This window comes from Ranitomeya imitator, chromosome 3 (genome assembly GCF_032444005.1).
Source record: "Ranitomeya imitator isolate aRanImi1 chromosome 3, aRanImi1.pri, whole genome shotgun sequence".
Lineage (NCBI taxonomy): Eukaryota > Metazoa > Chordata > Amphibia > Anura > Dendrobatidae > Ranitomeya > Ranitomeya imitator.
Genome location: NC_091284.1, coordinates 565,234,534 through 565,306,622, shown reverse-complemented (window position 1 = coordinate 565,306,622; position 72,089 = coordinate 565,234,534).

The window sequence follows — 72,089 nt, the reverse complement described above, 5'->3', positions numbered from 1 at the left end:
TCTATGATTCTATAGATTCAGTCCTGCTGAAGTTTGCAAATGGGCAACCAAACGCGCAACCATGTGCAACATACCGTACGGACCACTCGTACATTGGAAAGAAAGACTTTTCCCAAAATAGAAATGTGAATACTTTTCTGCCCAATGATGACAAAACTATTCTCGGAGTGATACCTTTATTGGCTAACTAGAAAATAATATGTTTGCAAGCTTTCAGAGCACAGAGGCTCCTTCTTCAGACAAGATTACAAAACATCCCGAAAATAGAGAAAGTGTTTTTAATAAACATATTGTAAAGACATATTATTCTGCAACAATAAGTATTTTATATTAAAAGCTAACTCCTGGATAACCCCATTAAAGCCTGACTGCGGTAATGAGAACAGATTTCCATATCTTCCAAAAGAAGTTACATTTCCATTTGCCTTAAAAACCAACTCCTCATTTGGCATTTTCTGGCAACAAACACCTGCGTATATACAAGTACAAAATATGTTATGAAAGCGAATGTACATCCATTTCAGTAATCCTTGTTAGCATCGACATATTTTGGCCATAAATTATGCATTTCTTGGAAACCCAAATAAATTGTACAAGCCCCATACTGTGCTACAACAATATTAGTAAGTAGGGAAAATAAAAGTAAAATATCTGCTTAACCCCTTTACCCCCAAGGGTGGTTTGCACGTTAATGACCGGGCCAATTTTTACAATTCTGACCACTGTCCCTTTATGAGGTTATAACTCTGGAACGCTTCAATGGATCCTGGTGATTCTGACATTGTTTTCTCGTGACATATGGTACTTCATGACAATGGTAAAAATTCTTTGATAGTACCTGCGTTTATTTGTGAAAAAAAAGGAAATTTGGCGAAAATTATGAAAATTACGCAATTTTCCAACTTTGAATTTTTATGCAATTAAATCACAGAGATATGTCACACAAAATACTAAAAAAGTAACATTTCCCACATGTCTACTTTACATCAGCACAATTTTGGAACCAAAATTTTTTTTTGTTAGGGAGTTATAAGGGTTAAAAGTTGACCAGCAATTTCTCATTTCTACAACACCATTTTATTTTAGGGACCACATCTTATTTGAAGTCATTTTGAGGGGTCTATATGATAGAAAATACCCAAGTGTGACACCATTCTAAAAACTACACCCCTCAAGGTGCTCAAAACCATATTCAAGAAGTTTATTAACCCTTCTGGTGCTTCACAGGAATTTTTTGAATGTTTAAATAAAAATGAACATTTAACTTTTTTTCACAAAAAATTTAATTCAGCTCCAATTTGTTTTATTTTACCAAGGGTAACAGGAGAAAATGGACCCCAAACATTGTTGTACAATTTGTCCTGAGTATGCCAATACCCCACATGTGGGGGTAAACCACTGTTTGGGCGCATGGCAGAGCTCGGAAGCGAAGGAATGCCATTTGACTTTTCAATGCAAAATTGACTGGAATTGAGATGGGACGCCATGTTTCGTTTGGAGAGCCCCTGATGTGGCTAAACATTGAAACCCCCCACAAGTGACACCATTTTGGAAAGTAGACCCCCTAAGGAACTTATCTAGAGGTGTGGTGAGCACTTTGACCCACCAAGTGCTTCACAGAAGTTTATAATGTAGAACCGTAAAAATAAAAAATCATATTTTTTCACAAAAATTATCTTTTCGCCCCAAATTTTTTATTTTCCCAAGGGTAAGAGAAGAAATTGGACCCCAAAAGTTGTTGTACAATTTGTCCTGAGTACGCTGATACCCCATATGTGGGGGTAAACCACTGTTTGGGCGGATGGGAGAGCTCGGAAGGGAAGGAGCGCCGTTTGACCTTTCAAAGCAAAATTGACAGGAATTGAGATAGAACGCCATGTTGCGTTTGAAGAGCCACTGATGTGCCTAAACATTGAAATCCCCCACAAATGACATCATTTTGGAAAGTAGACCCCCTAAGGAACTTATCTAGAGGTGTGGTGAGCACTTTGACCCACCAAGTGCTTCACAGAAGTTTATAATGCAGAGCCGTAAAAATAAAACAACATTTTTTTCCCACAAAAATTATTTTTTTAGCCCCCAGTTTTGTATTTTCCTGAGGGTAACAGGAGAAATTGGACCCCAAAATTTGTTGCCCAATTTGTCCTGAGTGCGATGATACACCATATGTGGGGGGAACCACTGTTTGGGCACATGGGAGGGCTCAGAAGGGAAGGAGTGCCATTTGAATGCAGACTTAGATGGAATGGTCTGCAGGTGTCACATTGCGTTTGCAGAGCCCCTAATGTACCTAAACAGTAGAAACCCCCCACAAGTGACACCATTTTGGAAAGTAGACCCCCTTAGGAACTTATCTAGATGTGTGCTGAGCGCTTTGACCCACCAAGGGCTTCACAGAAGTTTATAATGGAGAGCCGTAAAAATAAAACAAACATTTTTTCCCACAAAAATTATTTTTTAGCCCCCAGTTTTGTATTTTCCCGAGGGTAACAGGAGAAATTCGACCCCACAATTTGTTGTCCAATTTGTCCTGAGTGCGCTGATACCCCATATGTGGGGGGGAACCACTGTTTGGGCGCATGGGAGGGCTCGGAAGGGAAGGAGCTCCATTTGGAATGAGGACTTAGATGGAATGGTCTGCAGGTGTCACATTGCATTTGCAGAGCCCCTAATGTACCTAAACAGTAGAAACCTCCCACAAGTGACACCATTTTGGAAACTAGACCCCCTAAGGAACTCATCTAGATGTGTTGTGATAGATTTGAACCCCCAAGTGTTTCACTAAAGTTTGTAACGCAGAGCCGTGAAAATTAAAAAAAAAAATCTTTCCCCCCAAAATTATTTTTTAGCCCCCAGTTTTGTATTTTCCCGAGGGTAAGAGGAGAAATTCGACCCCAAAAGTTGTTGTCCAATTTGTCCTGAGTACGCTGATACCCCGTATGTTGGGGGAAACCACCGTTTGAGCGCATGGCAGAGCTCGGAAGGGAAGGAGCGCCATTTGGAATGCAGACTTAGATGGAATGGTCTGCAGACGTCACATTGCGTTTGCAGAACCCCTAATGTACCTAAACAGTAGAAACCCCCCACCAGTGACCCCATATTGGAAACTAGACCCCCCAGGGAACTAATCTAGATGTGTTGTGAGAACTTTGAACCCCCAAGTGTTTCACTACAGTTTATAACGCAGAGCCGTGAAAATAAAAAATCTTTTTTTTCCCACAAAAAATATGTTTTAGCCCCGAGTTTTGTATTTTCCCAAGGGTAACAGGAGAAATTGGACCCCAAAAGTTGTTGTCCTATTTGTCCTGAGTACGCTGATACCCCATATGTTGGGGTAAACCCCTGTTTGGGCACACGGGAGAGCTCGGAAGGGAAGAAGCACTGTTTTACTTTTTCAACGCAGAATTGGCTGGAATTGAGATCGGACGCCATGTCGCGTTTGGAGAGCCCCTGATGTGCCTAAACAGTGGAAACCCCACAATTATAACTGAAACCCTAATCCAAACACATCCCTAACCCTAATCCCAACAGTAACCCTAACCACACCTCTAACCCAGACACACCCCTAACCCTAATCCCAACCCTATTCCCAACCGTAAATGTAATCTAAACCCTAACTGTAACTTTAGCCCCAACCCAAACTGTAGCCCTAGCCCTAACCCTAGCCCTAACCCTAGCCCTAACCCTAACCCTAGCCCTAACCCTAACCCTAGCCCTAACCCTAGCCCTAGCCCTAACCCTAGCCCTAACCCTAGCCCTAACCCTAACCCTAGCCCTAGTCCTAACCCTAGCCCTAACCCTAACCCTAGCCCTAACCCTAGCCCTAACCCTAACCCTAGCCCTAGCCCTAACCCTAGCCCTAACCCTAACCCTAGCCCTAATGGGAAAATGGAAATAAATACATTTTTTTAATTTTTCCCTAACTAAGGGGGTGATGAAGGGGAGTTTGATTTACTTTTATAGCGGGTTTCTTAGCGGATTTTTATGATTGGCAGCCGTCACACACTGAAAGACGCTTTTTATTGCAAAAAATATTTTTTGCGTTACCACATTTTGAGAGCTATAATTTATCTATCTTTTGGTCCACAGAGTCATGTGAGGTCTTGTTTTTTGCGGGACGAGTTGACGTTTTTATTGGTAACATTTTCGGGCATGTGACATTTTTTTATCGCTTTTTATTCCGATTTTTGTGAGGCAGAATGACCAAAAACCAGCTATTCATGAATTTCTTTTGGGGGAGGCGTTTATACCGTTTTGCGTTTGGTAAAATTGATAAAGCAGTTTTATTCTTCGGGTCAGTACGATTACAGCGACACCTCATTTATATCATTTTTTTATGTTTTGGCGCTTTTATACGATAAAAACTATTTTATAGAAAAAATAATTATTTTGGCATCGCTTTATTCTCAGGACTATAACTTTTTTATTTTTTTGCTGATGATGCTGTATGGCAGCTCGTTTTTTCGGGACAAGATGACGTTTTCAGCGGTACCATGGTTATTTATATCTGTCTTTTTGATCGCGTGTTATTCCACTTTTTGTTCGGCGGTATGATAATAAAGCGTTGTTTTTTGCCTCGTTTTTTTTTTTTTTTCTTACGGTGTTTACTGAAGGGGTTAACTGGTGGGCCAGTTTTATAGGTCGGGCCGTTACGGACGTGACGATACTAAATATGTGTACTTTTATTGTTTTTTTTTTTTTATTTAGATAAAGAAATGTATTTATGGGAATAATATTTTTTTTTTTTTCATTATTTTGGAATATTTTTTTTTATTTTTTTTTACACATTTGAAATTTTTTTTTTTTACTTTTTTACTTTGTCCCAGGGGGGTACATCACAGATCAGTGATCTGACAGTTTGCACAGCACTCTGTCAGATCACTGATCTGACATGCAGCGCTGCAGCCTTCACAGTGCCTGCTCTGAGCAGGCTCTGTGAAGCCACCTCCCTCCCTGCAGGACCCGGATCCGCGGCCATCTTGGATCCGGGGCTCGAGCAGGGAGGGAGGGAGGTAAGACCCTCGCAGCAACGCGATCACATCGCGTTGCTGCGGGGGGCTCAGGGAAGCCCGCAGGGAGCCCCCTCCCTGCGCGGTGCTTCCCTGCACCGCCGGCACATCGCGATCATCTTTGATCGCGGTGTGCCAGGGGTTAATGTGCCGGGGGCGGTCCGTGACCGCTCCTGGCACATAGTGCCGGATGTCAGCTGCGATAGGCAGCTGACACCCGGCCGCGATCGGCGGCGCTCCCCCCGTGAGCGCCGCCGATCGCGCTGGACGTACTATCCCGTCCATGGTCATAGGGGCCCACCCCACATGGACGGGATAGTACGTCCGATGTCAGAAAGGGGTTAAACCACGCTTGAATTTTAGTTCCTCTAAAGCACATTGAACTCACCTTACTAAAAGTAAAAACCGCAAAGACAAATGGTGACAAATGTAGTAAAATATAATATGCACTTTAATGCAAAACTTGAGTGGTTATTTATAATAAAGAAGGGTGATTTACAATCATATTTTCCAAACCAAAGTCACCTTTGTGCTTAATAGCGAATTGGCACCAAGTGTCTTGACTAGTGGTTATTAAATATGACTACTGTACTAGAGTTTGAGTTAGTACACCGTTTTCAAAGATCAGAAATATCTTTGAAGGGCTTATTGTCCACCTGAGCATGCAATTTTTAAATGCCTTGTTCTATTACATCAACCCTATTAAATTCATTCTTTCAGAAATTTCCGTGTAAAATTAGATTTGCACTTGCTTCCTCTTTGAATCAATGAAGCAGGAAACTTTGATAATCTCCACAGCCTTTCATGCCATATTTAACCTGAAAATACACATATTAAAAATGCATTATCATCTCTGAGATTCTTGCATTGAGTAAAATTTACAGTGCCAGAGTTTGTCAAAAAATCAATACATATTTCATGGTAAAAAATACTGAAGGGATATGTTCAATCAGTCTCCTTATGTGCTCTGCAAATCTTCGCTGGAGAGTTTATCTTGTGCATTGACTTGACAAGCAATGTTATGTAATTTTCCTTTCAATGTAGACACAATGCGGCACCTTTATGACATTGGTTCTTGGGTAACTATGGAAAGAGGGCATTGGAATTTAATCTTTTCATTCCAATATTTACTCTTATTCATTTTTTATGTTTATATAATTTACACTGCAAATAGCTACCAATTGATGGTGAGGGGTTGCGGGCTCCAGAGACCCCTGCCATGCGATCTACAGAACACTCTGAATTTCTCTGCTCTTCAAGGCAATGCATTAACAGAGCGGTGTAGAAACACAATAAGAACTCCATGGTTCTATGCGCCATACTGTATGCGCTGGCTAAAAGAGCAGCACACGTCAGAGTATTGTTTAGGGCAATGGGTGACTGTATCAGGACCAGGCCTCTCGCCAATCAGCAGTTTTTACAGCTTTTATTACGACCATATTTTCAATCCGCGTGTGATCATTAGATCATGCTCAGACCAATGTTATTCTATGGAGCCATGTACAGTACATGTCCAATTCTTTCCTCAGATAGTCTGTCCAAGGAAAAAAAATCACAGCACGCTCGATTTACATCTGATATTCGGATTGCACTTGACCAATCAGATGACATCTGAGTGCCGTCTGATTTTCATGGATTGACAAAATGGAGAAGTTGTAGAATTTTTTTTTCTATCTTCTCCTCATCCTAGAAAATCAAATCACACTATGATCACACTCTGATCAAACTCTGATCAGACTGTGATTAGCATAATAGGCTAAATTATTCCTTATAAGAGAAAATACAGTGGTGTGACCCTGGCCTAATATATATAAATAGGTAAATAAAAAATATAGATTGTACGCTAAATGATTTCTAGAAGTAAAATTCAGGACAAGAAGGAAAGATATGTTTCCCAGTATCATATTTTATTATCCTGTTTATTATCCAGTCATTATAAAAACTAACTATACACTAGCTTTATACTATTTTCTGCTGATTGGCAGAAATTCAATCACCACACCGGCACTTTTAATTTCACTTCCGGGTGGTATCACTAATGCATGTACCCTACTTCTAGTAACATACTTACCAGATGACATATTCTGCTCTTCCCAATGCTACTCTGGTCCTGTTTTGCCATCTTGTGACCATAGCTCCCGACTGAAAGGGAGTCAGAGTTAACAATCACAAGTTCTCAATGTAAGGCAAAGATAGCCTCATTCTGGCTATTATAGACTTACATTGAGTTGCGACTTGTGTCTCACCCACCAAACACTAGAGAGGTACAACTTGTCACAACTAGCAGAAAAAGACTGGAGCGATGCTGGGAATGTAGGGAAGTGCATTAGTGATATCACCATGGAGATGAAATAAATGAAAACACCAGAGTGGTGCTTTAATATGTCAAACTTAGAGGAAGGCATACAGTATGTCTTGAAAAAAAGTGTGCCTATAATGAATAGAAGGATTACACATTGAAGATATATCCAACAAGTTGCTCCCCCAGTGTAGATCAGTCTTTCTCAGTCCACGGAAGCCTCACAGTCGAGGCCAAATTTTCTCTAATGACTCAAGTAATAAAAGCTCACAATCTAGTCTTTTCACATTGCCAAATGTTACAGAGTGTATAAGTAAAGGCTTCTGGTCCTATCGCATTCTCAAGTCATGATATTTCACAATTGGATGTCACAATGTAGGCAGGCTGGCTCAGTATGCTAATGCAGGTTACTTTAGGGCATCACATACTATACTAATTTTACTCATATAGGACCATTAGTTTCTCAGCTCTTTACAGTCATCAGTATATGTGTATATGTACAGGGAGTACAGAAAGTGTTCAGACGCCTTTAAATTTTTCATTGCAGCCATTTGGTAAGTTCAAAAAAGTTCACAGGGGTTAAGTCACATGCTATCCATTTCCTTGTGATCCTCCTCGAGATGGATCTACTCCTTCATTGGAGTCCAGCTGTGATAAATTAAACTCATAGGATTTTATTTGGAAAGGCACACACCTGTCTATATAAGAACTCACAGCGCACAGTGCATGTCATATCAAATGAGAATAATGAGGTCAAAGGAAATGACCAAGGAGCTCAGAGACAGAATTGTGGCAAGGCACAGATCTGGCCAAGGTTACAAAATAATTTCTACAGTACTCAAGGTTCCTGAGAGCACAGTGGCCTCCATCATGCTTAAATGAAAGAAGTTTGGGACCACCAGAAGTCTTTTTAGACCTGTCCATCCAGTCAAACTGAGCCATTGTGGGAAAAGAGCCTTGGTGAGAGACGTAAAGGAGAACCACAATATCACTGTGAGCTCCAGAGATGCAGTAGGGAGATGGGAGAAAGTTCCACAAAGTCAACTATTAATGCAGTCCTCCACCAGTCGGGCCTTTATGGCAGAGTGGCCCGACAGAAGCCCCTCCTCAGTGCAAGACATATGAAAGCCTGCATAGAGTTTGCTAAAAAACACATGAAGGACTCCCAGACTATGAGGAATAAGATTCTCTGGTCTGATCTGATGAGACAAAGATAGACCTTTTAGGTGATAATTCTAAGCAGTATGTGTAGACAAAAACAAGGCACTGCTCATCACCTGCCCAATACAAACCCAACTGTGAAACATGGTGGTGGCAGCATCATGCTATGGGGATGTTTTTCAGCTGCAGGGCCAGGACGACTGGTTGCCATTGAAGAAAACATGAATGTGGCCAAGTACAGATATATCTTGAATGAAAACTTCTTCCAGAGTCCTCAGACTTGGATGAACATTCAGCTTCCAACAAGAAACACAGCTAAAATAACAAAGGAGTGGCTTAAGAACAACTCTGTGACCATTCTTTACAGGCCAAGCCAGAGCCCTGAGCTAAACCCAATTGAGCATCTCTGGGGATACCTGAAAGTCGCTGTTCACTCACGTTCACCATCCAACTTGACGGAACTGGAGAGGATCTGCAAGGAAGAATGGCAGAGGATCCCCAAATCCAGGTGTGAAAAACATTTGCATCATTCCCAAGAAGACTCAAGGCTGTACTAGCTCAAAAGGGTGCTTCTACTCCATACTGAGCAAAGTGTCTAAATACTTATGACCATGTGATATTTCAGATTTTATTTTTTAATTAATATACAAAGATTTCTATATTTCTGTTTTTTTTCAGTCAAGATGGGGTGCAGAGTGTACATTAATGAGAAAAAAATGAACTTTTTTGAATTTACCAAATGGCTGCAATGAAACAAAGAGTGAAAAATGTAAATACTTTCCGGACCCACTGTAAGCTATATGTGCTCATGGTCAACAATTTTAGTCAGAGTGCTTCTCTCCTTTTGCAGTCACCTCTAAGATAATCTTCAGGGGAAGTCTAAACTTATTTGGGCCAATTCATCCAGACAGATGTTGTTGATTCTGGTCTTGATGAGGAAGCATGCTGGAGTCTGACTCTACTTAGTGTGCATTCCACCGCTTGTCATGCATTAGACAGGTTGTGGCGTCATTACTCTTTCCTGCCCCGTCCCACACCAGTTTCGACTATTTCACCAGAACTGGGATAAACTGGAGTGAAGATGGCAAAATCACAAAATTTAAGCACAACTCTGAGTTTCGTCTAATTTTTGCAACTTTTCAAAGCTTTTACGCCAGATTTCTAGCCTGAAAGTCTTGTTGAATTGTGCCCATTGTTTCTATAGTTCTCAACATTCACGTGTTTCACTCAGCAAGCTGACTTTGTCTATAGATGCATGTTACTTCAGGGCAGGAGTGGGCAACTACGGTAATTTTTCCAAATATAAGAGATCATGAGTGTTGTGGAGGGCATTACCAGTGGATTGAAATTAATTTGGTTCAATGTTATAATTAACATTATTATTTTATATTAATGTTAATTTTATTGCTTTATTATTGAGCAGATTAAAATCATACTACTGATTATCTATATATATAATTGCCTAAGGGTTTTTCCGTCTGTCTGTCTGTCTTTCTGTCTGTCTGTCAGTCTGTCCTGGAAATCCCGTGTCTCTGATTGGTTGAGGCCGCCAGGCCTCGACCAATCAGCAACGGGCACAGCATGGCGACGATGATGTCATAAAGGTTGCCTCGACCAATCAGCGACGGGCACAGTCTGCCGCGAATTCACCTCGACCAATCAGCGACGGGCACAGTATCGACGTAGATGTCATAATGGTTGCCATGGCGACAATGATGTCATAAAGGTTGCCTCGACCAATCAGCGACGGGCACAGTCTGCCGCGAATTCTGGAATCATCACTGTCCATATACTACGGGGACATGCATATTCTAGAATACCCGATGCGTTTGAATCGGGCCGCAATCTAGTAAAGTTTATAAAAAGCAGTAAATCATACTGCTCCTGCTATTCAGCCCTTGAACTGTTATCAACAGCACCCCCAAAAACAACATGATGGTCCCACATTCCCACACAATATGCTGGACCCCACAGCCCCCGATACACAGTATAATGGTCCCTGTAGTCCTGCACACAGTATGAGCCCCCTCACTCCCCCAAAAAGTGTGATACCAGACACATTATAATGGCTCTCAAAAAGTATGAATACCCACACAGTCCCACACAGTATGATCCACGACTGCCCTTCAAAAAAGGAAGCAGCTCCCATAGCTCTCCAATGCAATATGATGGCCCCCACACAGTTCCCTAAAAAGCATGATCCCACACAATATGATGACACACACACAGTATAAACCCCACAGCTCTCTATATACAGAATTATGACACACTATAAACCTCAATAGCTCTCAACACATCATGATGTCCATCACATCTCACAAACAAAATTAGGGCCCCCAAAGCCCTCTATAGTATTTACCCCATGCAGTATGATCAATTCTTGTCCCCCAACACAATGATGGTTCCAACAGTATCCACAAAAAAGTATTATCTCCCAAAGCCCCTAAACACAGAATGATGATCCTCACAACCCGAAAACACTAAGAATTATGTCCACAGTGTGATTTCCCACAACCACTCAACACATGATGGTCCCCATCTACTATTCTGAAAAACAGAGGAGCGGGCACCGCACAGAAAATATACTAAAGAGATCAACCACGTGCATATATAAGATCCATAGAACACAAAAAAGAGAAAGACTATGCACACAGTGGGATCAGCTTCATATAACAAATTTTATTGTACATAACACCTCACCACGCACAAAAGCACAGTAAGAAAAATCACATTTAAAAACAATTAAAAACTAAAACAACCTATCCACATCCCCCTCAATACGGTCACAAGGATCCATATAGTCATATACAATCAATATGTAAATAATATAACAGACATACAGGAGTTAGGCAGAATAACATCAACACATATATTTATATTTAATATCTAATACTGCCAACTGAAGAAGTCTAGATGAAGGAAATATATCAATTTGATCCTAAATGCGACCACTATAACCCAATCACACCACGGGTCTGTGACAAATATGCAATTATGTCCCCCCAAAAAAAAAAAAAAGTGTCAGACACTGAACCAGAAAATATCACTGGTATGACCCGTTAAGACCATGCCCCTAATCTGGCACCCCGAATAATACGTTACCAAAACATCACAGAGCCTGTTACTGGAAAATCAATCCCTCATGAGTATCCAGGGGGGAGAGGTGAATGAACGTGCCCTTAAGGGAGATGTAAGCACAGCAGGCATGCACTAACCAGTGCTTCCAAGTGTGACGGGGTTATCCAGACAATGGAGCTGGGATCAAAGAAGTCCAGAAAGGTATGGGGAGAGGGGGAGGAGGATAGGAGCCCAACGCGTATCGACGCTGCTAAGGCGTCTTCGTCAGGGGAAGATAATGATCTGTCCTCCAAACTGGCCTTATATGCGTGGGGTATAATATCAAAGATTCTAATCACCTGTGTGGCTGCTGGCGATACCCCAGGAGTCAGCAGTTGCACGGCGCCGGGTGAATAGTTCCGGACCTGCGCACAATAATCACAACCTGTGACCTGCAGCGTGGCAGCCAATTGGCTCTCACGTACCATGCAATGTCACGCACACCAGTTTATCCGGGTTGAGATTTGTGCACTTAGATCTATGTGGGCGGATAAACTGGTGTGCGTGCGCACTGCCCTAGCATCTGTGCGCTGTGTCTATTGCGCATGTCTGGGTGTCCCCTGTTTGGGGAGCCGAGCGCGCGTGTATTGACACCGCAATTCCCCATGTGCGGGATTAGTGCGCGTGCGCACTGATCCTACATGAGCCCATCCCCTATTGGTTTTGGTCTCTCTGTGACATTGCATGGTACGTGAGAGCCAATTGGCTGCCACGCTGCAGGTCACAGGTTGTGATTATTGTGCGCAGGTCCGGAACTATTCACCCGGCGCCGTGCAACTGCTGACTCCTGGGGTATCGCCAGCAGCCACACAGGTGATTAGAATCTTTGATATTATACCCCACGCATATAAGGCCAGTTTGGAGGACAGATCATTATCTTCCCCTGACGAAGACGCCTTAGCAGCGTCGATACGCGTTGGGCTCCTATCCTCCTCCCCCTCTCCCCATACCTTTCTGGACTTCTTTGATCCCAGCTCCATTGTCTGGATAACCCCGTCACACTTGGAAGCACTGGTTAGTGCATGCCTGCTGTGCTTACATCTCCCTTAAGGGCACGTTCATTCACCTCTCCCCCCTGGATACTCATGAGGGATTGATTTTCCAGTAACAGGCTCTGTGATGTTTTGGTAACGTATTATTCGGGGTGCCAGATTAGGGGCATGGTCTTAACGGGTCATACCAGTGATATTTTCTGGTTCAGTGTCTGACACTTTTTTTTTTTTTTTTTTGGGACATAATTGCATATTTGTCACAGACCCGTGGTGTGATTGGGTTATAGTGGTCGCATTTAGGATCAAATTGATATATTTCCTTCATCTAGACTTCTTCAGTTGGCAGTATTAGATATTAAATATAAATATATGTGTTGATGTTATTCTGCCTAACTCCTGTATGTCTGTTATATTATTTACATATTGATTGTATATGACTATATGGATCCTTGTGACCGTATTGAGGGGGATGTGGATAGGTTGTTTTAGTTTTTAATTGTTTTTAAATGTGATTTTTCTTACTGTGCTTTTGTGCGTGGTGAGGTGTTATGTACAATAAAATATGTTATATGAAGCTGATCCCACTGTGTGCATAGTCTTTCTCTTTTTTGTCTCCCCATCTACTATATAATTGTCTAAGGGTCACTTCTGTCTTTCTGTCTGTCCTTCTGTTGTCACAGATATTCATTGGTCGCGGCCTATGTCTGTCATGGAATCCAAGTCGCTGATTGGTCATGGCAAAACGCCCATGACCATTGCCACAACCAATCAGCGACAGGCGCAGTCTGGTGGCAACATGGCCGCTCCTTCCTCCCCGCAGTCAGTGCCCGCTCCGTACTCCCCTCCAGTCAGCCCTCACACAGGGTTAATGGCAGCACTAATGGACTGCGTTATTTGCCGTGGTGTAACGCACCGACGCTCCGGTGACCGCTCCATGCAAGCGGCAGGTTCCGGTGGCCAGAATTGTATGCGACAAGGACCTGCCATGTCGTCATGGTCATGTGACCGCGATGTCATCACAGGTCCTGCGAGAAAGACCTGCCATGATGTCATGGTCATGTGACCGCGACGTCATCACAGGTCCTGCACCCATACCAACCCTGGGACCAGAAGCTGCCGCATGCACCGCACACAGGGCCAGGACTTCAATGGAGGGTGAGTATATGTTTATTTTTTATTTTTAGTCTGTATACTACATGGCTCTGTGCTGTATACTCGTCGCTGTGCAATATTCTACGTGGCTGGGCAATATACTACATGGCTCTGTGCTGTATACTCGTCACTGTGCAATTTTCTACGTGGCTAGGCAATATACTACGTGACTGGGCAATATACTACGTGGCTGGGCAAAATACTACGTGGCTGGGCAATATACTACGTGACTGGGCAATATACTACGCAATACACTACATGGCTGGGCAATATACTACGTGACTGGGCAATATACTACGTGGCTGGGCAATATACTATGTGACTGGGCAATATACTATGTGGCTGGGCAACATACTACGTGGCTGGGCAATATACTACATGGCTGGGCAATATACTACGTGACTGGGCAATATACTATGTGACTGGGCAATATACTATGTGGCTGGTCAACATACTACGTGGCTGGGCAATATACTACATGGCTGGGCAATATACTACGTGACTGGGCAATATACTATGTGACTGAGCAATATACTACGTGACTGGGCAAAATACTACGTGGCTGGGCAATATACTACGTGGCTGGGCAATATACTACGTGGACATGCATATTCTAGAATACCCGATGCGTTAGAATCGGGCCACCATCTAGAACAGTATTATCAGCCATAGCCCCTCAACATATTATGATGTCCTCCACAGTTCTCATAAAGATGTGTCCACATATAAACAAGTCAAGAACAAAAACAATACTATCTACCTTGCCCCGTTCCACTGACGTGATGCTCTGGTCTTTGATTTGCACACTGAGGCAATAAAGCAGGTGAGATATAATGATGACATTGTGCCTGTTGTGCTGAGACCCCCAGTTGCACAGGCTGAATGGTGGAACACAAGATGAAGACTTCCACAATAAGATCCTCAACAACTCCCACACAGTATGATAGTCTCCCCACAGTCCCCCAACACAGAATGATGACCCCCAACAGTATGACGTCCACAGCTCCCCATCACAGAATGAAAACCCCAAGTTATGATCCCCACAACAACACAACACAATACGATGTCCCCTACTGTCTACAAATGCATAATGATGGTTCTATGTTTAACCCGTACAAGTGAATAACAAAAAAAGCAAAAACTACTTACCTTGTCCAGGTTTCCCCAGCACATTTCTCTTGTCTATACTTTGCTCACAGAGGCTCCACAGCAGGTAAAATCTAATGATGTCATTACACCTGCTGTGCTGAGACACCCAGTTTCACAGACTGCATGGTGTAAGACAGAGCCGATGGCTCCTGTCCGAACCATTATATTCACCAGCATCTACATCCTGAAGATGCAGACACTGGTGAAATAGATGCATTGGATATAGGTAGGGAGGGCAACCATGGCATGCTGACTGTGAGCCACTGCTTCCAGACCTTTTGTTGTCTCGGGATGGATATGAACATCCAATGAACTAGATGTGGTCAGAGGGCCTTAGTTTGCCCAGTTCTTCTCTAGGGCAACATACTGTACTCCACCAAGGGAAACAATTTCAGAATTTCAGTCAGGGTAGTTCATCATTTGTGAAGTAATTTCTTCAGTAGACCTGATGGAGCAGTCTAAACCCACTATTTCCATTGCACCTCCACACTCACAGGAGTTTCTATCAGCAGCTTGTATAGTTTTTAGAGCAGGGACAGGTAAGAGATTTACCTGTTTTTTAAATAGAATCACTGTAGGGGCAAAGCAAAATGGGGGCATTACTTTTAGGTGGAGTCTACATAGGGGGCAATATTAATTTTTGTTGGTCACATAGGAGGATATTATTAATATATGGGGTGCGCATAAGAGAACATTAAGCCCCATATGTGTCCCCCATATAGTAATATTGGCCTCATAAAGTAATAATGACCCTCTATGTGGCTCCATATATTAGTAAATGCATGGGGCTACATAGGGAGATATTATTAATGGATGGGGCCATACAGGGGAAATTATAGAAATTATAAATGTATAGGGCCACAAAGTGGCACATTATTTGTCTATGAGGGCACAAAATGAGACAAAATTAGTATATGAGGCCACAAACATTAACCTGTATGGGGCAGAATAGGTGAACAATACTACAATGCCACAGTGGGGGAAATCTACTGTATTTGAGTCTAAAAGGTACATAAGCATAACAACTGTATATGGGGACACATCTCATAGGGGACCATCAATACTGTATTGTAGTTTATTCTTGGAGATACTGTTACTGAGGGACAAAAGGAAGGTACTGTTAATGTAGAATTGGGGAAAAATTTGGGGAGGGTGCTCTACAAACGATCAGAAAATCGATGTCTATGTTACATTTTGTTAGGATATGACATGACATGTTGAGTCTTGACTGGAATAAGTCAGAGCGTTCCGGATGAAGAAGAAAGCTGAAATATAATTACTTTTAAATGGAGTTGTCACTAGTGTGTCTTTGAAGTTACTGTATGGTGTATACTGTTATCTTTCATTATACGGATGTTGCATGGGAAAATGGTGTTGGCGCAGTGATTTATATTAATAATAAGTATAGTGGTATCTAGCTACTTGGTGGGTGAGGTTGCATTATATGTTTAATTTATTTAGTATTATTGGTAAATCTGTCTTTGATTAGTGTACTTAGTTCAGTAATTGAATGGGGATGATATTTGTTATTTGGTAACTCAATGACTGTACACTTTTGAATTATTACTAATTTGTGTTTTGCATTGTATTAATACTATAATTTTATTTTTATGGGCAGCTAACAGAAACTTTATCAAGACCAATGGGACCCAAAATACTAGTGAGGGAAACCCAGGTCCAAATACAGCATTTGCCCATGGGACTCTAAATGTGCTACTAGTACAAAAGGACAGTGTTTGTTCATTAATTAGACGCTAGCTCCAAAGCAATCTTTTTTCAGTTGTTTTCCTGTATGATGTCTTTCATACTCTATAATAAAAACACCAAGAACATTTGTTTGTTAAGTTTATCAATTAAACTCATATAACTACAGAGCCAACTTTATTTACACATAAGTTTTCCCAATCCACTCCTCATTGTATGAGCCAAACCAACAAGAATTCACAGATGTGTTAACAGAGAAATACCGTCTTGGAAAATCATTCCCTTTTAGTGTTGAGCATTCCGATACCGCAAGTATCGGGTATCGGCCGATATTTGCGGTATCGGAATTCCGATACCGAGTTCCGATATTTTTGTGATATCGGGAATCGGTATCGGGATTTAGATTAATGTGTAAAATAAAGAATAAAAATAAAAAATATTGATATACTTACCCTCGGACGGGTCCTGGTTGTCACCGCTGCAATCGCCATGTTTTCCTTCCTATGAATGAGGTTGTTAAGTACCTTCGATGATGTCACGGCTTGTGATTGGTCGCTGAGCGCTCATTCCTAAGAATGAGCGCGTTAAGGACCTTCGATGATGTCGCGGCTTGTGATTGGTCGCGTGAGCGGTCACATGACCGCTCAGCGACCAATCACAAGCCGCGACGTCATCGAAGGTCATTAAAGCGCTCATTCTTAGGAAGAAAAACATGGCGATTGCAGCGGTGACAACCAGGGCCTGTCCGAGGGTAAGTATATCAATATTTTTTATTTTTATTCTTTATTTTACACATTAATATGGATCCCAGGGCCTGAAGGAGAGTTTCCTCTCCTTCAGACCCTGGGAACCATTATGGATACCTTCCGATAATTGTGTCCCATTGACTTGTATTGGTATCGGATATCGGTATCGGCGATATCCGATATTTTTCGGATATCGGCCGATACCATCCGATACCGAAACTTTCAAATATCGGACGGTATCGCTCAACACTATTCCCTTTCCTATTGCCAGTTTTACTTTGCAGACATGGATTACATCAGAGTGCCATATGTAAATGTATTAATAAAATGTAGAAACAGATATTATGATATTAAAATGGTCCTTGAGGAAATATATTGTAAATTTAATGTTTTTTTTCTCCTCTAATTTATGCATAAAATATATACAGTACAGACCAAAAGTTTGGACATGCCTCATGTAAAGATTTTTCTGTATTATCATGACCATGAAAATTGTAAATTCACACTGAAGGCTTCAAAACTATGAATTAACACATGTGGAATTATATACTTAACAAAAAAGTGTGAAAAAAATGAAATTATGTCTTATATTCTAGGTTCTTCAAAGTAGCCACCTTTTACTTTGATGACTGCTTTGCACACTCTTGGCATTCTCTTGATAAGCTTCAAGAGGTAGTAACCGGAAATGATTTCCATTTCACAGGTGTGCCTTGTTAGGTTTAATAAGTGGGATTTCTTGCCTTATAAATGGGGTTGGGACCATCAGTTGTGTTGAACAGGTCTGGTGGATACACAGCTGATAGTGATACTGAATAGACTGTTAGAATTTGCATTATGGCAAGCTAAGTAAAGAAAAACGAGTGGCCATCATTACTTTAAGAAATGAAGGTCAGTCAGTCCGAAAAATTGGGAAAACTTTGCAAGTGCAGTTGCAAAAACCATCAAGCGCTACAAAGAAACTGGCTCACATGAGGACCGCCCCAGGAAAGGAAGACCAAGAGTCAACTCAGCTTCTGAGGATAAGTTTATCCGAGTCACCAGCCTCAGAAGGTTAACAGCAGCTCAGAAAAGAGACCAGGTCAATGCCACACAGAGTTCTAGCAGCAGACACATCTCTACAACAACTGTTAAGAAGAGACTTTGTGCAGCAGGTCTTCATGGTAAAATAGCTGCTAGGAAACCACTGCTAAGGACAAGCAACAAGCAGAAGAGACTTGTTTGGGCTAAAGAACACAAGGAATGGACATTAGACCAGTGGAAATCTGTGCTTTGGTCTGATGAGTCCAAATTTGAGATCTTTGGTTCCAACCACCGTGTCTTTGTGCGATGCAGAAAAGGTGAACGGATGGACTCTACATGCCTGGTTCCCACCATGAAGCATTGAGGAAGCGGTGTGATGGTGTGGGGATGCTTTGCTGGTGACACTGTTGGGGATTTATTCAAAATTGAAGGCATACTGAACCAGCATGGCTACCACAGCATCTTGCAGCAGCATGCTATTCCATCTGGTTTGCATTTAGTTGAACCATCATTTATTTTTCAACAGGACAATGACCCCAAACACACTGCCAGTCTGTGTAAGGGCTATTTGACCAAGAAAGAGAGTGATGGGATGCTGTGCCAGATGATCACCAGACCTGAACCCAATCGAGATGGTTTGGGTGAGCTGGACCGCAGAGTGAAGGCAAAAGGGCCAACAAGTGCTAAGCATCTCAGGGAACTCCTTCAAGATTGTTGGAAGACCATTTCCGGTGACTACCTCTTGAAGATCATCAAGAGAATGCCAATAGTGTGTAAAGCAGTCATCAAAGCAAAAAGTGGCTACTTTGAAGAACCTAGAATATAAGACATAATTTCTGTTTTACACTTTTTTGTTAAGTATATAATTCCACATGTGTTAATTCATAGTTTTGATGCCTTCAGTGTGAATTTACAATTTTCATAGTCATGAAGATACAGAACAATCTTTAAATGAGAAGGTGTGTCCAAACTTTTGGTCTGTACTGTATATATATATATATACATATTTATATTTAATACAGAGCTAGATAGTAGAAAAGCCGGTAATTCAATTGCCGGCTTTTGCTATCTGCTTATCAAACCCGAAAGAATATGAGACATGGTTTACATGCAGCAAACCATTTCATATCCCTTATATTTTTACATATTCCTCACTACTAATGTTAGAAGTGTCTGTGCAAAATTTGGGAGCTCTAGGTGTTAAAATAAAGGGTTAAATCATGGAAAAAACTGGCGTGGGCTCCCGCGCAATTTTCTCCGCCAGAGTGGGAAAGCCAGTGACGGAGGGCAGATATTAATAGCCTTGAGAGGGACCATGGTTATTGTCCCCATGGCTAAAAACATCTGCCCCCAGCCACCCCAGAAAAGGCACATCTGTAAGATGCACCTATTCTGGAACTTAGCCTCTCTCTTCCCACTCCCGAGTAGTGGTAGGATATGGGGTAATAAAGGGTTAATGTCACCTTGCTAATGTCACCTTACAATAGCAAGGTGACATTAACCCTTCATTACCCCATATCCCACTGCTACACGGGAATGGAAAGAGAGTGGTCAAGTGCCATGGACCCTCTCCAGGCTATTAATATCTGCCCTCAGTCACTGGCTTTACCACTCTGGCAGAGAAAATTGCGCAGGAGGCCACGCCAATTTTTTCCGCGATTTAACCCTTTAATTTAATAGCTAGAGCGCCCAAATTTTGCACATACACACTACTAACATTAAACAAAAAAAAGGGATATGAGATGGTTTACTGTATGTAAACCATGTCTCATATCATGTCGGGTTTGAGAAGGAGATAGGAAAAGCCGGCAATTGAATTACCGGTTTTTTAAGCTATCTAGCGCTGCATGAAATATTAATATATTTACATATATGTGTCTCACTGACACATATATATATATATATATATATATATATATATATATATATACAGTTAGGTCCATATATATTTGGACAGAGACAACATTTTTCTAATTTTGGTTATAGACATTACCACAATGAATTTTAAACAAAACAATTCAGATGCAGTTGAAGTTCAGACTTTCAGCTTTCATTTGAGGGTATCCACATTAAAATTGGATGAAGGGTTTAGGAGTTTCAGCTCCGTAACATGTGCCACCCTGTTTTTAAAGGGACCAAAAGTAATTGGACAATTGACTCCAAGGCTATTTCATGGACAGGTGTGGGCAATCCCTTCGTTATGTAATTCTCAATTAAGCAGATAAAAGGCCTGGAGTTGATTTGAGGTGTGGTGCACGCATTTGGAAGGTTTTGCTGGGAAGTAAACATGTGGTCAAAGGAGGTCTCCATGCAGGTGAAACAAGCCATCCTTAAGCTGCGAAAACAGAAAAAACCCATCCGAGAAATTGCTACAATATTAGGAGTGGCAAAATCTACAGTTTGGTACATCCTGAGAAAGAAAGAAAGCTCTGGTGAACTCATCAATGCAAAAAGACCTGGGTGCCCACAGAAGACAAAAGTGGTGGATGATCGCAGAATAATCTCCATGGTGAAGAGAAACCCCTTCACAACAGCCATCCAAGTGAACAACACTCTCCAGGGGTTAGGCGTATCAATATCCAAATCTACCATAAAGAGAAGACTGCATGAAAGTAAATACAGAGGGTTCACTGCACGGTGCAAGCCACTCATAAGCATCAAGAATAAAAAGGCTAGACTGGACTTTGCTAAAAAACATCTAAAAAAGCCAGCACAGTTCTGGAAGAACATTCTTTGGACAGATGAAACCAACATCAACCTCTACCAGAATGATGGAAAGAGAAAAGTATGGCAAAGGCGTGGGACAGCTCATGATCCAAAGCATACCACATCATCTGTAAAACATGGCAGAGGCAGTGTGATGGCTTGGGCATGCATGGCTGCCAGTGGCACTGGGTCACTTGTGTTTATTGATGATGTGACACAGGACAGAAGTAGCCGAATGAATTCTGAGGTATTCAGAGCCATACTGTGTGCTCAGATCCAGCCAAATGCAGCCAAACTGATTGGTCGTCATTTCATACTACAGATGGACAATGACCCAAAACATAAAGCCAAAGCAACCCAGGAGTTTATTAAAGCAAAGAAGTGGAATATTCTTGAATGGCCAAGTCAGTCACCTGATCTCAACCCAATTGAGCATGCATTTCACTTGTTAAAGACTAAACTTCAGACAGAAAGGCCCACGAACAAACAGCAACTGAAAACCACCACAGTGAAGGCCTGGCAGAGCTTCAAAAAGAATGAAACACAGCATCTGGTGATGTCCATGAGTTCAACACTTCAGGCAGTCATTGTCAACAAAGGGTTTTCAACCCAAGTACTAAAAATGAACATTTAATTTAAAATTATTGACTCTGTCCAATTACTTTTGGTCCCTTTAAAAACAGGGTGGCACATGTTAAGGAGTTGAAACTCCTAAACCCTTTATCCAATTTTAATGTGGATACCCTCAAATGAAAGCTGAAAGTCTGAACTTCAACTGCATCTGAATTGTTTTGTTTAAAATGCATTGTGGTAATGTCTATAACCAAAATTAGAAAAATGTTGTCTCTGTCCAAATATATATGGACCTAACTGTATATATACCCCTATACTATGTGTAGACATTTATCTTAGCTATTCTATTCTAACCTGTCAGTGTGACTTTACTGTACACCGCACTGAATTGCCGACTTTTCTATAGAACACCGCTGCTTATTTCTCGCAAATCACACTGTTGGTCCGTGTGTAATCCGTATTTTTCTCGCCCCCATAGACTTTCATTGGCGTATTTTTTGCGCAATACGGTGACAAATGCAGCATGCTGCGATTTTCTACGGCCGTAGAAGACCGTATAATACGGATCAGTAAAATACGGCAGATAGGAGCTGAGCCATAGAGAATCATTGTACCATATGCAATCCGTATTTTCTGCACCTCTCATACGTCCGTAAAACTCGCTAGTGTGAGGCCGGCCTAACAGGAGAATGGACCCAACAATTTGTTGCCCAATTTCCCCTGATCATTCCGATATCCCTTATGTGGGAGAAAACCATTGTTTGGGCAAACGATAGAGCTCAGAAAGGAATGAGCGCATTTCACTTTTTAAAATGCAAAATTTGCTGGCATAATTAGCGGAAGTCATGTCATGTTTGGAGAGCCCCTGATGTGCCTAAACAGCGTAAAACCCCAACAAGTGACACCATTTTGGAAACTGCACCCCTTAGGGAACTTATTTAGATGTGTATTGAGCACCTTGAACCTCCAGATGATTAAAAAAAGTTTATAAAATTGAGCAATAAAAATATTTTTTTGCTCCAAATTTTGTATTTTCTTAGGGGTGACAGAAGTAAATCGACAACAATATTTGTTGCGGAATTTTCAATTTTCATAAAATACAAGAGAAAATCGCGCTGGTAAAACCCAAGATATGTCTTTGAGCCAAAAAAACAATATTCCGAAGGAAGGCACAGAAACTGATGCGTATAGGTGTAATGCCTACCACATTATGGATACTCAAATAATAAAACGTGTCACAGAACCAAATACACGCTTGTACCTTCTCTGTACATAAAACTAGAGTGGGCCACTAATATTAATGAGCAAAGTGAACTGAATGAACTAAAGGTAAATACCTATATGAATCCAGATGAGTCGCCCGTAGTTCTGCCCGGGAATCTTCAGTAACGCTGTATAATGAAGATGGAGTCTTTGGAATCTTTGGCGGTTATGTTCCGGAGAGCTGCCCCGGCCGGTGGCAGCTGCTCCGAGTACCGAAGTCCAAGAGGGGACGGAAATGCACTGTCTCAGGATGGCAGCGCCGTGATGTGCGATCAGTGTGCATGGCGCGTCTAGGACCTGTGTGACGTGGTGAATCAGGTGACCGTCCCAGGTGACTAAGGAGTTCAGTACGGATATCTCTGAAATAAGTCCTGTACAGAGGGTCCCTGGTGGGCTCCGGGCTTCCTGTTGAGCTTCAGCAAACCTGAGAGAGGGCGGAGCCGGGGCTGATCGCACATCACGGCGCTGCCGTCCTGAGACGGTGCATCTCCGTCCCCTCTTGGACTTCGGTACTCGGAGCAGCTGCCACCGGCCGGGGCAGCTCTCCGGAACACTTACCGCCAAAGATTCCAAAGACTCCATCTTCATTATACAGCATTACTGAAGATTCCCGGACAGAACTACGGGCGACTCATCTGGATTCATATAGGTATTTACCTTTAGTTCATTCAGTTCACTTTACTCATTAATATTAGTGGCCCACTCTAGTTTTATGTACAGAGAAGGTACAAGCGTGTATTTGGTTCTGTGACACGTTTTATTATTTGAGTACGCATAATGTGGTAGGCATTACACCTATACACATCAGTTTCTGTGCCTTCCTTCTGAATATTGTTTTTTTGGCTCAAAGACGTATCTTGGGTTTTACCAGCGCGATTTTCTCTTGTATTTTATGTTTTTTTTTTCTCTACAATTCTGTGGTGATTGTTTAAATCTGCTGCAGGTATTTTTATACCCTACACCACCAGCGCCGCTTCATATTTTTTATATATAAATTTTCAATTTTCATCTATACCCCATATGTGGTCTAAAACTGGTTTTGAGCCACAGTGCAAAGCTCAGAAAGGAAGAAGCCCCATATTACTGTGCAGATTTTGCTGCACTGGTTTCAGCGTCCCATAATACATTGGCCGAGCCCCTGAGGTGCCAGAACAGCAGAACCCCATAAGTGACCCCATTTTACAAACTAAACCTCACAATTAATTAATCTATTGGTGCAGTAATTATATTGACAACACAGGTGTGTTACAAATTTTTATACCACTGAGCAGAGAAGAAAAACTAATTTGTGCCACAATTTTTGCTGAATGCAGAAATACCCCATATGTGTCTGTTCAGTACTGATTATCTACACAACAAGACTTGGGAGGGACGGAGCGCAGATTTTCCTAGATTAGTCTGCCGATTCTATATAAAGAGCTTCTAAGTGCTAGAAAGCAGAATCTTCCCCTTTTAAATGACTGCATATTGGAAATTATACCCCTTTGTGAATTTATCTACAGGTGTAGTGATGATTTTGACTCAATGGGTGTTTTTCAGAAACAAGCAACAGTGGTTGACCTCGCATTTATACTCTCCTAAAAAGTTGGACATTGCCTGTATCCACAGTACCTCCCTCTGCCTCGCTATAGAGAATCTTCCGCCAGGGGCGCCATCTGAGTCCTGTATTTCAGAGATTCAGAGACGTGTAAGCGCTCAGCAGTAGAAGAATTGGTTTTATTTATTTTTTACGCCATTCCTCATGCAGTACAAGTTAATAGGCAACTTTATTCTTGGGCTCGGTGCTATTACAGTGATACCAGATTTATATTGGATTTTTATGTTTCGCTGCTGCAACACAGTAAAAGACACTTTTTATTGCTAAAATAAGTTTTTGCATCTTCATATTTTGGGAGTTATAATTTTTCCACATTTCAGCCAACAGAGTCATGTGAGGGCTTTTTTTTTCTGCGAGTCGAGTTGATGTTTTCATTGGTACCATTTTTGGGCACATGACATTATTTCATCACTTTCTATTTTGATATTTGAGAGGTAGAATGAATAAAAACCAGCAATCCAAGAATTATTTCATTTTATGCCATTCCTCCTGTGATAAAATTGATAAGGCAGCTTTATTCTTTGGGTCAGTACAATTACAGTGATGCCCCATTTATATATTTTTTTTTTATGTTTTGGCGCTTTTACACAATAAAAACTATTTTATAGAAAAAATTATTATTTTTGCATCTCTTTATTCTGAGAGCTATAACTTTTTTACATTTTCTGTTGATGGAGCTGTATGATGGCTTGTTTTCTGCTGGACAAAATGATAGTTTCAGAGGTACCATGTTTATTTACATACGTCTTTTTGTTCGCGTTTTTCTGCACTTTTTGCTCTGTGGTATGTTGATAAAGCATTTTTTTTTATTCGTTTTTTTTTTAATTTTTTTGCAGTGTTCTCTGAAAAGGTTAACTAGTGGGACAGTTTCTGTAGAACGGGTCATTCCAGAGGTGCCGATACCAAATATATGTTCTTTTTTTTCACATCAGTAAATGTATTTATTGGAGTAATATTTTTTCGTTTTTTATTTGAGGATTTTATTTTATACTTTTACACTTTTTAGTAATTTTTTTTCTATTTCATATTGTTGCAGGATTGGAGATCATTATACAGTACCCGATCGCTGATCTGATACTCTCCCACCAAGGACAACATCTGCAAGTTTGTATGATGTGCCTGTGTTTGCGTGGGTTTCCTCTGGGTATTCCGGTTTCCACCCACATTCCAAAGACATACTGATAGGGATTCTAGATTGTATGCCCCATCAAGGACAGCAATGATAATGTGTGCAAACTGTAAAGCGCTGCGGAATATGTTAGCGCTATATAAAAAATAAAAAATAAAGATTACTCTGCAATGCTTCTGCACTGTAGAGCATCAGACCAGTGTCTGACAGGCAGGGAAGGAAGCAATTTAGCTCCTGCTCTTAGTAGGCACGGAGAAGCCACTTTCCCTGAAGGACCCCCGCGGCTATCTTGTGGCCAGGGGTCTCCATGGAGTCCATCAGGATAATGCCTATCAAACAAACTATTGGGAGGGCACTATCATATTTATTTTATATGGGATCCACCCACAGCATGTCTAGAAACCTAACCAATGAATATACCAGAAAAAAGAGGACATGCAAAACAGCAGGGATCACCATAGAAGATAAGCAAATTTTATTGGTGTATACAAAAGATTGCAACTGCAAGTTAAAAACATTTAAAAAAGAAATACGCAGTTCATACCCTAAAAGGGGCAAAAGTGCAGGAGTGCCAATGAACACCTATAAATACATCAAGGTAAAAATAGTAATGCCTGATGTAAGGAACAGCCATAAAAATATATATAATGACTATATCAGGATTATGGAGTAGAGAGCTGCATACAAGGTTATATAATAAAAGACATCCAGGTAACAACAGGTTTTTGCTCACAGACAGGATGAAAAATGACAAATAATGAATGGCACCCAATATAAGACAAGGGCTATGGAATGATCATTGACAAATAGTTGCATCAATGACCTAGTAGTAGCCCTTATACTGTACCTGCCTAGCAAAAAAAATTATTATTATACCGGCAGGCCTACATGATTATAACACCATGCTGTGTGGTGCACTATTTAACAACATCTATATGGCTCCCACTCTCTAGAAATTAATTAACAATTAGACCTAAACCTGATAGTAGTGATGGACATGCTCACAGAATCCGACTCTTAGGGAGCAATAAGAGTGCACAAGCAGGGTCCAGCACCTGTGAGCCCAACGCATGTAGTCACAAACATGACTTCATCAGGGGCAGAGGAAGTGGTCCTCCAATACACGAACACACATATATATACTAGATGGTGGCCCGATTCTAATGCATCGGGTATTCTAGAATATGTATGTAGTTTATGAAGTTTTCAGAATAATGCAATTTATACACAGGATTCAGCCGGCCGGCCGCAACCAATTAGCGAAGCGTGGTTCAAATTGCACGCCAATTCACGGGCGGAGTGCACCTGTCGCTGATTGTTCGTGGCCAGTCATGACCAATCAGTGAAGCCAGGCCCGGCTCCAGGTTTTTGAGGGCCCCGGGCGAAAGAGTCTCAGTGGGCCCCCCTCTTTAACACATACCACGATTCATGATGCACAGATACAACAGAGAAATATAGCGCAGCCAAGTAGCTAATAACACAGCCCACGTAGTATATAACACAGCAACGCAGTATATAGCACAGCCACATAGTATATAACACAGCCCACGTAGTATATAACACAGCCCACATAGAATATAACACAGCCACGTAGTATATAGCACAGCCACATAGTATATAACAGAGCCACGTAGTATATCACACAGCCACGTAGTATATAGCACAGCTCACATAGTAAATAGCACAGACACATAGTATATTGCCCAGCCACGTAGTATATTGTCCAGCCACGTAGTATATTGCCCAGCCACGTGGTATATAGCACAGACACGTAGTGTATAGCACAGACACGTAGTATATTGCCCAGCCACATAATATATTGCACAGCCTCGTAGTATATTGCACAGCCACGTAATATATTGCACAGCCACATAGTATATAGCACAGCCACGTAGTATATAGCACAGAGACGTAGTATATAACACTGCCCATGCAGTATATATCCCAGGCCATGTAGTATAGAGCACAGAGACGTAGTATATAACACTGCCCATGCAGTATATAACCTAAGCCACGTAGTATAGAGCACAGCAATGTAGTATATTGCCCAGCCACGTAATATATACCACAGTCACGTAGTATATAGCACAGCCCACATAGTATATAGCACAGAGATGTAGTATATAACAAAGCCCACGCAGTATCTAACACAGCCCACATAGTATATAGCAATGTGGGCACCATATCCCTGTTAAAAAAAAAGAATAAAAAAACATTAATAGTAATATAATCACCTTCCGGTGGCCCCTGGATCCAGCCCAGGCGTTTACCGATGATCCTCGCGATGCTCCGGCCCCAAGAGTGCATTGCAGTCGCAAGACCGCTACATCATCATCTCGCGAGACCGCAATGCATGGACCAGACCGTCGCGAGGAGCGGGAAAGGCGCCGGAAGGTGCGTATATAATGATTTTTTATTATTTTTAACATTAGATCTTTTTACTATTGATGCTGCATAGGCAGCATCAATAGTAAAAGTTGGTCACACAGGGTTAATAGCAACGTTAACGGACTGCGTTACACCGCGGCATAACGCTGTCCGTTAACGCTGCCATTAACCCTGTGTAAGCGCTGACTGGAGGGGAGTATGGATGGCAGGGGAAAAGGGAGTGGCAATTTCATGATCGCACTGTGCCCGTCGCTGATTGGTCGTGGCCGTTTGACCGCGACCAATCAGCGACTTGGGATTTCCGTGACAGATAGAAAGATGGAAGTGACTCTTTGACAATTATATACAGTGGGGCAAAAAAGTATTTAGTCAGTCAGCAATAGTGCAAGTTCCACCACTTAAAAAGATGAGAGGCGTCTGTAATTTACATCATAGGTAGACCTCAACTATCGGAGACAAACTGAGAAAAAAAAATCCTGAAAATCACATCGTCTGTTTTTTTAACATTTTATTTGCATATTATGGTGGAAAATAAGTATTTGGTCAGAAACAAAATTTCATCTCAATACTTTGTAATATATCCTTTGTTGGCAATGACAGAGGTCAAACGTTTTCTGTAAGTCTTCACAAGGTTGCCACACACTGTTGTTGGTATGTTGGCCCATTCCTCCATGCAGATCTCCTCTAGAGCAGTGATGTTTTTGGCTTTTCGCTTGGCAACACGGACTTTCAACTCCCTCCAAAGGTTTTCTATAGGGTTGAGATCTGGAGACTGGCTAGGCCACTCCAGGACCTTGAAATGCTTCTTACGAAGCCACTCCTTCGTTGCCCTGGCGGTGTGCTTTGGATCATTGTCATGTTGAAAGACCCAGCCACGTTTCATCTTCAATGCCCTTGCTGATGGAAGGAGGTTTGCACTCAAAATCTCACGATACATGGCCCCATTCATTCTTTCATGTACCCGGATCAGTCGTCCTGGCCCCTTTGCAGAGAAACAGCCCCAAAGCATGATGTTTCCACCACCATGCTTTACAGTAGGTATGGTGTTTGATGGATGCAACTCAGTATTCTTTTTCCTCCAAACACGACAAGTTGTGTTTCTACCAAACAGTTCCAGTTTGGTTTCATCAGACGATAGGACATTCTCCCAAAACTCCTCTGGATCATCCAAATGCTCTCTAGCAAACTTCAGACGGGCCCGGACAATACTGGCTTAAGCAGTGGGACACGTCTGGCACTGCAGGATCTGAGTCCATGGTGGCGTAGTGTGTTACTTATGGTAGGCCTTGTTACATTGGTCCCAGCTCTCTGCAGTTCATTCACTAGGTCCCCCCGCGTGGTTCTGGGATTTTTGCTCACCGTTCTTGTGATCATTCTGACCCCACGGGGTGGGATTTTGCGTGGAGCCCCAGATCGAGGGAGATTATCAGTGGTCTTGTATGTCTTCCATTTTCTAATTATTGCTCCCACTGTTGATTTCTTCACTCCAAGCTGGTTGGCTATTGCAGATTCAGTCTTCCCAGCCTGGTGCAGGGCTACAATTTTGTTTCTGGTGTCCTTTGACAGCTCTTTGGTCTTCACCATAGTGGAGTTTGGAGTCAGACTGTTTGAGGGTGTGCACAGGTGTCTTTTTATACTGATAACAAGTTTAAACAGGTGCCATTACTACAGGTAATGAGTGGAGGAAAGAGGAGACTCTTAAAGAAGAAGTTACAGGTCTGTGAGAGCCAGAAATCTTGATTGTTTGTTTCTGACCAAATACTTATTTTCCACCATAAAATGCAAAAAAAATGATAAAAAAAACAGACAATGTGATTTTCTGGATTTTTTTTTCTCAGTTTGTCTCCCATAGTTGAGGTCTACCTATGATGTAAATTACAGACGCCTCTCATCTTTTTAAGTGGTGGAACTTGCACTATTGCTGACTGACTAAATACTTTTTTGCCCCACTGTAGTAGATACAAAATCATCATGGAGAGATTACTTACAGCTGGGGAACTCACCTTACAATACCAGAAAATACCATTTCAGTCAGCCTTGATGTTGAGTTCCTCTATACCTGCATAGCACATGAGCTTGGAATACAGTTGGTCTCCTACTTCTTGGATAAATCCCCCACAGGAGATGGTGAGCATAATAAGTTCCTACTTGAACTCCTGTATTTTATTCTTGATAAAAACTACCTTTGACAAGAATTTCTACAGACAGGTCTCCGGTACAGCAATGGGGGAGCGGTGCACGCCCTCTCATGCAAATTTATTTTTAGAGTGGTGGGAGGAAACTGTGGTATTTGTACAGGAGGTGTTTACAACCAAAGTACTTACATGGCGACAATATATAGATCATATCCTGGTACTTTGGATTGGCTCCCTGGAAGAGTGAAAAAGCTTTATTGAAGATGTTAATCAGAATGCCTTTAACATCAGACTTACCTCCACTCTTTCAGAAACATCTATCAAGCTTTTAGTCATCAAACTGTCAATCATGGGACAACAGATCTCATCGTGTCTATACCAGAAGCCAACAGCATCAAACAGCTTGCTTCATTATACCAGCTTCCACCCACCACACCTGAAGAAAGGAATCCCAAAAGGTTAGTTTTTAAGACTACGCAGAAATTGCAGTTCTACAAATGATTTTCAACTTTTGTCAAGAAACCTAACAACTCGTTTCACCAACAGAAAATATCCATGAAGGGTTGTATCGAGGGCCTTCCAACACGCCAAAGGGTTAAATCGTTCTCAACTGTTTTAACAACAGGTTCATGATTCCAGTAGACCTCTATCCTTAATTACCACATATAACAATCAGTGGTCACACATACATAAAATCTTGTCTAAGAATTGAAATATTCTGCTGAACGAACCTAGACTGACTTCCCTCCAACACCTAAAATAGTGGCTAGGAGAGCACAAAATTTGAGGAACAAACTCTGCCATAGACACTATCAAAGACCTAAGGCGAAGCTCTGGTCAAGCATTAAGTTATTTGGCACATCCTCATGTGGCAGATGCAATGTGTGCCAATTCATGATTGCATGTGACAGACTCTCCATCCCTACTCTACCTTCACCTATTAGGCCTAAATCTATCTTTTATTGCAGGTCCAGAAATCTGGTTTATCTGATCATTTGTGATTGTCCGAATCTCTATGTGGGTCAAACAACACAGGAGTTGAGGAAAAGAATTAAACAGCATATTTCAACATTTTCTATGGCCAAAAAAGACCCAGAGAAGAACAAAAAAATCACCTTGGTAGCTACACATTTCCTTGAGACCCACAGGAGCAGTGTTACGGGCCTCAAAATTATGGGTTTGGAGGGCATCCAAACTAATATTAGAGGTAGCAACACCGTCAATCAACTATTGAGATGTGAATCTAAATGGATAAACAAATTGAATATCCTTTCCCTGGGGGGACTAAATTGTGAACTTCTTTTTACAGGCTTTTACAAACAACAATAAGTAAGCGGTTATGGACTTTTTTTCTGACTGCAATTCTACCCATGTGAATTTTGTTCTATTATGAATGTTTGTGATTGGCACCCAATATAAACTAGCCTCTATCATTTGTTCTAACCAGTGGGGACTCACTGGTTGTGGGTCTATCATGTTGACATCAGTGATCCCTATTTGCCAATTATCGGAATTGGAAGATGCCAATCACTTCATCTGGTTGTGCTTCTTATTATTTATGACCCCCTTGAGATACTTGAAGGGTCTATGTAACAACAACAATAATAATGAAAACAATCTTTCCCATGAACTCCATTTGGTGTTTTGGGGGAATTTCTTAATGGATATTAGATACTATATACCTGAAGGTGAAAGGTGAAAAATGTTTTGAGTTGTTGGCATTTTATTATGGCCCTATGTGATAAACCTCACTTCTGAGCATATTTGCTAGACCTTTGGTTGATTATTATGCAGGTAAAATATTGCAATTTGAAGCAATTTATATTTAATTAGTATTATTCTCAACCTTTTGTATGTCTATTTCCATAAATGTCTCGTTACTTGATAGATCATCGATATCCACCTCTTTGCTCTTTGGATAAAATGGAGCGCTGGCGTATCTCTCCACTGTGCACATGTGATTATACATAATAAACATAATGAATTTAGTTTTATTTTGGAATGTTGTTCAACTATGAAACTTTTTAGCTGTGCTGTGTCGCTGTAAGTTGTGGCACACACTTAGTACCTAATCGGATGTTTTACTTTTCATGTAGATGCTCATCTGTCATGGTCTTATTTCTTAGCGCATCTTCTTCTAGCACGGCGCATACTTTCGTATTGTATATCACCATGACAATCTTCACTGTGTTGTTCTGGTCTCAGCACGGCAGTATTCTGCATGGTGTTGCATGGTGTATGCGCACAATGATATGAGTCCACATTGCTATGCCAACCAGAGCGCTTGCACACTTGTGATCTATCCGACCTCTGGTATTACATGCGGATTACACATCAGGCTCATACGGGGTGAGTTCCCCAGCTGTAAGTAATCTCCCTATGATAATTTTGTATATATATATATATGTGTGTTCGTGTATCGGAGGACCACTTCCTCTGCCCCTGATGAAGTCACGTTTGTGATGACATGCATTGGGTTGACAGGTGCCGGACCCGGCCTTTGCACTCTTATTGCTGCCTTAGAGTCGGATTCCGTGAGCATGTCCATCACTACTATCAGGTTTAGGCCTAATAGTTAATTAATTTCTAGAGAGTGGGAGTCGTATAGATGTTGTTAAATAGTGCACCACACAGCATGGTGTTATAATCATGTACAGTCATGGCCAAAAGTATTGACACTCCTGCAATTCTGTCAGATAATACTCATTTTCTTCCTGAAAATGATTGCAACCACAAATTCTTTGGTATTATTATCTTTATTTAATTTGTCTTAAATGAAAAAACACAAAAGAGAATGAAGCAAAAAGCAAAACATTGATCATTTCACACAAAACTACAAAAATGGACCAGACAAAAGTATTGGCACCCTCAGCCTAATACTTAGTTGCACAAGCTTTAGCTAAAATAACTGCGACCAACCACTTCCGGTAACCATCAATGAGTTTGTTACAATGCTCTGCTGGAATATTAGACCATTCTTCTTTGGCAAACTGCTCCAGGTCCCTGATATTTGAAGGGTGCCTTCTCCAAACTGCCATTTTTAGATCTCTCCACAGGTGTTCTATGGGATTCAGGTCTGGACTCATTGCTGGCCATCTTAGAAGTCTCCAGTGCTTTCTCTCAAACCATTTTCTAGTGCTTTTTGAAGTGTGTTTGGGGTCATTGTCCTGCTGGAAGACCCATGACCTCTGAGGGAGACCCAGCTTTCTCACACTGAGCCCTACATTATGCTGCAAAATTTGTTGGTAGTCTTCAGACTTCATAATGCCATGCATAGGGTCAAGAAGTCCAGTGCCAGAGGCAGCAAAGCAACCCCAAAATATAAGGGAACCTCTGCCATGTTTGACTGTAGGGACCGTGTTCTTTTCTTTGAATGCCTCATTTTTCTCCTGTAAACTCTATGTTGATGCCTTTGCCAAAACAGCTCTACTTTTGTCTAATCTGACCAGAGAACATTCTTCCAAAACGTTTTAGGCTTTTTCAGGTAAGTTTTGGCAGACTGACTCCAGCCTGGCTTTTTTATGTCTCGGGGTAAGAAGTGGGGTGTTATGACCTGGTGGTTAGGAGCACCCGAAAAGACCTGATGGTTAAACCAACAAAGGACAAGCTCTGGGAAGTGGGAGCTCTGCTGACCGCAACCCCTAATCCTATCACACACACTAGAAATAGCCGTGGAGCGTTCATGACACTCCCTAGACGCCTCTTCACAGCCTAAGAGCTAACTAGCCCTAGAGATAGAAAATAAAGCCTACCTTGCCTCAGAGAAATTCCCCAAAGAAAAAGGCAGCCCCCCACATATATTGACTGTGAATTAAGATGAAAGTCACAAACACAGAAATGAAACAGGTTTCAGCAAAGGGAGGCCAGACTTACTAAACAGACAGAGGATAGGAAAGGTAACTTTGCGGTCAGCACAAAAAACTACAAAAGACCACGCAGAGTGTGCAAAAAGACCTCCGCACCGACTCACGGTGCGGAGGTGTCACTCTGCATCCCAGAGCTTCCAGCTAGCAAAGCAAAATCATGATAGCAAAGCTGGACAAGAAAACAAAGAACAAATAATAAACTAGCAGGGACTTAGCTTCTGCTGGAGTAGACAGGACACCCGACAGATCCAAGAGCGAACTGAACCAGTACAAGAACATTGACAGCTGGCATGGAGTAACGATCTGAGTGGAGTTAAATAGAGCAGCCAGCCAAGGAATAAGCCACGTCACCTGTGGAAGGAACCTCAGAAGCAGCAGCCCCACTCACAGCCACCAGAGGGAGTCCATGGAGAGAACTCGCCGAAGTACCATTCATGACCACAGGAGGGAGCTCGATAACAGAATTCACAACAGTGGGGTCTTCCTGGGTCTCCTACCATACAGTCCCTTTTCATTCAGACGCCGACTGATAGTATGGGTTGACACTGTTGTACCCTCGGACTGCAGGGAAGCTTGAACTTGTTTGGATGTTAGTCGAGATTCTTTATCCAACATCCGCACAATCTTGAGTTGAAATCTCCTGTCAATTTTTCTTTTCTGTCCACATCTAGGGAGGTTAGCCACAGTGCCATGGCCTTTAAACTTCTTGATGACACTGTGCACGGTAGACACAGGAACATTCAGGTCTTTGGAGATGGACTTGTAGCCTTGAGATTGCTCATGCTTCCTCACAATTTGGTTTCTCAAGTCCTCAGACAGTTCTTTGGTCTTCTTTCTTTTCTCCATGCTCAATGTGGTACACACAAGGACACAGAACAGAGGTTGAGTCAACTTTAATCCATGTCAACTGGCTGCAAGTGTGATTTAGTTATTGCCAACACCTGTTAGGTGCCACAGGTAAGTTACAGTTGCTGTTAATTACATAAATTAGAGAAGCATCACATGATTTTTTGAACAGTGCCAATACTTTTTTCCACCCCCTTTTTTATGTTTGGTGTGGAATTATATCCAATTTGGCTTTAGGACAATTCTTTTTGCGTTTTTTCATTTAAGACAAATTAAATGAAGATAATAATACCAAATAATTTGTGATTGCAATCAATTTCAGGAAGAAAATGAGTATTATCTGACAGAATTGCAGGGGTGTCAATACTTTTGGCCATGACTGTATATATTTTTATGGCTGTTCCTTACATCAGGCATTACTATTTTTACTTTATAGTAGGGCATGAACTGTGTATTTCTGTTTTAAATGTTTTTACCTTGCAGTTGTGGTCTTTTCTATACACCAATAAAATATGCTCATGTTCTATGGTGATCCCTGCTGTTTTGCATTTCCTCTTTTTTCTTGTTCATTCATTCATCAGGATAATGCGATGTGATAAGGCGCAAGTCGGGAAGAGGATAACATATATATATATATATATATATATATATATATATATATATACACATTCACACATGTGCAAAGGTTATTTTGAACAATCACATGAAATGACAGTTATGCTTCAGACACCCCCAGTCATGTCCAGGTCAAGGCTGGGCTCACCAGTATAAATTAAACAATCACTCCCATTAAAAGGTTTATGGGGTAAACCTATGGACATGTGTATATAGTGTAGCTGTATTAACCCCTTCATGACCTTGGGATTTTCCATTTTTCCGGGTTCGTTTTTCGCTCCCCTTCTTCCCAGAGCCATACCTTTTTTATTTTTCCGACAAAATGGCCATGTGAGGGCTTATTTTTTGCGAAACAAGTTGTACTTTTGAACAACATCATTGGTTTTAGCATGTCATGTACTAGAAAACAGGAAAAAAAATTCCAAGTGCGGTGAAATTGCAAAAAAAGTGCAATCCCACAATTGTTTTTTGTTTGTTTTTTTTACTAGGTTCACTAAATGCTAAAACTGACCTACCATTATGATTCTCCAGATCATTTCGAGTTCATGGACACCAAACATGTCTAGGTTCTCTTTTATCTAAGTGGTGAAAAAAATTCCAAACTTTGCTAAAAAAAAAAAAAATTGGGCCATTTTCCGATACCCGTAGCGTCTCCATTTTTCATGATCTGGGGTCAGTTGAGGGCTTATTTTTTGCGTGCCAAGCTGGCATTTTAATGATACCGTTTTGGTGCAGATGCGTTTTTTTGATTGCCCGTTATTGCATTTTAATGCGGCAACAAAAAAAAATCGTAATTCTGGCGTTTTGAATTTTTTTCTCGCTACGCCATTTAGCAATCAGGTAGATCCTTTTTTATTGATAGATCGGGCGATTCTGAACACGGCGATACCAAATATGTGTAGGTTTGATTTTTTTGTATTGATTTATTTTGAATGGGGCGAAAGAGGGGTGATTTAAACATTTATATTTTTTTCACATTTTTTTACTTTTTTTTTTATTTTTGCCATGCTTCAATAGCCTCAATGGGAGGCTAGAAGCTGGCACAACTCGATCGGCTCTGCTACATAGCATCGATCATCAGATCGCAGCTATGTAGCTTAATAACAGGCTTGCTATGAGCGCTGACCACAGGGTGACCACAGGCTAGCTGGGATCAGTAATCATAGAGGTCTCAATTACCTCTATGTTTACCATTCTGATGCATTGCTGACCCCCGATCATGTGACGGGGTCAACGATGCGCTCATTTCCGGCCGGATAGCCGGAAGCGCCGGGTAAATGCCGCTGTCAGCGTTTGACAGCGTTATTTAACTAGTTAATAGCGGCGGGTGAATAGCGATTTCACCCGTCGCTCTTGCGGGCACATGTCAGCTGTTCAAAACAGCTGACATGTCCCGGCTTTGATGCGGGCTCACTGCCGGAGCCCTGCATCAAAGCAGGGGATCTGACCTACAACGTACTATCCCGTCCGAGATCAGAAAGGGGTTAATATACTCATTGATCACCATCTTGTATAGTTTCCAGTGCTTCTTACACTCTCTTCAATGTTACATGATGACAATTCCAACTTGCCGACTCGCTATTACAGTGCAAACATTTGATGCTTTTTTGTGACGATCCATAAACTTATTCTTTTTTATTTTTATATAGCACTAACATATTCCACAGCGCTTTAAAGTTTGCACACATTATCATTGCTGTCTCCGATGGGGCTCACAATCTAAATTCCCTATCAGTATGCCTTTGGAATGTAGGAGGAAACCGAAGAACCTTTTGGGCAGTCACAGATCAAGGCGTAGACAAGTGAACGGGTCTTACAATTGAAGAAGGCCTTTTTAGGCAAGATCTGAAAAGGAGAGACAGTGAGCGACAGACCATCCTGGGCTACCGTATGCTAACAAATATTACAATTGCCACATGGAAATTTGCCAAAAATCCTCATTCCCCTATTGAGCTTAGTTGTTGGGCGCACAAAATGGCTGTGGCAAAGCAGATTTTTAGATTCTTTGCCCTACGGGCTATCAGTTTAGGGGTAGCTGAAATATGAGGTGTTAGTCTAGGTTCGCTCAATAAAATGCCCCAACTTCGTTCCAAAATCCTATAAACGTCCCGCCACTGATTTTTGAAGGTAGTTACAATGCCCAAAGGTGTAGTTGACTCACGTGTCCGTTTTTGAAGGAGCTCTGAACGTAAACTAGTCCTGGCCCTCTGATATGCGGAGGGAAATGATTCTTTTAGGGTATCCCCAATGTCTGAAGCAGTCCATCAATTTTTTCGCTTCAAGGTGGAAGTCCGATGTCAAACTGCAGTTCCTCTTTAATCGCAGGAATTGGCCCATTGGAATGCCGTTTTTTAGGTGCCTAGGGTGGAAACTTGAATAGTGTAATAAGCTATTCATCGCTGTTGGTTTCCGATACAATGTGGTGACAACATACAAACTTTCCAGGCTTAGTTTAAGATTCAAAAATTCCACCGAGGTCCGTGATATATTCGATGTAAGCTTGATGTTAAAGGGATTATTATTCAAATCCGCAATAAATTGGTTACAGTCCTCCTTGGTACATGTCCAAAACATTACAATATCATCGATAAACCGGAGCCATTTTTGGCACCTGTCCCTAAAGGCTGTATGCTTGTAAACTACCGACCCCAACCACCAACCTAAAAACAGATTCACATAGGAAGGTGCGCACAGTGCCCCCATGGCAGTACCCTTAATCTGTCTATAAAAACTCCTATCGAAAATGAAGTAGTTTTTACCAAGGATGAAGAAAAGAAGATCCAGGAGAAATTGATCATGCTCTCTGTCCCCTGTGGTGTTCAAGTCCAGAAAAAAAGAAGCCGCCTTTAATCCTATGTCATGATTGATGCTGGTATAAAGGGACTCAACATCTAATGTAACTAAAATTATACCTGATGGTAAACAAAGATTTTGGAGAAGTTGGATCAAATCTGTCGAGTCCCTAAGAAAAGATTTGAGTGTCATGGCCACAGAAAAAAGTCTAAATATGTGCAAGGTTTCTCAAGAAGGCCATTAATGTCCAACACTATTGGCCTACCTGGGGGATTGACCAAGGACTTGTGCACCTTCGGGAGTAGGTAAAAGGTCGGCACCACAGGGTGATCTGTTGTGAGAAAATCCACTTCCTTTTTGGTCAAAATACCACAACATAATGCTCGTCCCATAAGCTGATCCAGTTTTCCTTTGAAGATGTCGGTAGGGTCTGCTGGAAGACGTAGATAACAAGAGGAATCTCCCAGTTGACGTCCAGCTTCCTGTAAGTAAAGGGAGTTAGATCACAGAACAATATTGCCCCCCTTGTCCGCTTCACAAACCAAAAATTCTTTATTGTTCTGCAGACCCCAAAGTGCCTTACGTTCAATCAAATTCAGATTCTTGTTTTTATTACCATCAAGATGGAGGGCCCACATATCTCTACATGTTTGGTTGAAGAAGATCTGAACTGCACGAATATTGGAGATGGGATTTCTTCAATTCTCATCCACTATACTGTAACATCTGGCCCCTGTGGATGTATGCAGCATCCAACCCGCAGCATTTTCTGACCTTGGGAACATACGCTTAGAGCCCTGTGTAGTCCAAGGTGCGGGAACTTCAGTCACCTGACGCAGTAGAGAGCAATCAATGAGAATATTAAAGGGAATTTTTCAGAAAATGTAAACTGAGAGCAGCATGACCTAGGGTCTTGGACCCTGATACCAGCAATGTGTCACATACTCGGCTGTGTGTAGTTATTTCAATAAAATCAGTATTGTACCAGCAGGAGATTATCACTAGAGGACTAGTTCTCTCATGCCTCCTAGTCAACTGAATTGTGCACCCTCATCCCCACCACTGATTGGCAGCTTTCAGTTTATGCAAAGTGTACACAAATCACTGACAATCAGTTGTGGGGGAGAGGGTGGTTATGCAGAGTTCAACATTTAGCAAACTGTTAGATCTACAGAAGCTAAGACAGTGACTTTATCAAAATGACAGCATACAGCCCAGTAAGTGACACATCTCTGAAATCAGGCTCTTTCTTTCTTTCCCCCTGCATCGTGCTGCTCTTAGATTACATAGTCAATATCTGGCGACCTACTCCTTAACACATCTTCACTACACTGCATATATGTCTGCACAATCATTTTAATGGGACTGCGTCTGTAATCTGAGGATCTATCAGCTATACAAAAGAAGCTTATTTTCACTTTTCCATTATAAACACAGCTATTTTACATAGTCCAGGATGGACTAATAGTCCCAAAATATCAGCAAGTGATTTGTCCTTTCATTGGCAGTATTGTGACTGGCTTGAATATGACATCAGTCTTTACGTCACTTATAAAATTCTCAATCCTCCAACGTCAGATCCTTCCTTCTTCCTTCGAACTAATCTCTGTATGATGCAATGGACAGAATGAAAACATCAGCTATTTGTTATATTCTATTCAGTTCATAGCTCTCAAATATTTTTTTCTTGCGTTTCCTGTCTTTGATCAGGTAAGAAATGCAGAAATCTTAATTATCTTATCTATATAGGAAAGCAAATGCAAGTATTAATTTCGTTGCTATAACAATATAAGTGTGACACATAAGAAAACCTTTTCTGCTCCAAAGATAATGGACTCTTGACCGTTGTCATCATGTAATACAAAGGACTGGGTGCCTGTCTCGGTGGTTGAGCAGAATGTGGTCTAAGCTGTTCATGGAGAAGCTGCTGTCAGCTCTATTACACCAAAGTAGGACATACGAATGCAGCTCAAGACCTTTCCATAATGCTCATCCCTGTCTATTTAACAGGTGCAGCTCCTTTAAAACAGCGTGTGCCCTTGAATATCTTTCTTCCATCCTATTATTCTGGGTTAAATAACAAAAAAAAAAAGAAAGAAAAAGAAGAAGTAAAACAGAGAAAAACTAATAAAATTTGAGTGAAAAATGATAGATGGGATTATCACTCATAGGATAAGCCTGGCAAGCTGAGGACAGATTTCATAAACAATAAGCTACAGTGGGATTTAATAATAGAACAAAGCATCACTTAAATTCTGCTACTTTTTCCTCCTCTCGGCTGTAATTCAAGAATATACATATCCAATCTGTGGAGCCATTCTCCAAAGCACCCCAGCAACATTAACTCCCTGATCCGAGAATCCAACAAACCAGAAGATTTAGTGAATAAGGCTGCATTGAATTAAATTTTGATTTAACCCTTCCAACCCACGTCACTAAATACAATATAAGAGCTTAGCTTAATTAGGGTTTAAATGAAAGCTTTTATTTTGGCAGTGCTGCTGGGTGCCTGCGCGGAGTAATTAGCTGAGCGTGTGAAATTAAAGCCCTTACAGCAGTGTAATTATGCACAAGGAAAAGTGTATACTCTGCTTTATCTTCAATTTTGGCCAGCCTTTATGGCTTCATGATAGCTAGAGAAACATCTTTACTAAATTGATAACAGCTGTCTGAGTGATTTTCTTCTGAGCTTTTATCAAACTCTTTTTGATGCTTTTTCTGGTTTCATACAAGTATCTTAATTAAAAAAGGGAGTTGTCACCTCTGGTTTCTGCAGATCAATGAATGTATTTTTCATCTGGTTTGCTGCCTAGATTGTGAAATCTGAATATGCACATTTACCTCTACTCCCAAGAACATATGCAAGCAATTTGTGGCTCCCCAGCTGTTACAGAACTACAAGCCCCATCATGTAATGCCAGTCTCACTCCAAGACATTTTGTAATCAGCATCCCACAGCACCTGAGATGCCAAAGACTGTCGAGTTCTCCCAGTGACAATGTTATGTTAGAAGATCAAATCCCATCTTTCCTGAAAAAAGACGAAAACAAGAGGTTGCTAGAATGAGCGGATATATTAAGCCGTAGTGCAAACTTAATCCATCACTTCTCCATGAGAAATGCTTGTATACTGTTAAAGGGGAAAATGTCAAGCTTAATATCAGCTAAATAGCCAAATAAAGTTACTGACCTTTCAAAGAAATCTGTCACCAGATTTCACAAAATAAGGGCCAATGCTGATGGTCGTAGATTCTTTCATCTTAGAGAATCAGGCCGATTATGTAAATGACACCCTGATCAAAGTCTGACCAGGTGAGAGAATCATAACACACTGTGCGGAGAAGATGGAGAAAAAAAATCTCCATCTTCTACATTGTGCATGAAGATGTCATCCGAGTGCAGTTCAATGACTTCCACGCATTCATTGACTTGTATGACGGAGTGCGATAACATATCTGATCAAACTTTGAAAGGCCTGTACCATATGTTTTGTAACGCATCTTTAAAAACAATAAATAAATGCTAAAAAGAATTAATATATTAATTGCAATGCAAAAACTATTGTGCATATGTTCAGACTTTTGAGCTTCTTTTAGCTACTTCAGGTTTCCAAAAGTGCTAAACAGTTAAAATTGACTAAACCATTCCTGAGGTGGCCAGAGATATTGGCAAAAGTTACTGAAAAGATGCCAAAAAAGACTTTCTAGACAAAAGGCATCGGCGTGTCCTGGAGTGTACACACCCTTAAGGCTCATTCCGACTTCCATACTCTCAGGTGGTTTTCAACGACAACATTCGTATCTGTGAAGTCTATAGGGTCATTCATATGACCGATTTTAATCAAAATCGCTGTGCGATTTTCATGGACTATCAGAAAGGAGAAGGTGGAGAATTTTTTTCTCCATGTAAGAGAAAAACTGATAACCCTCTGACCGCACTCTGATGAAACCCTGCTCAAACGTTGCTCAAAGTCTGATCAAAATGACATGACCATTTGCCTCATATATGAGGAAAACGGACATCTGCTTGAACCCTTAGGCCGGGGTCACACTCAGCGTTTGAAAATATGGTCCGTTTTTTACAGCCGTAATACGCAGTAATTGTTCTAAAACACTGTTCCATATTCAATGCTAGGATGTAATTTTTACGCACAAATTTATCCGTGTGTCATCCGTATGGCTTCCATACGGCGATTTTTTTCTCGCAGGCTTGCATAATGGACATATCATGGATCCATCGGCTCAAATATTCTTCAAAACATATATGCAGTCAGATATATATATATATGTCAGTGAGAGACATATATATATATATTTAATTCAGCGCTAGATGGCAGAAAAGCCGGTAATTCAATTGCCGGCTTTTCCTATCTCCTTCACAAACCCGACAGGATATGAGACATGGTTTACATACAGTAAACCATCTCATATCCCTTCTTTTATTACATATTCCTCTTTAGTAATGTAAGAAGTGTCTTTGTGTCAAATTTGGGGTCTCTAGCTATTAAATTAAAGGGTTAAATCCCGGGAAAAAATTGGCGTGGGCTCCCGCGCAATTTTCTCCACCAGAGTGGGAAAGCCAGTGACTGAGGGTAGATATTAACAGCCTAGAGAGGGACCATTGTTATTGCCCCTCCCCACCCCCCGGCTAAAAACACCTGCCCCCAGCCACCCCAGAAAAGGCACATCTGTAAGATGCGCCTATTCTGGCACTTAGCCTCTCTCTTCCCACTCCCCTGTAGTGGTGGGATATGGGGTAATGAAGGGTTAATGTCACCTTGCTATTGTAAGGTGACATTAAGCCAGGTTAATATTGGAGAGGCGTCAATTATGACACCTATCCATTATTAGTCCAATAGTACGATATGGTTAATAAAGCACACACACACATACGTTATTAAAAAGTATTTTAATGAAATATAGACACAGGGTGTTTTAATATTTTATTATACTCTTAATCCACCTGAAGACCTTTGTCACCTGAAACAGAGTTAAAAAAACAATCAACAATATTCCACACCTTTCGTCGTTACAGTCTTGTCCCACGCTGTAAATCCATCTGAAGGGGTTAAATCATTTTACACCCAGGAGCCTGCTAATGCAGCCGCCCCTGCCTGTAAAACTTGGTGAATGAATAGAATACAGGGGAATGTACTGTAGTTACCTCGAGTCACGGTGATGCGCCCTCCTCTGGATGAACTCATATGAACTCGAGCCTGGGAACTTTTCCGAATATTTTCCCACACTTGAGGTGTGTACTACGGAGGACAGAGAATGAACTTCAATCCAATATTGCGGCCAGCATGCAGCCAGCGGGTAAGGAAAGGGTGAATCAAAGACCCAAAAACTCCGCCCATATGACCGAAAACCAGTCCCGCCAAATTCAGGTGACAGGTTCCCTTTAAAAGGTGTCCAAAAGCTGACAAACTGCTCAGAAGACACAACAAACATGGAAAATTCACAACTACATAGTCATGTGAAAAGCAAAGAGGTGGAGGAGTGAAAGGAGGAGGAGACAAAGATATAGGCATGTCATGCCCTTCTAAAATCAAGAAAGGCTGGAGTAAAAATGTAAACTCACTATACCAACACCCAGACATCTTGACAAAAAAAAAAAATTAATATCATTTGGTAGAATGGCGGCGGTTCCATTCAGACACTTTCCTTAAGACGTAGTGGTACCCCCTTTGGGATTTGTGCTAAAAAATGAACCCAATACATTCAGACTAATCCACCATTTGTCATATCCAAGGGGCAGGTCAGTAAATGACAACATCGACGCGGAACCAAGTATTGTACTATGTACTGTACCTCCTTTGACGAGGCAATCAGGCGGGTCAAGAAGTTGGTAAGCGGCACCCTAATGGCCAAAACAGACATTGAGGAGGCGTTCCGGTTACTACCTGTGCCTCCGATTAGTGTTATCCCATTGGGCTGCTTCTGTGAAGGAGCATACTACATAGATCGCTGTTTGTCCATGGGGTGCTCCATATCCTGCTCACTATTTGAGGTGTTTAGTTGCTTCCTCGAATGTGTCGTCATGGACGTTTGTAAGGCGGCACATATTATCCATTACCTCGACGACTTCTTATGCCTGGGCCCAAAAGATTCGCCACAGTGTGAAAACACGCGATAGTCCACCTGTAAGAAGGAGAGAGCTGGAGGGAGAGTGGACACCCCAGAGCCGAGGGGTTAGATTGAGAAAGAAAGAAGGAAGTGTAGCTTGCTCCATGGGTGGGATACTCTGCTGAGTAGCAGAAATTGCTACTAGGCCCAAAAGGATTTCCTGGGCTAGATGCCGTTAAAAAATAGTACTTAGGTAAACAGGCGGTGTAGCTTGCTTCATGGGTGGGGTACGCTGCTGAGTTGCACCAAATTCTACTAGGCCCAAAAGGATTTCCTGGGCTAGATGCTGTTAAAAAATAGTACTTAGGTAAACAGGCAGTGTAGCTTGCTTCATGGGTGGGGTACGCTGCTCAGTTGCACCAAATTCTACTAGGCCCAAAAGGATTTCCTGGGCTAGACGCCGTTAAAAAATAGTACTTAGGTAAACAGGCGGTGTAGCTTGCTTCATGGGTGGGGTACGCTGCTGAGTTGCACCAAATTCTACTAGGCCCAAAAGGATTTCCTGGGCTAGATGCTGTTAAAAAATAGTACTTAGGTAAACAGGCAGTGTAGCTTGCTTCATGGGTGGGGTACGCTGCTGAGTTGCACCAAATTCTACTAGGCCCAAAAGGATTTCCTGGGCTAGATGCTGTTAAAAAATATTACTTAGGTAAACAGGCAGTGTAGCTTGCTTCATGGGTGGGGTACGCTGCTGAGTTGCACCAAATTCTACTAGGCCCAAAAGGATTTCCTGGGCTAGACGCCGTTAAAAAATAGTACTTAAGTAAACAGGCGGTGTAGCTTGCTTCATGGGTGGGGTACGCTGCTGAGTAGCGCCAAATTCTACTAGGCCCAAAAGGATTTCCTGGGCTAGATGTCGTTAAAAAATTGTAGTTAGGTAAACAGGCGGTTTAGCTTGCTTCATGGGTGGGGTACGCTGCTGAGTAGCACCAAATTCTACAAGGCCCAAAAGGCGGTGTTGCTTGCTTCATGGGTGGGGTACGCTGCTGAGTTGCACCAAATTCTACTAGGCCCAAAAGGATTTCCTGTGCTAGATGCCGTTACAAAATAGTAGTTAGGTAAACAGGCGGAGTAGCTTGCTTCATGGGTGGGGTACGCTGCTGAGTAGCACTAAATTCTACTTGGCCCAAAAGTTACAAAATAGTAGTTAAGTAAACAGGCAGAGTAGCTTGCTTCATGGATGGAGTACGCTGCTGAGTAGCAGAAATTGCTACTAGGCCCAAAAGGATTTCCTAGGCCAGATGCCGTTAAAAAATAGTACTTAGGTAAACAAGCGGTGTAGCTTGCTTCATGGGTGGGGTACGCTGCTGAGCAGCAGAAATTGCCACTAGGCCCAAAAGGATTTCCTGGGCCAAATGCCGTTAAAAAATAGTACTTAGGTAAACAGGCGGTGTAGCTTGGTTCATGGGTGGGGTACACTGCTGAGTAGCACTAAATTCTACTAGGCCCAAAATGATTTCCTGTGCTAGATGCCGTTACAAAATAGTAGTTAGGTAAACAGGCGGTGTAGCTTGCTTCATGGGTGGGGTACGCTGCTGAGTAGCACTAAATTCTACTAGGCCCAAAAGGATTTCCTCTGCTAGATGCCGTCACAAAATAGTAGTTAGGTAAACAGGCGGTGTAGCTTGCTTCATGGGTGGGGTACACTGCTGAGTAGCACCAAATTCAACAAGGCCCAAAAGGATTTTCCAGGCTAGATGCCGTTACAAAATAGTAGTTAGGTAAACAGGCGGTGTAGCTTGCTACATGGGTGGGGTACGCTGCTGAGTAGCACCAAATTCTACAAGGCCCAAAAGGATTTCCTGGGCCAGATGCCATTAAAAAATAGTACTTAGGTAAACAGGCAGTGTAGCTTGCTTCATGGGTAGGGTACGCTGCTGAGTAGCACCAAATTCTACAAGGCCCAAAAGGATTTCATGGGCCAGATGCCGTTAAAAATAGTACTTAGGTAAACAGGCGGTGGGTGGCCGGACTCCTCTGCTGACTAGCAGACACTGAAGCTTTGGAGCAGACCTCTGAATCCCAGGCCATAGTATGAGTAAACAACTCTGCAGACGACCCCACCCACCTGGAATTGACGATGGCAACATCATGAAAAACTCAGCAAGGGGACAAAATAAAGAGTCTCCATTTTTTCCAAAAAATTGGCCACAGACACCACTTAAGTGGCATCAATTTCGCCAAAGTTTTTTAAAACGGTGGGTGAGGTGATTTTCAAAAATCATCAAGCTTTTAGTCTCCCCAAGATGACACAGGGGTAGAAAAGTCCTCGTGGATCCAGGATTTGTTCATCTTGATGAACATTAGTCTGTCTACATTGTCACTGGACACCTGCGTGCGCTTATCTGTCAGCACACCACCAGCAGCGCTGAACACACGTTCAGAGAGAACGCTGGCTGCGGGGCACGACAAGATCTCCAAGGAGTAAGTGGCGAGCACAGGCCATTTTTCAAGATTGGAAGCCCAAAATGAACAAGGGTCCAGTGCCAAAGTCATGGCATCGATGTTAACTTGGAGATACTCTTGTACCATCCTCTCTTGGTGTTGGCTGTGCGTCAGACTTCTTGTCTCCTGTGGCCTTGCAAAGGTTGGTCTAAAAAAATCTTGAAACGATTGGAAAAAATTGCTGTTACCACCAGATACGATGATACTGTTACGGTTTGTGTGATGACTCGATAGTCCCACGGTTGGCAATTTAGAACTCAGAGATTCACTTCGTGCACCACTGGTGCTTTGTGGAAAAGCAGATGTTAGATTCTGTAACAGTCTCTGCTGATACTCCTGCATGCGTGAATCCCTTTCTATGGCAGGAATTATTTCACCAAATTTGCTTTTGTATTGGGGATCTAAGAGTGTGGCAACCCAGTAGTCGGCATTACTTTGGATTCTGACAATCCGAGGGTCATGTTGCAGGTAGTGCAGCAAGAAGGCACTCATGTGTCTTGCGCATCCAGGAGGACCAAGCCCTTGTTGTCTTGATGGTGGTGAGGTGAGAATCATGCTTCCTTTGTCTGCCCTTCCCCCCAACCTCGCACAACAGAAATTTGATCAAGGTCTCCCTCATCTGATGAGTCTTCCATGCCCAGCGCCATTTCGTCCTCCACTTTTTCCTTACCTCCTGCACCTTCCTCAACAGTTTGGCTGCTACCATGCGCCCTCGGTAATCTCTCTCCCCCAGCCTCCAATGCCAGCCGCCTTGGTGCTGCCAACCTTTATGACCTTGGAGATATGATCCCTTCCCCATACGACTCCTCCTGTTCCTCCTCCTCCTCTTGTTCCACCACCTGACTCCGAACACTGTGTAATGTGTGCTCCAGCATGCAAATCACCGGAATGATCATGCTGATAATGGCATCGTCAGACTCAGCACTAAACATCTTCGTTGTTATTTCAAAACTGTGCAGAAGGGTGCATAGGTCCCTGATCTGAGACCACTCCTGCAACGTGATTTGCCCCACCTCTTGATCTAGTTGGCCCAGGCTATACATCATAACGTATTGCACCAGGGCTCGTCGGTGCTGCCACAGTCGCTGCAACATGTGCAGAGTTGAATTCCACCATGTGGGCACATCGCATTTCAGCCGGTGAACTGGCAGGCCCAACGACTTCTGTAAAGATGCAAGTCCTCGAGCTGCGGGATGCGAATGGCGGAAGTGAGCACACAGCGACCGTGCCCTCTGCAGAAGCCCATCTATTCCGGGATAGTGGGATAAAAATTGCTGGACAACCAGGTTCAAAACATAAGCCATACAAGGCACGTATGTGACATTGCCCCGGCGAAGGGCCGCACCCAGGTTTGCAGCATTGTCGCACACAGCCTTCCCTGGCTGCAGGTTGAGTGGAGACAACCATTGATGGAACTCGGTCTCCAGAGCTGACCACAACTCCTCAGCTGTGTGACCCACATTTCCCAGACATTTCAATGTACACACTGCCTGATGTCGTTGAGCCCTGGTGACAGCGTAGTGAGGAGGTGTGCAGGATTCCTTCTGCCCAGTTACAACGCGGGTGGCATTACCAGACAGGCTTTGGGTGCAGGTGGAGGACCGAGAGGAGGTTCAGGAGGCAGAAGCAGTGGAGGAACTTCTAGATACAGAGGATCGATGAGCAACTTATGGGGATGGCAAGACTCGGACATCAGCCCCTTCTCCTGATGTCGCCGTAGTTACCCAGTGCCCAGTCACTGACATGTAACGCCCCTGTCCATGTCTACTCGTCTAAGTGTCTGTGGTGAAATGCACCCTGTCACACACAGAGTTTCTCAAAGAAGTGGTGATGTTGTGTGCGACATGCTGGTGTAGCTCAGGCACAGCTTTCTTTGAGAAGTAGTGGCGACTGGGCACCTGGTACTGGGGCACTGCGACGAACATAAGGTCTCGAAAAATCCTCTGTGTCCACCAGGCGGAAAGGCAGCATTTCTGTAGCCAACAGCTTGCAGATGGAGAAATTCAACCTCTTAGCTTTGTCATGGCTAGGAGGAATGGTCTTTTACTTGTCCACATCTGAGGGACAGAGGGCTGGCTGCCGTGCTTAGACGGAATTGAGTAGGGTGTCCACGGCAAACTGCTGGTCTGTAAGGAAGGTGCAGGCGGAGATGTCATGTTGCCTTGATCAAAATGTGGTGTCGATGTCGGAGAGCGCTCAACACCAGCAGGTGTTTCCACGTGCAAATGTCCTGACGACCTGCCAATCACACTGGCTGTTGCGGGTAAAGAGGTGGAAGGTCTGCATCCAAAACCATGTGCGACTGCTGTCCCCACAGTCACAGAGGATGAAGAGGACGCAGATGCACTTGATGGGGCAGACGGTGGTTGACCCGGCCCCCTAGGCTGCATTGTAGCACAGTGAGCTTCCCACTGCAACTTATGCCTCATATCCATGTGACGGTTCATGCATGAAGTACTCATGCTAGTGATTTTTTGGCCTCTACTGAGATTTTGTTGACAAATCTTACAGACAACATGAGTTGGGTCATCCTTTGCGATGTCATACGACCTGAAGAGCCACCATGACTTCTGGTCTGATGCACAGTTTGGGTTGAGGATGCAGTTGTTGATGTGCTTCCAGTACTCCGTCTCTGTTCAGGAAGGCGCACCATTACCTCATCGTCAGACTCGTCACTAGCATCCTCCTCCACCTCCTCTGCTGACCTCATGGACTGGCGGACTGGGGGTTGACAGTAAGTGGGGTTTACAAACTCGTCATCATCATCCTGTGTGTTCTCACACTCGTCGTCCTCAGAGCCAACCTCTTCCTGCTCTGACCAAAAAGTCAAATTTTCATTCCAATCAGGTATCTCAGTCTCAACATCATCTTCCTCATTGTCTCCACCAACAGGAGTTACAGTTTGGGAGCGAGGGTCTACATTATGTTCAGAACCTTCTTCATCTGGGCCTGGATCCGACTCACAAAGATTCTGGGCATCAGTGCAGATCATTTCCTCGTCTGGATTCACAGAAGCTCTGGAGCAGACCTCTGATTCTCAGGCTATAGTATGCGTAAACAGCTCTACAGACTCAACCATGTGTGTTACCACATGCTCAGACGGGCAGCTGGAGACTTGGGAGCTGTGAGGAAGCAAGTGTGATTGGGGTGACAACTCTGAGGACTGGAGTAGTTGTGATGTTGAAGTTGACATGGAGGAGAGCCCACTTGAACGAGCACTTGATATCCGTTCAAGCACCTGTTGTTTTTGTGCCTCATCTGGAATTTTTGACGATGCTTGTAGCGATGGTCGTAAGAAAGGGATCATATCAGATTGTCCACGAAAAGAAGTAGACATCTTACTTTGGCTGGAAGATGGTCTTTCTTCTGCAGATGTTACTGTTGTTTGACCACCTACCCCACAGACACAACCTTTTTTCCCTTTCCAACACTCCTATTCCCCTTTCCACCAGCAGCAGGCCTTTTGCCACTCATTTTAGTGCTTAACTAATTGGCAACTCTGTATCTGTAGTTGTTGACACAACAACCGACGGATGAAAACCGAGCAGAACTGAGTGGCCAAACTGTGGTACTAGGCCCAAAACTGGATTAGATGCAGTGAAAATTAAGATACACAGGCGGTATAGTTTGTTTCACAGGCAGGCTACTCTGCTGACATGCAGACACTGCTCCTAGGCCCTAAACTATCATCTGTATTAGATGCAGTGAAAATTGAGATACACAGGCGGTATAGTTTGTTTCACAGGCAGGCTACTCTGCTGACATGCAGACACTGCTTCTAGGCCCTAAACTATCAAATGGATAAGATGCAGTGAAAATTGAGATACACTGGCGTTGTAGTTAGTTTCACAGGCAGGCTACTCTGCTGACGTGCAGACACTGCTCCTAGGCCCTAAACTATCAACTGGATTAGATGCAGTGAAAATTGAGATACACAGGTGGTATAGTTTGTTTCACAGGCAGGCTATTCTGCTGACGTGCAGACACTGCTCCTAGGCCCTAAACTATCAACTGGATTAGATGCAGTGAAAATTGAGATACACAGGCGGTATAGTTTGTTTCACAGGCAGGCTACTCTGCTGACGTGCAGACACTGCTCCTAGGCCCTAAACTATCAACCGGATTAGATGCAGTGAAAATTGAGATACATAGGCGGTGTAGCTAGCTTCACAGGCGGGCTACTCAGATGACTATCAGACAATGCTACTAGCCCAAAAGGATTGGTTGAGCTAGATTACATCAAATGCTGTGACAAACACTTGCACAGCACTGGCACAGACCTGCCTGGCAATCAGTGCTATAAACTGCTGTAACCTACCCTGAAAAGGGCTGATATTACAAATAGTCCCGACTCCTCCCGTCTCCCTAAACCTATCTCTCTGACAATTCGCTTCAAAAAACACTATTAGTCTGCATATCGCCCACAGCAGCAGCGGTGCCATCTAACACTAAGCTGCAGCAATGAGGAAATGGTGGCGACGGGGCAAAATGCTGGTTCTTATAGGGCAAGGACATGTGACATACACAGCCAATGACACATGCCCTTGCTTGTGTGCATCACATGCACATTGCTGTGTGAGTGTGCACTGCTGATAGGCTGGGAGACTGCACCGCCTCACTGTAAATGCGGGGAAAAAAAAATGGAGATCGGCGTTATTTCAGCACAGATCTATCCCCCGCCCCCCCCCGACCACTATACACTGAAACAGTCTATTAACAATTATAAACAATTTTAATGTGTGACTCGAACACCGCCCAAAACAGCTTGAATTTGAGATTAGCGAACAGTTCGACTCGAACACCGCTCATCTCTAATGTCAACCACAGGAGTATCTTACAGTGGTAGGTATCTCCTGAATAAAGTGTAAAATGCAGAACTCTGAAGTGTCCTATGTCATCAACACAGTGTTTCCGCCACACTATTGAGCAGGCGTACATCTTATTGCCCTGCTGAGGGCGCTCTGGCATATGCGCACTACAATACTACATAAGGTTGAAAGGTGGTGAAGGTGAGTTACACGAGAAAAACTTGTTCACAGGTTCCCTTTAATCCCTGATGGTTGGTGTTGGGTATACCCGTTTTGAACATGCTGGGTTTCAATATGCTGGAATCTCTGTGATTCTTCCAAAGTCAAACATCTATTCTTTTGTTAAAAGCTATCTAATGTGTATTAGAAATGTTCAAAGAAACAAGTAGTGGCACTAAAAACAGGTAAAGTCCCATAGAAGGATGGCAAACTCACAAACATAGAGGTACAACGGCTCATCGAACAGTGTTAGGTGCTCTGCATTTAAAGTATAAAACATTCAGGAGCAGATGTATGAACATATGCCACGTTACGTGCCTCTGTATCCTGCATGTCTTGTCCATATCCCACAGTATGGAATAATTTTTTCAAACTGATGACTGCCGCATATGTTCTTATATCTGTTATCCATTGTGTAGAGCCACCTTTAAAGCAGACCGAACATGTTCAATAGCTATCCGCTGAAACAAACATTCTAGTAAGAATTATTTTTCTCAACTCCCCATATATGTGCCCTCTTAATTTGCCCGAGAATGCATACAATTGCAAAGGTCTTATATCTTATGAACACTTCAGTTACATATAGAAATTATGCATTTTACCCTTACAACAGATCATGCATGTTTTCCCAATTTTGCTTGCTCCAACATTATCCCAGGTGTCTCCATATACCTTTGTACATATCAGAAGAGAAAGAATTAGGGACTTCTATTTTAAATATGACACAACTCAATATAGATATGGATTCTATAGATTGGGTTTAAATAACAGGTAGTTGTTTTTTATCAAATTGACACCCCATTTAGTAGAGATGAGCGGTTTGATTGCAAAAGATTGAGTTCAAGTCAAATTTATTGAAATTGTAGCAATTTCCTACACTGCTGAAGAATCAGAGCATGCTAACATACTTTTGGCTCTCCATAATGCTTTGCAGCTATGGCACATCATGGATTATCATACTTTGTACAGTGGTAGTCAGTACCTGTGCCATCACAGATCGGAGGTTCACAGGGGAGCATGAAGATGAATAATGGTAGAATCGTTTTCCATTTCCAGAGTCACTGGGTAGGTCTCTCTCTCCTTCAGATCATAAACTCTTAGGCCATGTTCACACAGTGCGTTTTTTACTGCGGAACCGCCGCGATTTTGCCGCTGCGGCTCCGCAGCTGTTTTCCATGCAGGGCACAGTACACTGTACCCTATGGAAAACAGGAACCACTGTGCACATGATGCGGGAATCGGGAAAAAAAGCCGCGCTGAATAGCTGCGGTAAAAAAGAAGTACCATGTCACTTCTTTTTGCAAAACTGCAGCGGTTCTGCACCCATAGACCTCCATTGTGAGGTCAAACCCGCAGTGAAACCCGCAGATGAAAAAAATATCTGCGGGTTTTACTGCGGTTTGTGGTGCAGAACCGCTGCAGTGTGGCTGCCCCCCCCCGTGCCCCAATCCCACCCCCCCATGCTCCGATGCCACCCCCCAGTGCTCCGACGCCCCCCCCCCCGTGCCCCCATCTCCCCCCCTATACTTACCCGGCCTCCCGGTGTCCGTCCATCCGTCTTCTCCCTGGGCGCCGCCATCTTCCAAAATGGCGGGCGCATGCGCAGTGCGCCCGCCGAATCTGCCGGCCGGCAGATTCGTTCCAAAGTGCATTTTGATCACTGAGATATAATCTATCTCAGTGATCAAAATAAAAAAAATAGTAAATGACACCCCCCCCCCTTTTGTCACCCCCATAGGTAGGGACAATAAAAAAATAAAGATTTTTTTTTTTCCACTAAGGTTAGAATAGGGTTAGGGTTAGGGGTAGGGTTAGGGTTAGGGGTAGGGTTAGGGTTATGGGTAGGGTTAGGGTTAGGGTTAGGGTTAGGGGTAGGGTTAGGGTTAGGGGTAGGGTTAGGGTTAGGGGTAGGGTTAGGGGTAGGGTTAGGGTATTTTCAGCCATTAACCCTAAACTTCCTAGAAATCACACAGAGACTCTGCATAGAAAACTGCACTAAAAAACGCACTAAAAACGCATCAAAAAACGCATCAAAAAACGCACCAAAAACGCACCAAAAAAGCACCAAAAAACGCACCTGCGTTTTCTGCCAAGAGCTGCGGTTTTTAGTGCAGAAAAAAAGGATGGAAATCAGGAACGTGTGAACATACCCTTATGGTCAGCAAGGTCCTCTTTTTTATTGCCTATGGAGTGTAAGTTCTTTTGATCAGCAGCATCCTCTCTCCATCTTCTGTAGAGTATAAGTACTTATTCTCAGCGGAGTTCTCTCTCTTCTTTCTGTCTCTCTCTCGTAGAGTTTAAGCTCTTATGATAAGCAAGGCCATCTCTCTTGCATAGGTGCACATTTTTATGGTCAAAAGGGTTCACTCTCTTTACTCTCTCCGCAACTCGTACGTATTTTCTGAGTAATTACAAGCTTTCCAGTATTGAGATACCAGCAAATTTATTTATATATATATATATACAGTGGGGCAAAAAAGTATTTAGTTAGTCAGCAATAGTGCAAGTTCCACCACTTAAAAAGATGAGAGGCGTCTGTAATTTACATCATAGGTAGACCTCAACTATGGGAGACAAACTGAGAAAAAAAAAATCCAGAAAATCACATTGTCTGTTTTTTTATCATTTTTTTGCATATTATGGTGGAAAATAAGTATTTGGTCAGAAACAAACAATCAAGATTTCTGGCTCTCACAGACCTGTAACTTCTTCTTTAAGAGTCTCCTCTTTCCTCCACTCATTACCTGTAGTAATGGCACCTGTTTAAACTTGTTATCAGTATAAAAAGACACCTGTGCACACCCTCAAACAGTCTGTTTCCAAACTCCACTATGGTGAAGGCCAAAGAGCTGTCAAAGGACACCAGAAACAAAATTGTAGCCCTGCACCAGGCTGGGAAGACTGAATCTGCAATAGCCAACCAGCTTGGAGTGAAGAAATCAACAGTGGGAGCAATAATTAGAAAATGGAAGACATACAAGACCACTGATAATCTCGCTCGATCTGGGGCTCCACGCAAAATCCCACCCCGTGGGGTCAGAATGATCACAAGAACGGTGAGCAAAAATCCCAGAACCACGCGGGGGGACCTAGTGAATGAACTGCAGAGAGCTGGGACCAATGTAACAAGGCCTACCATAAGTAACACACTACGCCACCATGGACTCAGATCCTGCAGTGCCAGACGTGTCCCACTGCTTAAGCCAGTACATGTCCGGGCCCGTCTGAAGTTTGCTAGAGAGCATTTGGATGATCCAGAGGAGTTTTGGGAGAATGTCCTATGGTCTGATGAAACCAAACTGGAACTGTTTGGTAGAAACACAACTTGTCGTGTTTGGAGGAAAAAGAATACTGAGTTGCATCTATCAAACACCATACCTACTGTAAAGCATGGTGGTGGAAACATCATGCTTTGGGGCTGTTTCTCTGCAAAGGGGCCAGGACGACTGATCCGGGTACATGAAAGAATGAATGGGGCCATGTATCGTGAGATTTTGAGTGCAAACCTCCTTCCATCAGCAAGGGCATTGAAGATGAAACGTGGCTGGGTCTTTCAACATGACAATGATCCAAAGCACACCGCCAGGGCAACGAAGGAGTGGCTTCGCAAGAAGCATTTCAAGGTCCTGGAGTGGCCTAGCCAGTCTCCAGATCTCAACCCTGTAGAAAACCTTTGGAGGGAGTTGAAAGTCCGTGTTGCCAAGCGAAAAGCCAAAAACATCACTGCTCTAGAGGAGATCTGCATGGAGGAATGGGCCAACATACCAACAACAGTGTGTGGCAACCTTGTGAAGACTTACAGAAACCGTTTGACCTCTGTCATTGCCAACAAAGGATATATTACAAAGTATTGAGATGAAATTTTGTTTCTGACCAAATACTTATTTTCCACCATAATATGCAAATAAAATGTTAAAAAAACAGACAATGTGATTTTCTGGATTTTTTTTTCTCAGTTTGTCTCCCATAGTTGAGGTCTACCTATGATGTAAATTACAGACGCCTCTCATCTTTTTAAGTGGTGGAACTTGCACTATTGCTGACTGACTAAATACTTTTTTGCCCCACTGTATATATATATATATATAGTTGATTTTTCGGGGAGAAAAATTTGGTAAAATCGTCAAATTCAGATTTTTTAAGATCAGCAAATCTCTAATTTTCATCCGTGATACATTATGATAATCCTTCCATATATTTCAAATCTTGTTGCAGCTTTACATAGTTTTCTGTTTTTTATAGACTCTAAATTCAAGCTTAATCATGAGATTAATTTTGTCAAGAGCTTGTCTGTTGTGAATTCCGCTCTTGGGCTTCCTCCGGTGGTTGTAAGTGGCACTTTTGTGAGTTCTGCTCTTGGGCTCCCTCTTGTGGTTTCAAGTGGTATGGCTGCTCCTTGGAGTTAGCTGTCATCAGCTGCCTCCACTTATCATCTCTTCTGCTCGGCTATTTAGGCCTGGCTGTTCCTTCAGCCAGTGCCACTTGTAAATGGTTCCTGGTTGGATTCACATCTCTTTGGAGTTCCCTGTTATCCTGACCAGTACAGCAAAGCTAAGTTTTTGCTTGCTCTTTTCTGTCCATAGATTGTGGACTTATCCATTCTGTGCCTTCTATGTTTGTCCAGCTTATCAGTGTGAATTAATTCTGTCTTGCTGGAAGCTCTGGGAGGCAGATTTGCCCTCCACACCTTTAGTCAGGTGTGGAGTTTTTTTTTCTAAACTCTGCGTGAATTTTTGTAGTGTTTTATACTGACCGCACAGTATTCCATCCTGTCCTATCTATTTAGCTAGACTGGCCTCCTGTGCTCATCCTGGTTTCATTCTGTGTATGTCTTTTCCCTCTCCACTCACAGTCATTATTTGTGGGGGGCTAATCTATCCTTTGGGGATTTTCTCTGAGGCAAGATAGCTTTCCTGCTTCTTTCTTTAGGGGTAGTTAGCTCTTAGGCTGTGACGAGATGCCTAGGGAGAGTTAGAAGCATTCCACGGCTACTTCTAGTGTTGTGTTGAGCTTAGGGACTGCGGTCAGTACAGTTACCACTTCCTTCAGAGCTCATTCCATGTTGCTCCTAGACCACTGTATCATAACACTTGTCTCAAGTTGGGAACATTTAGCCATGTATTAGCTATCAGTTTTCTAGCCAGGTACAAGATATTGGCCAGTCCAATAATAGATTTACATGTGTATATTATCTTTTGGCAGTTCATCAACATACCCTGGGACAGATACCAATCAACTTAGGTGTATTCCAATGTGAAACACAGAATACATTTAAATAAACATAGGAATACAGAAAGAACCTAAAGAGAAAATATGTCCATAACACGTGCAATATCTGCTGGTTTAGCTCCACACACATGGCATTTTTAATCTGTACAGTTTCCAATTTTTTGACAAAAACTGTAATTTTTCTATAAACTCTGCAGCACGTACAGGTGAGAAACCTCATGGGACTCAAGTGGTGATAGCTGTGGGGAAAAATGTAATCCCACTGCTCATCTGATATTGGAACCACATCAACATGCCAATTCATCTTTACTATAACATCTGTCATCATTGGAAAGACCATACTTATGTCACTCTGTACAATTTATGGTTCTGTAATATATCAATATGCTATATTATGTAAAATATATTTTAAAAACCTAATAATGTCATGCTATTGTATTTATTGCAGTCTTCAGTGAAGAGCGCACAGGTCAAGACATGTAAGGTCCAGAAAAGGTTACATTCAGCAGAATCTGCACTTTGTCAGCAATGCTCCTTGACAAAAATCAAGCAAGTTGGTTCCCATCTGATGAGGAAAGAGAAATCCACAAATGTTGATAACTATTAGCTGACTCTGTTTTGATGATAGTAATGTTTCAAAGGGCTTTGCTGGCTCAGCTGGCCTGGGGGGGCAATAATACTGAGCTGGATGGTGGGCATGGGCATAATACTGTGCAGGGGGGAGGGGGGCGTAATACTGTGCAGGGGGAGGGGGGCATAATACTATGTGGAGGAGCTGGGGGGAAATACTGTGTGGGGCCCGGGGCATAATACGGTGTGGAGGAGCTGGGGGGAAATACTGTGCGGAGCCCGGGGCATAATACTGTGTGGAGAAGCTGGGGGGGGAGAATACTGTGCAGGGCCCGGGGCATAATACTGTGTGGAGGAGCTGGGGGGCAAATACTGTGCGGGGCCCGGGGCATAATACTGTGTGGAGGAGCTGGGGGGGAATACTGTGCGGGGCCCAGGGCATAATACTGTGTGGAGGAGCTGAGGGGGAAAATACTGTGCGGGGCCTGGGGCATAATACTGTGTGGAGGAGCTGGGGGGGAAATACTGTGGGGGGGCATAATACTGTGGAGGAGCTGGGGGGGAAATACTGTGCGGGGCATAATACTGAGCAGGGGGAAATAATACTGTGCAGGGGCAATAATACTGTGCGGAGGGCATAATACTGTGCAGGGGTGGGCATAATACTGTGCGGGGAGCTGGGGGGGAATACTGTGCGGGGTGACATAATACTGTGTGGAGGAGCGGGGAACCCATAATACTGTATGGAGGAGCTGGAGTATAATACTGTGTGGAGGAGCTGGGGGGGCGCAATACTGTGTGGAGGAGCAGGGGTCCCATAATACTGTGTGGAGGAGCTGGGGGGCATAATACTGTGTGGAGGAGCTGGGGGGGAAATACTGTGCGGGGTCTGGGGCATAATACTGTGTGGAGGAGCTGGGGGGGGAAAATACTGTGGGGGGCATAATACTGTGGAGGAGATGGGGGGGAAATACTGTGCCAGAGGGGGGAAGAGTGTGGGCGGTGCGTGGACAGAAACTGCATGTCTGCATGTCTGTGTGGGACCATGGGGGTCCGTGTGGGCCTGCTGGGGATCTGTACAGGCCTCTTGGGGGTCTGTGCGAGTTGCTGGGGGTCTGTGCAGGACTGCCGGAGGTCTGTGCGGTCTGCCGGGGGTATGTGCGGCCTGCCGGTGGTCTTTGTGTGCAGGCATCGTCCAATGGGACTACAAGTCCCATTGGGCTATGCCTGCTACAATGGCAGTGATTGACACATTAGCCAATGATGGGACAGTAGTAGTCCCATCATGCGGCTAATGTGTTGAATGTAAAAAAAACAAAAAAACTACATAATACATACATACAAACTGCATACATACATACTACATATATACATCATACATACTACATACATACATACAATATACTGCATATATACTACATACATACTACATACCACATACATACTACATACCTACATACAATACATACAGTACATATAACATAGAGTACATAATCACGATCACTTGTCATTTTGATCCCCGAAGCCAGTGTCATCTGTAAAAAAGATTAAAATAACAAACAACCAATATACTCCCTGATCAGCAGAAATCCACGAGTGTCCCACGATGATCTCCCGTGGAGAATGGCAGCATCAGCTGATGCAACCGCTCTCTAGGGGCTCCAGGAACACAATGACGGGAGGAAGGTATCCTTCCGCACTGTATTCCTCCGCTGCTGTAAAAAATAGTCCCTAGTCTCACTTTTGGCATTGCTGTGTGAGAAATTTTCCCACGCAGCAATTGCCATAAAGTGAGACTTTGAACTTTAGTAACTTCTCAGTGATGCACTGCAGGAGCCATTGTCTCCTGTCAGTGTGTCAGTGAAGGTCCTATAGAGCAGTGACATCACCCGATGTCACTGTTCTATAGGGGAGGTCGTCGTGGGACACTCGTTATTAATTGGACTACGGCAGACAGGTAGTATACGGTTTATTATTTTATGTTTTTTGCAGGCGCTGAAGTATGGTAAGTATGGTTAAATGAAGAATATTAAAAAACTTTTTTCCTAATGTGTGTGTGTTTTATTAACCATTTACTAGTATTGGATTAATAATGGATAGGCATCTTATTGACGCCTTTCCATTATTAAACCGGCTTAATGTCACCTTACAATAGCAAGGTGACATTAACCCCTTATTACCCAATATCCCACCGCTACCCGGGCGTGGAAAGAGAAAGGCTAAGTGCCGGAATTTGTGCATCTTACTGATGCGCCATATCTGGGGCGGCTGCTGACTGGTATTTGTAGCCAGGGGTGGCCAATATCCATGGCCCCTCTCTAGGCTATGAATATCAGCCCACAGCTGTCTGCGTAGCCTTTCTGGCTATAAAATATAGGGGGACCCACGTCATTTTTTTTGGGGGGTCCCCCTATTTTAATAGCCAGTAAAGGCTAAGCAGACATCTGTGGGCTGATATTCCTAGCAATAATAATACAGGGGAAAAAACGAGTCAGAAGCTTATAGTATACAAACGTACACAAAACTTCTATTAAATATCCATATACATAAAACTAGAACTGTTAGTATGCAAGTTCATACAGTTCTTGGAGCAATTAGTAATGTTTATAACAATATGAGGTACATGACAAAAATTCCAAATAAGTGAGTGCCGGTAGGTCCCGCCTGCACAATTGGGCCAGCACAATATAGTAAACATACCAAATCAAAGTGCCATGGTATGATATTCATAGCAGGCTACACTTATTGGCCGTCGGATTTTCCCCTCTGGTGCAGAAAATTGCGCGGGAGCCCACGTCTTTTTTACCCATAGTCTTGTATTAGCAACGGATTGTGACGGATAGCCACACGTCGCGTCCATCGTGCAATGGATCCGTGGTGTTTTGGTGGACCGTCGGCACGAAAAAATGTTCAAATGAACTTTTTTTGTCTGTCGTGTCCGCCAATTTCTACCACGAATGCGTGGCCGAAACTCCACCCCCTCCTCCCTGGACTTCAGAATGGGCATTGAAAAACTACATCGGCTGCCCACGTCGTGCACAAATTTCACAAGGTGTGTTGGTACGTAGGCCCAACACATAGCGACGGACCCGTACTGATGCATGTGTGAAAGAGGCCTTAATGAGCGTTTAATTTTAAAAAAAGCGGAAAAAAACACTGTGGGCTCCCGCGCAATTTTCTGCGTTAGAGGGGGAAAGCCAACCGCTGGGGGCCAATATTTGTAGCCTGCTATGAATATCAGCCCGCAGATGTCTGTGTAGCCTTTAGTGGCTATTAAAATAGAAGGACCCCCCAAAAAATGATGCGGGGTCGCCCTATATTTTATAGCCAGAAAGGCTACGCAGACAGCTGTGGGCTGATATTCATAGCTTAGAGAGGGGCCATGGATATTGCCCCCCTTCCCGGCTACAAATACCGGTCCGCAGCCGCCCCAGAAATGGCGCATCTGTAAGATGCATCTATTCCGGCACTTAGCCCCTCTCTTCCCACTCCCGTGTAGTGGTGGGATGTGGGGTAATAAGGGGTTTATGTCACCTTGCTATTGTAAGGTGACATTAAGCCGGGTTAATAATGGAGAGGCGTCAATAAGGATTAATAAAACACGCACACATTAGGAAGAAAGTATTTTAATATTCTTTATTCTTCTGGTGACCTGTCAGTATCATTCATCAATAGTGTTGAGCATTCCGATACTGCAAGTATCGGGTATAGGCCAATATTTGCTGTATCGGAATTCCGATACCAAGATCCGATATTTTTGTGATATCGGAAATCGGTATCGGAGTGTGCGATGCGTGTGGTTCCAAGGGTCTGGAGGAGAGGAAACTTTCCTTCAGGCCCTGGGATCCATATTAATGTAAAAAATAAAGAATAAAAATAAAAAATATGGCTATACTCACCCCTCCGAAGAACCCTGGCTGTCACCGCTGTGAGCGTCCGTCTCCGTTCCTGAGAATGTAGTGAGTGAAGGACCTTCGATGACGTCGCGGTCAGGTGAGCGGTCACGTGGGCGGCACCACCTGACCGCGACGTCATCGAAGGTCCTTCACTCTCTGCAATTCTCAGTAACGGAGGCGGATGCTTGCAGCGGTGACAGCCAGGGTTCTTCGGAGGGGTGAGTATAGCCATATTTTTTATTTTTATTCTTTATTTTTTACATTAATATGGATCCCAGGGCCTGAAGGAGAGTTTCCTCTCCTTCAGACCCTGGGAACCATCGAGGATACCTTCCGATATTTGTGTCCCATTGACTTGTATTGGTATCGGAACTCGGTATCGGCGAGATCCGATATTTTGCCGGTATCGGCTGATACCATCCGATACCGATACTTTCAAATATCGGAAGGTATCTGTTAGGACTGGCGGAACGCACCAAGTAAGATGATATAGATGCGTTCGCAGTCCGGGGTCCACCGTGCAGGCGAAACCCGCTGCTAGTGAATGACAGACTATATGGCGGTACTAAAAGTATAAACACGTGGGTTCAACCTCACCCAACGTGAAGAAAGCGATCCTGTTAAGTCACAGGACCGCGGTACCGCACATAGAGCGCGAGCAAGTAGTCAGCGAACTTAACCCCAAAAGGGATTGAAGTCCGATTAGACCCTTGCTGGCACAACACCGCAACTGGGTGTGTGATGAACCTTATTAGTAATATATGAGCACAAGAGTGCGTGCGATGCCGCACTGACGGACGCCACTAACCACCCAGGCTTGGGTATGGAAAGCGCAAGGCAAGCGCACGGCGCCGTACTGGCAGGCACAGCTATAGGACGCTGTGATGTGTGTAACATACAGATGGATAGTCGGGCGCTAGAGAGCTACCATCATCCGCGAGCAATCAACAACTCTAGGGAGGGATACTTAGGAGCTTTCATCCATCGACATACATCCATCTACACACACACATAACAATTGTACACCAGCGCATGGCCGTGCGGTCATGCACAGTTTATATAGTTGCAGGACAGGAAGTGGCCACAGAAACTTTGCCCTTCCAAGACCTGCCAAGAGGACCAATGGAATGCGCTGCAGAGCCTGAGCACATGACCCTCGATCTCCAACGGGAGATCTTGCCCTGGGCATGCTCAGTGTGCGCAAATAAGGACTTAGTCCCAGAGAAGTCCGCTCGCTGCTGACCAGCACTGACTTTAATGGCAGGAGCTGAAGAAGCAGCAGTAACTCTCTGTACAGAGCGAGACCGAGCAAGACGCTGGGACCGACGTCCCTGCTGAGCAGACTCCACCGCGGCTGGATAGGAATGGGAGACCGCAGCGGAGACGGCCCGAGATTCCCCCTGTGCAGAAGTGGGAACTCGAGACCTAACAGTATCGCTCAACACTATTCATCAATTATTTCTATTTTAGGAGACATTAAAAAATTATTCATTATGGATATACTGAGCTAAAAGGTATACTCAAACACAAGTTATTATAATATAAAACTATTTAACTAATTTAACCATCTGGATGTCTCCGAGAAGTCATGAATGGTTTATTTGTTAAGAAATGCTACAAAAACCCTATATATAAACAGACCCTTAGGCCACATTTACACATTACTACTTTTGGGCAGTGTTTAAGTGATATTTTAAGCCAAAACTAAGAGTGCCTCCAAAACACAGAACAGGTGTGCATTGCTCAATTATAGATTTTGTCTCTGTAGATTCCACTTCTGATTTTGGCTTACAAATTCTGATCAAATGCTGATTCATGAACAAGGCTTTAGATTGTTTTGACTGTGGATTTTCCAGATTGGCAATAAAAATAAAAATCTTTGAAACTCATTAATTTCAATAAACCCACTTAGAAACCCACACACGATGAGGAAAAAGTCAACATGGGCACTTGATGCAGCAGGTACATAAGTGGTACAATGTACACTGACCTATAAACTATAGATAAGCAGATCCATATGCGAAGGATTGAGTTTGAGTAGAATTTCAAGCAAATTTGAACGCTTTTATATTTGATTTGCGGTTCACAAAAAAAAAAAATTAATGAAACTTGCCTGGCATTAATTTCTTCACTGCTGAAGCATCAGAGAGAAGACCAACGTCATTTTGCATTGCTGCGCAGGTCTCCCTATGATGCCCTGCACTTATGACATTTTTAATGGTTTATCATATCTTGTACAATCATAGTCAGTACCTCGGTCATCTGAGATCCCAGTTTGTACTTCATGTTTTCTCCAGATACAACGAATAAGTCTCTCTTCTGTAGAGTGTAAGCTCTTATGGTCAACGGCTTCCTCTCTTTCTCCTGTTGAGTGCAAGCAGAGTTGGTCAGCAGAGTTCACTCATTCTTTCTCCTAAAAAGTGTAAGCTCTTTTGGTCAGCAGGGTCCTCTCTTGCTTTCTCACCTGTTGAGTGTAAGCTATCAGGGTCAGCGAGGTCCTTTCTTCTTTAAAATTTAACTTCTTAAGACGAGTGGGGTCCTCTCCCTCCTGTAGAATGTAAGCAGCACTTATGGTCAGAGGGGATTTCTCGCTCTCATCTCTCCCCATCTGTAGTTTTCAAGCAATTTGATTTATGCTGGAGTTTTCCATATTAAATTTCACGCTTTGAAATCGGTAGGATGAAATCAGAAGCAAATCTACAACAAATCAGTATATAACTTATTTGAGACTTGTCTCAATTTTTTTCTGCTCTATTTACATCCTTTGTGGGCCTGCATAAACTGGCTACATTTCAGGTAAGCAAATGAAAATTAAAATAAAGAATTCAATACTTACAAGCACATAGTGATTATGTGCCATAGATCAGGGATATACATTTTTGTGTACGATACGAAAAATCATTTCAGTAAAGAAGTATTTAAAATCAATAAAGCATAACATAAGTACCATACAATGAGAGAAGTTATTTACATTTGATGAATCTTTTAAAAAAAAGTAATACAAAAAGTAGTTATATAGGTAAAAAGATAAAAACTGAATATTTTATAATCCATTGGGGAAGAAAATTCACAGTGTGCAGGGATAGTAATCGAAAATGATTTGGAAACGTGAAGAGACAGTGGTTAAAAAGTGAGAGGAGCCCTCATAATCATGTTTTTGAGAATGAAAACGAGAATCAGTTTCCAAGTTGCCATTCTGAGAATAGAACTGTTTATTAAGATAAATGCTACTATGCCATGGCAACCGCCATTCAAAGCAAAATATATCAAATTTGGGTCTCGGTTTCTCATTCAGTCAGCAAGTTATGCCATACTGTAAGTTCAAAGTCACAACCAAAACATCAATAACTTGATATTAAGATCTTATGATATAAGAAATGGTGATCTTTTCAGAGAGAAAACCACATTCAAAATCTACCTAAGCCATGGAATAGTCCCAGAGTGAAAGATGTGGCTTTTCTCCACCACTGTCTGGAAACCATGCTTACAGTATTACAAATTCTGTCAGCATCATTTACCACTCATGGTTAATTATTTCCGGTGATCTCAAGTCATGATCACAATCATAACCTAATAAGAGCTTAGCATTCACTACCAATTGTTCACTTAGAAAATACATTTGTCCATCTACAGAAACTATTGGTCAGTGTTCAAATTGAATTTGTCAACAGATTCACACAAAAATGTATATATATTTAAACGAATGTATTAAAGTGAATCTGTCAGCAAGTTTTTGCTATTTAATCTGAGAGCATCATATATCATCACTTGCTTATTACTATGATTTTTTTTTTACAACAGAGTATTTTTGACCTCACTGTGCTCTTTTGTGTTTTCAAGTTTCTTGATGGTGTGAACAGGTTCCTACAGACTAGTTCAATGTGCAAGTAGCCCATGTGTTTCTGTTTCTTTAATCTGAGAGCAGCATATATCATCTGTTTACACGTTTACACACCCGCCATGCATTTAATAGCACTTTTGAATTGGTGTTTATACATATACTGCCTGTGATCACTTCATGCAGCATTATTTGTATACCTTTTTCATTGTATTGATGGCTGGGCCATACACTACAAATACTTTTATTATTAACTTTTTGTTCCCCCACCTATTTCTTCATAGATTGCATGCTTGCGAGCAGGATCCTCACTCCTCTTGGTACTTGGTAGTTGTAGAATTATGTGCTACTCTGTAATGTCTGCTATTATTCGTACATGTCACCTCTGAATTGTTAAGCGATGCAGAATATGTTTGAAATAACATTATTATTATTATTATTATTATTAAAGCCTGATTCCACGGATATGTCACTTATTAGATTGTGTTGTTAATCCAATGCAATGAGTGTTTTAACAACATGAGATTATCACTGTTAGACTAGTTCTCATGTGCAGGCCAGTCCTGCTACTCTGTGTAACTCCGCCCCCACCACTGATTGGCAGCTTTCTGACAATTCACAGTGTACACAGGAAACTGCCAATCAGGGGAGTGGGTAGGGTTATACAGAGCGCAGCTTTCTCATCACTGCTATATCAACAGTAAGTTATACATACCTAGAATCAGGCTCTTTGCTATGACTTCATGATGATCTAAGATTACAAAGTAAAAACCTGCTGACAAATTCTCTTTAATACTTATAATTATGTCTTATTTACAGTGAGATTTCATTTCAGAATATCTGTTTAATCTTTTATGAAAGTTTAACTGATTCTCAATCCACCTAGCCTGAATGACAGCTATTCAGTGCTGCTGAAATCTCACATTGCTCAGTACAATTTGCAGCTGTCAATAAGACTCTTGGACTGATATGCTATTTCATTGTATAGCTGGACTCCAAATACTCACCTTTAATATTAAGATTATATAGCCATTCTGACATAATTTTAAAAATAAGTCCATTGTTCTCTTTAGTGCTAAAAGACTCCATGTCCCTCTTCGCTACCATGGATAATATTTGCTCTGTTTCTTTTTGTTTTTTTAACTCGAGTATTTTGCAAATTGATTTACAGTTTTCTAGTTTTGTGGAAATACCACATGATAGTGTGCTAAATGAAAAATTCTACATTATAATACAAAATCTACAAATAATTTTGCTATATACTGTATATACCATATATACTCGAGTATAAGCCAAGATTTTCAGCCCATTTTGTAAGGCTAAAAGTGCCCCTCTCGGTTTATACTCGAGTCATTGTCCCATGGGGTCAGCGGGGGAGTGGCAGGAATGGCAGCTGTCACATCATACTCACTTGCTCCCGCCATGGTTAGACGTGTTTGCTAATGCAGCGCTGCGAGCACCCAGTGCGCTAAATCTAATTTTAGTTTACTCCTGACACCACTGTAGCTGTGTCGAGCGCAAGAGGTCTCGAGGGACTCTGACCCTGAGTCTTGGGGCAGAGTTCTGTGACTCCTTGTTCTCGCTCTCTGTGCAGTATTGCGGCCCTGTGACGCAGCAGAGTTCGCTTCCTTCATACCGGGTGAAGCTAACCTGTGTGTGTCTTCTCTTAATACCACCATATAGTCCGCCATTACTCAACAGCAGGTGTCTTCTCTGCACAGTGGACCCCGGACTGCGAACGCATCTTATATTGCCTCTTATTTATATTTGCTGCGTTCCGCCAGTCCTAACATTATACTAGCACCTGGGTCTGGCTAGTAATGGCGGACGAATAGCGACTACAGCGGTACATCCAGCAGCTGGATGGCAGGTTGGCGGCTCTCGAGTGCACAACTTCAGCTATGGATGTTACCGCAGTTACTGTTCAGGCTGCTAGCGTGGCTGCAGCTAAATTGTCCACTGCCACCCCTGCTCTGACATTATCTCCTCTTCCGTTGCCAGAAAAGTTTGCTGGTGACAGTAAACTGTGTAGGGGATTCGTGAGCCAGTGTGCAATACATCTTGAGCTCCTGGCTACATGTTTTCCCATGGAGCAGGCTAAGGTGGGACTTATTATATCCCTCCTGTCGGACAGGGCGTTGGAGTGGGCAACGCCGCTGTAGAAGCGTGACGATCATGTGGTGCAGAGTGCTCCACGGTTCTTGAGCACTCTGAAGCAGGTCTTTTTGGGACCTTGTGTCACCCATGATACAGCGCTCCAACTGCTGGTATTGACACAGGGTTCGTCCATGGTCAGCCATTTTGCAGTCCACTTCTGCACTTTGGCATCTGAGCTGGATTGGCTGGATAAAGTCCTCATCCCTGTATTCTGGAGGGGACTAGCTGACCATGTGAAGGATGCCTTGGCCACTAGTGAGATTCCTGCCACACTGGAGGAGCTAACAGCAATATCTACCCACATCAACCTTCGTTTTAACGACTGAAGTTTGGAGCGAGCCCAGGGTAGGCAGAGGTTTCGGCTGGCTCCCACCTTCACCAAACCTTCGGAATCTCCGGTCCAGGCATCTGAGCCACATGATACCAAGGAGGTGACATGATCGGGGTCTATGTCCTGGACCGTTGGTGTACTCAAGGTCTGTCCTGTCTGCCAGCAGTTGGGACATTATGCCAGAAAATGTCCCCAGCGGTTGGGAAAATGTCAGCATCTAGTGGTTGTAGGAGGAGGTACACTAGACACAGCAAGGGGACAATTACCATAGGCCCATCCACTCTTACGGTAGAGCTTTGCGTGGATTCTGGGGTGGAGGGCAACTTCCTGTATTCTGCCTTCGCTCAATGACACTCAATACCACTGGTGATGCTCGCCAAACCAGTGACCGTACAAGTGGTGAATGGGTCGACACTGCCCTCACAGATAACACACCAGACCATCCCATTTATTCCTTCTATGTCGCCATCCCATCAGGAGATTATCTCTTTACTTGTTATTCCCAAGGGAATTGATGAGGTCCTGTTAGGGATACCTTGGCTACGGTACCACTCCCCTCATATTGAGTGGTCCACAGGGAGAATTTGGGGATGGAGTGAATCTTGTGAGGGAAGATGTCAGAGGGAGTGCATTCAGGTTGCTACTACTGAGGTACCCACAGATCTTTCCTCTCTCCCCAAGCACTATTGGCCCCTTGAGAAAGGTACTCTGGCCAAAACGTGCGTCAGGGTGGGCAGGCATGCCCCAGTGAGCAGTCCATCATCTTATACAAAGGTTTTGTTGGCACAGCTTGGGAATTCTCCTTGTTATATTTATATAGATGTGATTTAGTTTACTGCATGTACTTTCACCTTGAGTAATAGGTACTATACCAGATGGACGCTGCATTCTCTAATCGAGTGGATTTAATGTATACCGTGGGACATGCCAACCTTGGGCAGTTTTTTGATGTTGGTGTCAACATGTTTAGCCCCATATGTCCATTTTTCTGTATGACTTTTATATTTATGTATAATAAAAGGTGTTGTTATTAATGAACTTCAGGACTGCTTGTTTTTCGCATTTATTGAACTATTGGCCCTATGCAGACGTGTTCTCCAAGAGGGCTTCGAAGACTCTTCCCCCTCACCGCCCCTATGACTGTCCTATTGACCTCTTACCTGGTGCTTAGCTACCCCGGGGCCGAGTCTATCCATTATCTCTCCCAGAGACGGAGGCAATGTCTCAGTGCATCCAGGAGAATCTGGCAAGAGGATTCATTAGGAAGTCCGTGTCACCTGCAGGGGCTGGGTTCTTCTTTGTGCAGAAGAAGAATGGAGATTTACCTCCTTGCATAGACTACAGGGGTCTTAACGCCATAACCGTTAAGAATAAATGCCCTCTGCCGCTTATATCTGAGCTCTTCGATAGGTTGTGGGGGGCGAGGGTAATTACTAAGCTTGATCTGCAGGGTGCTTACAACCTGATTCACATCCATGAGGGGGACGAATGGAAGACGGCATTTAACACCAGGAACTGGCACTATGAATACCTGGTAATGCCTTTCGGGCTTTGTAATGCTCCTGCCATTTTCCAAGACTTTGAGAACAATATCTTCCGGGATATGCTCACCATCTCAGTCGTAGTCTATCTGGATGATAAAACTCATCTACTCTCCAGATATAAACTTCCACTGGAGAGATGTTTGCAAAGTCTTTGACCTCTTACGGGCAAACTCCTTCCTTGCTCGTGTCCTGATATGCACATGTAGAGCATATGCCCACCGTTGTTTTTATATTGGTTTAATAAAGTTGGAATTTGGATTTTACTATTTGGAGCTGGAACGATTTTTTCTTTTCTTCATGAGATGACCGCGTGGATCAGCGTTGGGTTCCGTGCTCCTGCGGTGGCTACTTGGTGAGCTGGCTTTTTTTCTTCTTTGCAAACTCCTTCTATGCCAAGTTGGAGAAGTGTGTGTTTGAGCAGGAGTCCTTGCCTTTCCTGGGCTACATCATCTCCGCCCGGGGGTTGGCTATGGATCCTGCCAAGCGACAGGCTGTGATGGACTGGCAGGAACCCCATTCTCTCAAAGCGATGCAGCGCTTTATGGGCTTCATCAACTATTATTGCCAGTTTATTCCCCACTTCTCAAACTTGGTAGCTCCCCTGTTTTCCCTCACCAAGAAGGGAGCTAATCCCAAATTGTGGTCGGAGGAGGTCTCCAAGGCCTTCCTCTCTATAAAGTCACACTTCGCTAGCGCTCCCATTTTACATCGCCCCGATGTTGATAAACCATTTATCATGGAGGTGGATGCCTCTTCTGTCGGTGGTGGAGCAGTCCTCTTCCAGAAGGATGCTCAAGGTCGGAAGCATCCTTGCTTCTTCTTCTCCAAGACCTTCTCACTGGCAGAGAGGAATTATTCCATCTGGGACAGGGAGTTGATAGCCATGAAGTTGGCCTTTTCGGAGTGGAGACACCTCCTGGAGGGGGCTTGCTATCCCTTCCAAGTATTCACCGACCACAAAATTTTTGTATATTTACAAACCGCCCAGCGGCTAAACTCTCGCCAGGCCAGATGGTTCCTGTTCTTCTCCCGGTTCCACTTCACCCTCCATTTTCTCTCCAGGGAGAAGAACACTCGTGCCGACGCTCTCTCTTGCTCTTTAGTGTCATCAGAGGAGAAGGAGGAGGAGCTTCGACCTATTGTCCCTTCTGAGAGCCTGAGAAGTGTGGCCCCGGTTTCACTAGAGTCTTTGCCTCCAGGCAAGACTTTTGTTCCACCTAATTAGCGATGAGAGGTTTTCCATTGGGCCCACTCCTCCAGGGTGGGTGGACATTTTGTTACTACGAGGACATCTGAGCTCCTGGCGAGGACGTACTGGTGGCCACATATGGCCTGTGATGTTGGAGACTATATTCGGACGTGTGTCTCCTGCACCAAGAATTAGTCCCCTCGACAACGGCCTGCTGGGTTACTTCACCCCCTGCCGGTGGTAGACAGGCCCTGGGAAATGGTCAGGATGGACTTTGTGGTGGGTATACCCAAGTCCCAAAGCTGCACCACTGTTTGGGTAGTCACCGACTATTTTTCCAAAATGGTGCACTTGGTGCCTCTTCCATGGCTACATTCAGCACGGGCCTTGGCACCATTGTTTATTAAAAATGTTTTCCGCCTACACGGTATGCAAGACAAAATTTTCAGTGACCGTGGTCCCCAGTTTGCGTCTCAGTTCTGGAGAGAGCTTTGTCATCTACTCAGCATCGAGATGAATCTCTATTCAGCATACCATCCTGAGAAGAATGGGTTAGTAGAGATGCCCAACCAGACTCTGGTTACATACTTGCGACAATTTGTATCAGCCAGGCAGGATGACTGGGCATCCTTGCTACCATGGGTGGAGTTCGCGCTGATCAACGCTGTAGTCGACTCCACTGGGCAGGCCCCATTCCTCCTTAACTACAGCCAGCATCCGCGGATTCTGCTGCCAATGTCCGTGTCTCCAGCAGACTCCAGGGTGGTAGACTGGGCTGTGGAGGCACGTGACATTTGGGACTGCACACAAGATGCCATACTGGCCTCCAAGGAGAGAATAAGGGTCTCCACCGATGCAAATCGGCGCCTCGCTCCGACCTTTGCTCCTGGTGACTTAGTGTGGCTCTCCGCCCATAATATCATGCTGCGAGTTGAGTACACTAAGTTTGTTTCTTGCTACTTAGGCCCCTTAAAGGTTCTGGAACAGGTTAACCCTGTGGTCTATCGTTTGGCCTTTCCTCCATGCCTGGGTATCACCGACACCTTTCATGTCTTCCTCCTAAAGCCCGTTCACATGTCCCGGTTTTCTGAGTCATCTGCCGGGACATCAGCTTCGTCCACGGACAAGTACGAGGTGAATGCTATCATGGGGTGTAAGGTGGTACGTGGCAAAAAATTCTATTTGGTGGATTGGAAGGGTCATGGCCTGAGGACAGGTCCTGGGAGCCTGTTGAGCACATTCAGGCTCCGCATCTTATTGCTGCCTTCGAGCGTAGCGAGGCCCAAGGAGGGGGCCATGTTAGGTGTCGACTTCCCACCGCTGCACAGGGGGAATCTCGAACCATGTCTGCTGCGGTCTCCAATTCTCCTTCAGCCGCAGTGGAACCTGGTCAGCAGAGACGTCGATCCCAGTATCTGGCTCAAGCTGATACTATGCGCTTGGTTACTGCTGCCTTTCCAGGCTCAACCCTTGTAGCCA